Here is a 72,089-nt window from a genome sequence, read left to right as displayed (position 1 = left end):
CTTGATTTGATTGTAATTTATAAACTACAAAGAAAATGATTAATAGTTACCTATTTTTTAGCTATGAAACATAGATTTCTGGAAATTTGGGTTGATATACAGTACGGGCATAAGATCACAATCTGGTGAAAACACATGGGTGTTATTTTTATAGAAACTATGCCAATGGATAATACAAGAGAAGTTATAGAATTATTAAAAATTTTTCTTAAAATGCCTTTGTGCTCCATTTCAAATCAATTAGTCTAAATGTATAAAAGATGGAGTCATAGGGCAGTGAATAATTTGTCTGCAGGCACAGACCCTGATTGAAACTTTGATCAACAAGTGTGTCTCCATGCAAAGACTAGCACATACAAAACTTGCTGTTTCAAGAGGGCCTTCAGTACACAAGGCATGAGTAGGCTGCACATTCAGAACCTTAACTCGAGTGAAGGGTTTGCCCAGCAGACTAGTGAATAATGCCCTACAAGACTAGTATAAGTCCATCGTAGATCGGATTTGATTATTCAAGAAAAAAATCTTTATGTTCTGCTTCTTTTCTCCTTAGTAAAAATGATAGGAGATACAAATTCTCAAAGATGATTGCTGTCATGTGGTCTAGACAGATCTACAGTTTGTATCATCTTTTGATTTTAATTTATGTCATTATATTGCCATATATTGTGATAGTTATAAGAATATCAACAAAGTCAATAAACACTGTCTGTATAGCAAAGGGGTCAAAAACAGGTGACACAACATTTGCTCAGACTGTGACAATTGCTCTGCCTTTTATTTTGTATAAGATGTATGGTTAGGGTTAGGGTTGCAATAGGGTTTTATGTTATGTTCAGGGAATGGTATTGTTAAATCCAGGGTTGATATAAGTCATTGGATTAGTGAATGGAATTCATAGTGGAGCAATTGTCGCAATGTACCCCTTCCCTAGATCAAGATAAAATAGGAGTTTTTGCAATTGTGACAGGGACGGATTCTACATCATAGAAAATCTGTTGTCAAAAGCCCTTCATGACAAAGTAGTCTTTGTCGAAAATTGGTGAATCAAAAGAGCAGTTTCGTCCTGGACTCTGGACAAATTTCAAATTGCAATTTTCATAAGCTCAGAATCTTACGATGATCAGCTATCTCAGTTCATCAATTTTTGACAAAGAACTCTAAGATGTTCCTTGTGATTTGACAGGTATTTTCAAAAGATTCTGTAGAATCCATCCCCGCCGCGATTGTGGAAACTCACTAATTCCTGCCGGCCAAATTCTGGACGTGAAAGTGGATTATCTTGCAAGCAAATACGCGTTTCAGGTCTGTCATGGGCCAGTCTAGCTTTTGTGGAAAACAAGTATAGAGAGTTTGGACCAGCGTGAATCCAAGATAACGTGTGGTTCTGTGCATGACATATAGTAACAGGTGTTTTTGCCGAAAATTTAGACTGTGGTGAGAAGATTTGTGTCTGGTCTACTAATATGGCTGGTCTTCATCTTGATCTCAAGGGGAAAGGGGTGTCAGTGATTCAAATTAAAGAATGTAGTAATGTTACAGGTTTTCTACTAGGGCAGGTGCAATAGATATACTAGGCTCAATCAGATGTAAGGCTGAATATGATTGAATCAAAGTCATGAATTAACTTTTAGTAAATATTCATTAACAATTATTTTCTGTTAATATTGGAAAAAAAATATGGACATCAAAACATACCAATAATTAGCAGCATGGACCTACTACACATGCTAACAGTAACATGATGTAATATTTGTTGAAAATTACATGAAGATACATCTCAAGTGCTAAATCGCCTGAAACCATGGACCTACTACAGGTCCATGGTTTAACAGTTCAATGTCATAATGTTATAATGTTTACATGAAGAACGTGTGATCTAAGAGTGCATTCATACTTCATTTAGTGCATAAAAGTGCACTGATCAACCTCACTCATTGATAAAACTCTGCAACTGAGATTCCCAGGAGTAACCAATCTTCACAGCAAATGAAAGTTAACATAGTCCCCGTTCTCATTACAATCCTAAAACCAGTTTAATAGTGGAAAATGGTTCAGAAAACCAGTTTAGAAGATCACTTTGCTAGTGTTCCCATCTGATCGCCCAAAAGTGGTTTTCAATAATCACTCCACTTTACATGAATGCAACAAACACACATTTTGCCCATGAAATATCAAACATTTTCTGTTGTGCAGACAAACAAATGACATAATGATTTCATTCATAATCATGAAATCATAAAACATATTAAATGCTGTCATGAGTTTACATGTTTCTTGTCTACCATTCTCTTGAATTTGTTAAATGCTTGTTAGTTTTTAAAAGAATTGGATTGGTCCACATTGAATAAAATTGTCATCTTATAGTAGTCAAAAATATCTTTTTTTCAACACTATATTTGATGCCAAAAAATCCTACTCACTTTGCAGACAAAAATTATGTTGACGCGATTTGTTATGGAACTTTGTTGCTGAGCATTTTCATTTCCTATCTGAATAAGCTTGAAGGTTCCATGCCTCCATTAATATACTTTACAATGATGTACATGTACTACTGTAAGCTGTGAGGCACACAAACACAATACAAACCTATGTATTTCATCCAAAGATATCTTTGAAAATGTAGACAAATGAGATATGAGGACAATTGATTTGAACCATATTTTACTACATCAATCTATAAATTGCATATAAATTGTAGGTATTCTACCAAAGTAACAATTAATGATTCTAGATTTCAACCCCCCCCCCCCATCTCCCACTCCTTGCTAATAACTACTTGCATCTTGTTCACAGCCCACACTCTATTTTCTTCATTCCCCACCCGTGTATTCAGTTTTAAATCAATATTCCTGTATTCAAGTATTTGAGGGAGATGCTGTAACAACAAACTGAATGTTTGAGTTGATTTTGAAGCATTTACATTACATTAATAAAATAATAAAGAGTATCGTCATCCCTCTTTTCCAACTACAGGGACAGGAAAATCTAGATAAAATGAATCAATACATGATAAATGTACACGTACATTGGATAAACAAAATGAATCAAATAAACTAACATTTCATCTACAATTAACAGTCAAGGATATATATGTATGATTATCCATTTGAATGAATGACAATATAAGCCTTATAAAATATCATAATGACTGTTAAAAGTAATATAATATTAAAATGTTTCTAATTAAAAAAATGGAACAGAATTTTTTTTTGTATAATGTAATACTAACCTGATCCCTGTTCCTGTTGCCTCGTATCCTGAATTTTTCCTTTATTTTCTCTTTCCATTCTTGAAATAATTTCTTCTGCATCTTTTAATTTGCTTCTCCAGTAATCTCCTCCTTCATTAGCACCATTATTAGATGAACTAGCGACCAGGTCTCTGAAAATATTAAAGTTGAAATAATTTGAATAACTTAATTTTTGTGAATGAATTTTGTTGTTTTGGTCAATAAAACATGTGAATATGACTTTAATATTTAAAGTGAAATTGGACTTGTGGTAGCGAAAAAAACAAAAAACACAATTAAAGAACCCAAGAAAATGACCATTCAAGTCTTTGAATACTTTCTTTGGAAAAAAAGATACTGGTAAAAAGTTGGTATTTGTAGTCTACAGGCACATCCCCTGATTGAAATGGTAAATCAACAAAACGTTTTGAAACAAGACTAGTACAAATGTAACTTTCTTGAAAACTTTCTTGAAAATGTAACTTGTTGAAATGCCACACAATTTGCACTTCAATTCCGTCCCTGATAGTATTAAAATTCACTTAAGTGTGTTTTGACAAACAGGTTTGTACCCACAAGCTAACTAATCAAACAATAAAGCATATAATTCTCTTACTAGATTGTTTTCCAGAAGCTATACTTTGTTGGTGGTTTTCAACATACCAAGCTATTAACTACATGTAGTTTTGATTATATTTAACAATGTTTAGGCTTGCTAGGGGGCTGTAACAGATTGTAATTTATCGTTTTCTATGTATTGTTATGCTTAATTGAATAATTGATTTATCTTTTACTATGATCAGAGTGCCCACAGGATCTAGATCTATGATGATATATGATAACAAAGCACTTTGACTTTGATTTTCTTTCGAACAGTAGCGTACGCAGGGGGGGGGGTGGTACTAGGTGTTCAACCCCCCCTTTAATTTTTTTTATACCAACCCCCCCCCCTCCCCTCTAAAAAATGTTGACGACCCTTTTATTGTCAAATTTTCTTGGGGTACAAAAAGACCTAAAATTTGTGAAGACCCTTTTTTTTGGGGGGGAGGGGTTATCAACATTTCATTCAGCTTGAACCCCCCCCCCCCCTTTCAAAAATCCTGTATATGCTACTGCTTTCGAATTATTGCTCACTGCAACTACTGCTTTAATTGGACAATAAATTCAATTCATTCATTATTGACTTTAATTGTATTACACATGGAATTGTGGTAGCTTCATCACATCAGGGCAGAGTGGGAATCAGCAGGAAAAGGGAGATTGATGTACAAGACAACAAAAGTTAGATTCTCACTTTAATTCTTGAGTATGTTTCTTCAGTTCTTCATACTGCTGCCTGACATTGATTAGCTCCTTGGCAAGATTCTCTATCTCTGCAGACTTGATACGTCTTTCTTCCCCAGACTCCATAGAAGGGAAGAAAGACGTTGTGAGGTATATCAGACTGCCCAACCAGGCTAGCCCGATGATCATCCCAACCTTGTATGGGGTCCGCATGGTTGACACCTCCTAGCCTTTTGCACTTCTTGTCAGGCAACTGGTTGAATCTCACTCTTGAGTTCAGAGCTGCAATACACAAAAAAAATGAATAGATTAGTTTATTCAGTGAATAGTCTCATATCAGAAATATCATGGATTTGAGTAGTGGAGAATCACTTGTAGTATCATTCTTAGAGGGTGTATTTATAAAGAATACAGTACCTGACAAATATGTATTCTGGGTATGGAAAAAGGGACGGTGTTAACAGTTTAGGATTTGAGCTAATTACTTTTGTCAATGGTGGCTGCAACACTTCAGCAAGACTTCAGATGTGAATAATGTGATCTTAATAATTTCTCTCATTTCCATTGAATTTATTGTATCATATTCAGTGGAATATCCAGAGCAGCGACAAGCATTGCGAGTTTATCATTATGCTATATCATAAATGCAGACCCTGATGGTTAATCTAAATTGTGGACTAGACAATATAACGGATACTGCCTAGTCTATCTGTCTAATAAACAAAATTTCAATTGAAATTCAAATTCAAATTATAATTCAAATTAATTTATTTCACATCTCTAAAAAACATACAAGATACAATACATCGAGATCAATCAAAATGATTCCATAGTAAAGGAATAATGAATATTGTAAAATTACAAATTAACAAAAATAACAAAATACATCAATGAATGCGATGTGGGGGAATAGCAAAAGCCAAATAGACCTATCTAGGCTACCCCCTGATTAACATTCATTACCGAAAAAAGACCATCCTGCAATCAATTTATTAGATTGCAAGAAACACACATTTCAAAAATAAACGAAATGAACAAACTAATGAACAATTTGAATAAGAACAACAACTATATTACAAAAAAAAAATATTTAAAAACAACAATACCCCTCCAACGCTATATTTTTCACACAGGAGAATATTTTCCCTCAGTGCTATGTGCTTCTGGCAACGTATAATTTCTTGGGAAAATATACCTCCGTCAGGGAAATGAATGTTAAAATTAGGCATAACATTAATTTGTAAATACAAGGGAACTTTCACATGTCCACCCTGACACGTACTGAAAGCTAATGTCACTACCTATCATCTTATTTGTTCACCTGCACAAATGATCACATTTCAACTATAATCGACTACCATTAGTGTTTGTTTGAATTAGCAGGCAAGCAGGAGAATGAGTATTGATTCTATTCATACTTGACATCAATAACAAAAAGCAAGTGGAGGCTAGGTGTATGGGCCATTTAGCCCCAGAATTTTGTTAATTACCGTACTGTTATGCAGTTATTTGCTCTTGTACTGTTCATAATGTTTATTCCTGTATGCTAGTTTATCAACTGTATTCATGGTAGTAGAATTTGCATTTTTGTATGTCATGCTTCGTCTCTTTTATTGCCTCTCTCTCTCTTTCTTTTCATTCTACCCCAATTCTCTAAACTCTTTGTTCCCCATCCTCCTTCTCCTCCTCCTCTTCTTTCTCTTCTTCTTCTTTTCATTCTTCTCCTTCTTCTCTCTCCCTCCCCACTTCTCTCTCGCTCTCTGAGTATTGTATACATGCATATGACAATTATTTTGATACTATATTTTACTGTTGTGTTACTTTGTAGCATGATCATTGTTGTCACGTTCGACTATATTGCTTATTCTCTGCTTATGTAACATCGAAGTTCTCACAATATATGCAACTCCATCTCCATAGGCTTGACTATCTGATAATAACATAAAGTTGTTTATTTAAATACATGAACCAGAGCTGCCAACCTTGTGCAAGCAAAAAAAGGAATCATTATGGCCAAAAAAAGGAATGTGTTAAAACGAACCTTAAAACCACACGCGACAAACATCCAATGCAAAAAGTAGGTATGCAGTGAACAATTTAAAAAAAGTTAATCTCTAGGCCTAGTCTGGGCTAAGTAACGGAGTGTTACAAATTGGACCCTTAGTCTTGGGCCGTTTGATATAATCTACCAACTTTAATTAAGTCAGTAGCAGGGCTTGAATTAAGAATTGAGAGGGGCAAGGTCATTTTTAAATGGGCACTTTCAGCTTGGGGCAACCGGCAAAGTGGCCTTGAATGCCCCAAAATTTCAAGGGGTATCAAGGCCATTCTAAAGGGCATGAAGGCCACTTTTATTCTAGTCAAATGGGCACCTAGGCAAATTTTTCTAAAAATGATAAGTAGCTAGGCCTTTCATTTTGTAGTGCAACCTACTCCGGCACTTATCAAAGTGAAGATCTGTCGAGAAAAAATTATTTCAGGGGCACCAAAATCAGTTCTGGTGAACATTTTTAGGGCTCCATTTTTCTGGGGCTTCCTTTCCACTTCTAAAATAATTCATTGTTTTATGTTGAGTTTCCTGACAAAACTACCAAATTGTAGACTAAGAGAAATAAAAAAAAAGTTGACATCAATTCAGACTTCTCTTCCCAAGTAACATTGTTTTTGCCAAACAGTACCCTTTAAAATTAAAGTGTCATAAAATGGAAGTGTACATGTAACATTCCACAAATATAGAAAAATTATTCATAAATCAATCTAATCTAAAATTCAAATAGATCTATAGATAAGATTAAGAAGTTGAAATCATTCCACAAAAGTCCCATCGCAAATCACTTCACGATGTGCACAGCTCAGCCTCAATCACACTGCACGCACACTCAATCATCCCCAGCAGTGACAGCACGATAGAGCAGACATCTAGGCCGCCAGAACCGGGGAAGAAATCTTCCCATTCCTGCTAAACTGAATGCTAAAGTGCCGACTTTTTTAATGAATTCCAAAGGCAGTAGGACATCTCTCTAGTATAAATCATGTGAAACTATCAATAAATGTTGAATATCACCCAGAATTATTACTTCAGGGGACAATGAAGAGCTTTCCAGGTCTTTTCAAATCCGAATTCATCGTATTTGTGTGATACGAGTTGATGAAAATTAACCAGACAGTACCGTTATCCGAAGGGAATTGATATTAATCAATTCAAGAAAATAGCCTCAAAATTTCATTTCTTTATCACTACAATTAATTTTAAAGTATATGAAAAATATCTTTTGATGATTCAATCTTTAATATATATGATGAGTATTTTTGTAAAATTTTGCAAATGGAATAATAATTTCCCTCAAACCTCCAAATCCCCTCCATTACAAATGGACTCTTCTCTTACTACATTTGGGGAATTACCCTACCCAATTCATCGTACTCCTCGCTCTGCGCTGCAAGAACAAACGTTGGCTCCACTCACCTGAAGAGTGTTGGCCCGTGCGTAAAGACAACGTATTAGCAGTAACGTTAGATCTAACATTCGGCGGAAATCTGATTTTCAGATCGTTTTTTTGTACATAAAACATCACTTTATAGGAAAGAAATTACATGCAAATTTAAGATAAAATATACAAAATTCAGAAATATCGTACCTTAGACCGCAGTTACTGTTATTTCCTTTCAAATGATGATCAAAACATAATCATCCTCGATCATTTCGTTTGTCATCGTAAGTTGCCATCTTGGATGACGTCATCATCCTTACAGACGTATTTACCAGTCGCTATACATCGCGATTCGTACCATGCATGCCGCTCGCATATTCAACTAACGTATATGTACGTGCACGCTATCAAATTATTAAAATGCGTTGGAAAACCGGCCGGCAGGCGACTACGCACGCGCAAGTACCAGGCTCATCTCGGGCTCAACACGCACTCCACATACATACAATTATGTACACACATTATCAAAATTGTCAAAAAACGTAATTTGAAAAGAAAAACCATAATGCCGTAATTTGAATGAAAAAACGTAATGATTACGGCAAAAACGTAATGGTTGGCAGCTCTGATGAACACTTCATATTGACTGGATATTATAATTGCACATGGAAACAAACACTCTTTATTATTAAGTTCTTTGTTTTAATAAGTAATACATCTAAACATATATTGCCATTTTATCTGATTTTATTTTTGTATATTTGTAAACCCCGACTAGTGAGGAGAGCTTCATAACAGAAACTAGTTTTTCTTTTAGTCATCCTCAGGCACTAGTCGGTGGTAATTTATTCCTCTTGTATATATTCTTATTGTCTTTTGCCTGGAAATAAAATAAATAAATAAATAAAAAGTGACTTTAATATTTTAATAAATTACAATTGCTGAAACTTATTTTGTTACTTTGTTTTTATGTACATGTATATATGTTGATTTCATGTAATAAAATAAAGAGAAGTGGTATCATCAGCCCATATATTGCATATTCATGACATACAGTACCTATTTTCACAAATTATTGCCAAATTTCAAAATTCAATAAATTCATTATTTTTTAATTGAATTTGATGAAATTTTCAATGTTTGCTGTGTGCTTCAGGCAAGTCTATTCTATCATCTTCAGAGTACAGTCATCATCAGACTTACTCATGTATTTATCATCATCAACTTATTTCTAATCATCTTCAATGAATATATGAGCTGTACATCCTTGTACATGTATCACATCGTCTTCATTTAAGACTGGTTGAAAGTAAATGTGCAATATTGATCCAACCCTAACATAAAACTACATGTAGATTTCCCACAGGCAGAGTGGTTGCAGTGAACAAGTGAGTTCAGTGGTATATTGCAAAGTCTGCTGAACCTGCTGCACGCTGGTGCCCGGCCACACATCGGAGCAATTACATGTACTCTAGGGTCTCTAAGTCTAGACTGTTCAAAACTATCAGCTCATATTCGCTAAAAACTATGTAGGCCAGAGTCATATTATCATGTAAACCGGTGTTCGACAGCTTTAATTCGATCGAACATCGATGCATCAATTTTTTTTCAGGCTGGAAAATCAAGTAAATTTTTTTGCTCCGCCATGCACGCACTATAAGACGTCCACTGCGCCAATATGCGCTGAGGGGTATAGCATTGCACGATTAGATGACCGAGCAAAGATCGTTTGTATTTTCCATGATAACAAAAAAACAAAAGGGACCCATGAAGAATTCTTCCCAAAATGTATATAACAATGATATCTGCAAATGACAACTTATCCGTTTGAAATAAAATAATATGAAAGACATGAATTACGCAGAGTCGATGCCAACAGCTAGAGCTCGGTAAACTCACAGCTAAAGACCCTGCACACACACACACTACAGTGCCCCAGCCCACGCCCGGTACCGTACACTCACTCTCTGGAGATGTACTGTAGATGCATCCAAAATAAGCTCCAAATTGATGGGAATAAATATCTCAAGTAATTTTTTCTGGATGGTCATTTGAATTGGTACTTTATGCTGATATTACGATTGTGAGGGTTTTTTGTGGAATATGAGTTATGACGATGTTAGAGAATTAATCCTGACAAATGATTGATAAACCATTTATAGACGGAAGTGCAGAGCACCTGATCGAATATAATACAGGCAGCGTAGCTCAGTCGGTTAGAGCGCATGTTTCAGATAAGATCGTAGATCCCAACGTGAGAAGTTCAAGTCCCGCTCATGCCGAAACGTGTCTAACAAAAAAGTCTGATGCTATAGCGTTGTGTGTTAGCGTGCCTCACCACTGTATTCATTGCAGGTGTGAATGCAGTTGGAAAACACTCCGTCCATCGGAAAGGACGCAAATGTTGGTCCCGTGTATAGGAGAGTCACAACCTATGCACGTTAAAACCAATACACTATTCGTCAAAGAGTAGGGTGTTCACCTGGTGTATTGCACCTGCCGGTCCCGGCAAAATTTAGGTCAAGTACCTGATGCGTTTATGCCCAGGAGGGCCCTGCATCGTATAGCCTACATCCAAATCCAGAATACGAATGTCTCAAATCACGCTCTAAATTTATATTACATGATAATTTGATGTGAATATTGTTAAATCATTATGATTTAATAAATTTTTATGGCCATACTAAAAATAGTGGTAATGTGAATGTCAGCAAAGTTATGTTACATGTATGTCACGGCTCAAATTAAGAGATCAGAGGGGCAAGGCCATTTTTGAAATTTCACTCGTAGCCAGCCTCAATCACATGTGCAGAAGAGACCATCTCCTTACCCAGCCATTGGCCACTTGCACATCCATAGGACTGGGGTTGAGAAGCACCTCCAACAGCTCAATCCATCCAAGGCTAGCAGACCTGACAAAATTCCTCCAAAACTTCTGAAGCTGATAGCTCATGAGATTGCCGCACCTCTATCATTCCTCTTCCAGCAAAGTTACAACTGTGGTGTTGTACCATCTCAGTGGAAGCAGGCATTACCGGTAGTCTCTCCCATACACAAGTCTGGTGAAAAGTGTGACAGCTCAAACTATAGACCAATCTTGCTGACATGCATATGCAGTAAGGTTATGGAGCATATCATCCTGAGCCATACATCTAAGCACATAGCGAGAAACAACATCCTTACTGATGCTCAGCATGGATTTAGACAAGGCCTCTCAACTACGACTCAACTAACATCAGTAGTACTAGTACATGATTGGTCTTCTATCCTTCAACGTCGAAGTCAAGTGGACATCATCTTGTCACTATCAAAGTCATTTTTGTTCAATTATTTAAACAACTCCAATCCCCCCCTGTAATTGTATTTTATCAATTTTTTTTATCTTGTCTTATATTCTATTCTATTCTATCCTATCTTCTGTGTTTTTGCAGTGTGTGATGTGGGTGTGTGTTTATTTATAACCTTTTTTTTTTTTTTAACCGGTTATGATATTTGTGTATTTGTAGGGCCCCGGCTATAAGCAGTCTTGCTTCTTAGGGGTCCTGACCATTAAGTAATTTGTAACCTGTTATATTTTGTATTAGTTTGTTTGTATCATGTTATTTTTGTAAATATTTTGATGTCTTTTTAATGGTCAATAAATTGAATTGAATTGAATCTTCCTCGACTTCCAGAAGGCCTTTGACAGGGTCCCACACCATCTATTGTCTTCTAAGCTTGAATTCTATGGGATCACCGGTAACTCTCTACGTTGGATAATGTCACTCCTCGCTGATCGGAAGCAGGCAGTTGTTGTTGATGGATCAAAGTCAACATGGAGAGACGTAACATCAGGAGTGCAGCAGGGATCCGTTATCGGGCCAAACCTGTTTTTGCTGAACATCAATGACATCCTAGATAACGTACAATCAATGATGCGTCTCTTCGCAGATGACAGTGTCATTTACTACGAGATCAAGCATTGTGACGACCAACAAGTCCTCCAAAATGATCTCCAACAACTGTCTAGTTGGTCTACCAAATGGATGATGGACTTCAACATCAAAGAGTGTGCAGTGTTAACTATTACACGCAAATGCACTCCCAACATCCAGCAGTATCATCTGACAAAAAGTGTAATCCCTATAGAGTTAGCAACTACAAGTACTTGAGTGTTACTGTTTCTTCTGATCTGCGATGGAACAAACATTACCAACTCGTCCGGCAGTAAGCAAGTCGTACTCTTGGTCTCCTGCATAGGACTCTTTCCTCTTGCACAAGAGATATGAAGTCGAGGGCCTACACATCCTTAGTGCGCCCCCCAACTAGAGTATGGCTGTGAGGCCTGGAATCCATACACAGTCCCAGTCATGAACCTGCTTGAGCAAGTACAAAGATCAGTGGCTCGCTTCGTGTACTCGGACTACAGGATTTCCACATCACCTTCCTCTCTTGTGACGTCACTGGAATGGGAAGTACTACACACACGCCGAATCCTTGCCAAATGTTCCCTTTCACAAAATCCACTACCATCATGTCTTCATAACTCTTCCACCTATCGTCACCTCAGCAACATTTTTTACAAGACATGATCACAACTTGAAGTACATCATACCTGAAGCCACAATCGATCCCTTCAAGTTCTCGTTCTATCCAAGAACGATTAGGAACTGGAACAACCTACCCAGCTCAGCTGCCAACACCAAAGAAATGTCCAGTTTCAAGGAGGCTGCTCTCCCTGCCATCAGAATGATGCAGCCCCCTGTTGGAACCCAAATGATTTAAAGTCAAAAGCTTGGTTTTTACTTGCACTCAGCATAGCATGTTTTACTGTACATATGCAAAATTGCTATGTCTATCCATCACCTTTCCTGCACTTCATGATGCTCCTTCCAGTGGCTCACTTTATTCATCATCCCAGTATAGCTTCTGTATGAGCTGCCAAATCAACTATCAAGAAAAGGGCACGTTCAGCTTGAGGCAAAGAGACCTTGGATACCCCAAAATTTCAAGGCATGAAGGCCATTCTAAAGAGCATGAAGGCCAATTTTAAAGGGCATGAAGGCCACTTTTAAAGGGCAGCCAATTCTGGTCAAATGGTCACCAAGGCCAATTAAAAAAAGAAAGACATCGAAACATATGGCACTTCGTTATCAGAATAGATCTAGGCCTAGCTGTCAGCGCATACTCCAGCGATACGTCTAATGCATCAGACGTAACGTAGACCAAAAGCCTCCATCTCTGTTTTATTGGTTGTTCCGCTGAACTCCGTTGGCTCCACTCCTAGTACCAATGAGGTCCAAACATTAACATGTATGGACCTCATAGGCGACATTACCCAAATTATGGGTTGGACAATGCTGTTCTGATTTCCAACCCAAGACTTTGGTAAATGTACGCATTAATACAAGTTGTAGTGTTGTGATATAACTTTCATTTGGTCGGAAAACATTTAATAAGTTCTAAAAATAGTTGAAATTAAAATGGATTATTGTTAAACTTACATTTCAGGCCCTTTTTGTTGATTTTCGGTGAGCGTTCCACACAGCTGCGAGTGATCAACTCCGAAGTGATACGCGTCCTGGTCAGCTGATCGGTCAGGTGATCGGTTGGTTATCTTTTTGTCAGACGTTCATAATTTATGTTAAGAGTATCAATCTTCAGTATCTTGATTTCAAAGCATCAGTATTGCAGAGAAAAGTCATTATTGATTGGAATCAGTGGCGGATCGGGGGGGGGGGGGGGTTGGGGGTGAGCATTTCTGCCCGTTCCCCCTTTTGAGATTTATAGTAAACATTTTGGAATTAAATATGTTGTTAATACTAGTTATGTGCCCCCCTCCCTTATCACGCACAGCATTATTTGTAATGGGGATATTTCGTTCATATTCTTTTCTCTTTTTGGCCTTTTTTTTTTGCTTGTCAAATTCCCAATTTTACTGGGAACAAATTAAAAATATGACTTTCTATACATCACTTTTAGGGACAAACTTTTTATGGGGGTGGGGGTTGGGGGCTTGCCAAAATAATGGTGGAAAAAATTACCTTCTTTTTTAGTGACAACTTTTTAAAAAAAATTGTCAAACTTACGCGAGACAAAATGACCTTCGATCACTATAAGTTAAAAACCATTTTCCGTTTTTTTTGGGGGGAGGGGGGCTTGCCAAATTTTACGTGGGACAAAATGACCTTCATTTTTTTAGTGACAACCTTTTTTTTTATTTGTCAAATTTTACAAGAGACAAAATGACCTTTGATCATTATAAGTTAAAAACCATTTTCCATTTTTTTTGGGGGGGGCCTTGCCAAATTTTACGTGGGACAAAATTACCTTCATTTTTTAGTGACAATTTTTTTTTTTATTTGTCAAATTTTACAAGGGACAAAATGACCTTTGATCATTATAAGTTAAAAACCATTTTCCGTTTTTTTTGGGGGGGAGGGGGGCTTGCCAAATTTTACGTGGGACAAAATGACCTTCATTTTTTTAGTGACAACCTTTTTTTTTATTTGTCAAATTTTACGCGAGACAAAATTACCTTTGATCATTGCTATAGTTAAAACCTTTTTTTTGGGGGGGGGGTTGCCAAATATCACATGGAAAAAATGACTTTCCCTTTTCTTACTTTTTTGTGTGGGGGGGGGTGCTTGCCGAATATTACGCGGACAAAATGACTTTCATTTTGAGTGACCATTTTTTTTTAACTTGTCAAACTTTACGCGAGACAATAATGACCGTTTTTTTTTTTTAGTAAGAACTTTTTTTGGGAGTTGTCAAATTTTACTTGCGAAAATTCACCCCGGGCCCCCCCCCCCCCTACTTAATTTGGAAAATCTTGGATGCGCCTCTAGTTTGAATCATAATGAAGATTAAGATCATGCGTATATATAGCTTACATCCACGGCAGAGGCGTAAACCGCCGGGGGCATGCAGGCTGGCCCTTGATCCCCAGTGGATTTCACCGAAAAAAAACGGGATAAGAGAAAAGGAATGAAGGAAGGAAAAGAAAGAAAGACAGAAAGAAAGAAAGAGAGAGAGAAAGGGAAAGGGAAGAGAAATAAAAAGGCCATAAAAAAGCAAAAGGAAAGAAAAATGCATGCAAGAATCATCCCGAATGTTATGTCAAAATCTATCGCAAAATTGATATTTGTAATAAAAGTGACGAAAGTTTTGCTCACTCGCCTCTTTATCTGGTAGGCGCGTAGCTAGGGGCGGTGCCCCCCAAAAAGGTCCCTCCCCCCCAAAAAAAAATGAGGGAAAAGAGAAAAGAAAAAGCAAAATGAGAAAAGGGGGGTGTATAACTTAGTTTATAATTGTTTTTCCTTTTTTTTGGGGGGGGGGTCAAAACAATTAACATTAACGAAATGTTTTTCTATAATTAGGTCTAATTGCTAAATATCCAGAGGTATCGAGACCCACCTGCTCAAGCCTTGAAATAAGCGGGCGCTGAGCGCAAATTCGCACTCATAAAGCCATCAATTGCGCCCATAAAGCCCCAAAATCATCAAAATTTTGACGACCGGGCGCAAATATTTTCCAGTTAAATGCGCCCGCCGTGAGTGAGCAGTGAAGCCATATCATACATGTAATTTAAATATCTGAAAAGCCAAAATCAAGTAACTTTCAATTTACGATAAGCACAGTTTCAAATTGGCAATTGCGTCTTTTTTTCTGTACCATAAAAAGTGAGCTACGTCCGTCTTTTTTTCTGTTATACATGTGCACGGGTGCTTCCGGTAGCGGTTTTTCCATACTTCACCATGTGCAATTTCTAATGCACACATTTCCAGTTGGGATATCACAATTCTGCGATATAGTAATTCAAATTGCACAGGAGATAAATCCCTGTTCACAGCACATACGATGTGCGAGTCTTTTATCCTCACAGTCGTCGACTTTGCTTGTCAAAACGGAGCCTTAATCAAGGTGCGAATCAGGGTCCTGAAACAGCGCAGGCAGCAGATGCCCTATCCTGAGCGTCTAAGACTCCTTAATTGGGTCTCGCTAGAATCCCGTAGGAAATATTTGCTCATTAACTTCGTGGCTAAAGCTCTCTACAACATTGTTGAGAGCAGTGATGTTTCTTTGAAAATCAGAGTTATAGAAAGGAGACAAGAGGATATCAGGTTCCATCACCTGATTGCTCGTACGAAACGTTTAAGTGATTCCGCCATTTACATTTTTCCTAGACTGTGGGACGAACTACCTCGGGACTTGCGCATTGACTTTGCATCTCTAAATTTCAGACCTGGCAATACAGGCTGAAAAGTCATATCTTCTTCAATTAACTTTATCTTTTGAAGTCTTTGTTTAATTTACGATAGGTTAATTTAATAATTACGGTATGATTTGGAATCATTCATTCGTCTACTTTTTTTTGACATTCTTGAGCCGAAACTATAATTTTGATTATACTGCTTTTATGTCTCTGGAGTCTTTTTTCTTTTGCTTTTTTCCCCTCTTTTTCCTGCCATTATTTAAACATCTTCTGGACAGTTCCATCGCAGCTTCTTTATTATAATTGTGTATACAATTTAATATATGAAGTACTCGTTCGTTAATGTGTTTTCCTAGTTTCCTTAATCGCCTGAAGCCCACTAAGCCTATGTACCTATTCACTTCTTACCATGTTTTCTTAACTTCTATATACCGGTCAACATATATAATTTTAGACATTCTTGTCAGCTTGCTACTACATGTTCTCATATTTTTTTTTTCTTCTTTTTTCTCAGTTTTATACTTCATCGTTTCAGTTTGCTTACTTTACATTTTATGCAATAGTTTTTAAGCCAGAATTAATTCCTCATGTTTAAGCTCAGTATCATGTCATGACCTAGTGTCATCATACATATTAGTTTCATGTTCTCCTTGTACTTTGTTTTTGTTAGTTGTTTAGTTTATGAAATGTTTTACATTTTACATTTTATTTACCTTCATGCTATATCTTACAGGTCTTCTATGTGCACCAGTTGGTCGGGAAGAGGGACCATTACGGTTACAGTGATTAAGTTTGCTTTCCTCTTCCCCGGCAGCCAACTGATGCATTCAGAGGACCGCCAGTAAGATTTTGCATTTATAATTGTTTGTGTACTCATATTTACATTGTTATATTTTGTGTGAATTGCCGAATAAATAATAATAATAATAATAATAAAAGCACTTGCCCGATTGCCCGGGGCAAGTAAAAGTTAGAGTCGGGAAAGTGTTTTAAAGCAAAGACAAAAACTACTTGCCCGAATCGGGCAAGTAAAATTCTCCTATGGAAATTATATTTTAGGAAGATTCCCCATATTTCACCATCAAAATATAGAAAAGAAAAAGAGACAAAAAAAGCAATATCATTAATTTCTTCTTTCGAATTGCAGAATTTGCGCCATTTTCTGCAATAAACACACAGCTCAGAAACGTACACACACACACACAGAATCAATGGCAGTCTAGCATACCTAGCTAGCTAGCGCATAGTCCACGCAGCCGATGCATGTAGTTGAGTTTCTACGGAGTACGGTGCTGCACGAACGAAGTTTGCTCTGGAAGAAATCTCCCACAGAACTGCCAAAATTCATAATTCTTACCAATGAAAATTCTTGTAGTGTCCATATTTCCTTAAAAAGCAGTAAAAGGAGAAATTTTCACTTCTGTTATGCTTCAAAAAGATCGGGTTTCGAATGATCGTCTGTATCGCACACACTGAAATACATTGTTTGACAGTCCCACATATGCATTTGTGTGTATGTTGATAAACGTGGTTTCTTTCGTAACTATTTTTTTAGCCAAGGTAATTGATAAATTATCTTTTTTATTTATGACTGGATAGTTTGAGCTTTCTTCCTCTCTATTTTCTTTCTTTCTGCCTATCTTTCCTTCTTTGAATCTCTTTATTTCTTTAAATTTCCTTTTGTTCATTTTTTCTGTTACTATAGCTGTCTTTCTTTTTTCATTCTTTTCTTTCTATCTTTTTTTCTTTCTTCCTTCCATCCAACCTTTGTTTACCTATTTCTTTAACCCTTCCTTCGTTTTCCCCTTCCTTTCATTCTTTCTTCCGTCCATCCTTTCTTTACCTTTTCTTCCTTACTTTCTTCATCCCTTTCATTCTTTCTTTTCTTTCTTTATTTCTTTCCTTCATTCCTTCCTTTCTTTTTAATTGTCTTTCATTCTTTCTTTCTCCTTTCTTTCTTTCTTTCTGTTTTTCTTTATTTCTGTCTTTCGTTCTTTTGATCTTTCTTTTTTCCATCGATCCCTTCTTTTCTTCCTTATTTTTTCTTTCTGCCTTCCTTCATCTCTTTCCTTCATTCCTTCCTTCATTTCTTTCTGTCTTTCGTTGTATCTATCTTTTTTTTTTTCCTTCCTTCCATCTATCCTTATACCTTTTCTTTCATCCTATCTTCTTTCTTTCCTTTCTCGTTTTCTTTCTTTCTCTTTTCCTTCCTTCCATCAAACCTTTACCTTTTCTTCCTTTCTTTCTTTTTACCTTTTTTCTTTCTTTTTCTTTTTTCATTCGTTTCTTTCTTTCCTTCCTTTCTCTTCCCCTCAGTTTTTTTTCTACTTTTTTTCTTTCCTTCCTTCTTTCTTTCTTTCTTTCTTTCTTTCTTTCTTTCTTTCTTTCTTTCTTTCTTTCTTCCTTCCTTTCTTTCTTTCTTTCCTTCTGATTTTCTTTTTTTTTGTCTTTTGTTCTTTTGATCTTTCTTTTTTCCATCCATCCTTTCTTTTCTTCCTTATTTTTTCTTTCTGCCTTCCTTCATCCCTTTCCTTCATTCCTTCCTTCATTTCTTTCTGTCTTTCGTTGTATCTATCTTTTCTTTTTTTTTCCTTCCTTCCATCTATCCTTATACCTTTCCTTTCTCTCGTTTTCTTTCTTTTCCTTCCTTTCTATTTGCATTTTTTCTTTCTTTTCTCCTTTTATTCATTCCTTTCTTTCCTTCCTTTCTCTTACTCTCATTTTTTTTCTTTCCATCCTCCTTTCCCTTCTTTCTTTCTTCCTTTCTTTCTTTCCATCTTTCTCTTCCCTGCAGCCATTCTCTCTCTTTCTTTCTTTATTTCTTCGTCCTTTCTGTCTTTCTTCTTACTTTTTTTCTTTAATTATCTCCCCCTTTCTTTTTTTTTCTCTGGTTATTATCAGTGATTTCCCCTTTTTTTATTGTGTGTCCTAGTCCCCTCCAAAATATATGGAAAATATATGAGATTAGGAAATTAATTAAAGAGTATATTTACCATATATTTTGTCATGATGTTCAAGATAAAAAAAAAATAATAATAATAATACAACTACAAGGTACATCAGTAGTCATGTTGAAAAATGTAGTTTTAAAGCCGTCAATGGTATGATATGTAAAACTATAAGGCTATAACTGTTTTGAACCAATAAAACTTTGTTTTGAAGGATTTTTTCTGGCAAGTGAAATCTATATTCGGGCAAGTATTTTCCAACTATTTGAAAATTTACTTGCCCGACTGGGCAAGTGCATCAAAAAAGTTATGTAGCACCCTGCTTAATAATCCAAAATCACTTAGCTTATAGTTGTGAATTGTAGCTTTTTAATTTCTTTCTTGGAGAGGGGTGAATATCAGACAATGAATCATCAAACAAGGCTCCATCTAAAAAAAAAAAAATAGGACGCCGTGCACTTGAGTGTGGTGTTAGCTAGCCAGTTTGAGCTCATGTTCTCTGCCAGAGCTCTGGGTGAGAATTCTATCAGTAATGGCCTAAGTGATGGTGATTTTCCGTTTCAGAGTTTAGATTTCATGTTAATTTTTTAAAACTGTCAAAAAACTTTATGATTTCTTCATTGTGATGAATATTTAAGTTATTAATGAATACATTTTCACCGAATTTAGACTCTCCCAGAATGAAAGGCATTTTCTGTGGAGATCTGCGTTTTCAAATAACTTGTGAAAAACTTAAGGTACATGAACCTACAATACATGTACATAGCCTGTGGCTATGTGCTGGAATTTGAATAGACTGAGTTAAATATTGATTTAATTTCTTTAACATAATTTATATGCAATCCAAGTGCACCTCACAGTCACAATCACACACAAACACTCACCCACACCCGTGATTCTAACCATGAAAAAAACCTTAAATTTTTTTTTTTTTTCTAAATTTGTTATTATTTGATCTGAATTCTCTCTTTCTCCATCTCTCTCTCTTTTTTATATTTCTATTTTATTCATTTATTTAGATTTTTTTTAGGGGGGTTCATTGTTTGTGGTTCATTAAAGATGAAAAATAAATAAGCCCATGTGTGTGTGGTTGTAAAGGGGATGTGGAGTGAGGGTGTCAAAACAGACTTAAACATTAAAATCTGATTCCTTAAATGTTTGAATAAGCCTAATACTTAATTAAAAAATTACAGGAGCTGCGCTTACTATAAACAAATTTGCGGTGTGGTTCACCATTATATATATTTTTTTTAATTGCCCCCGGTTCCTGTAAAAAGCCTGTGAGCCGGGGGCAATTTTTTTGGAAAAATTGCCCCTGGTCTGCAGCTGCTTATTTCAAGGCTTGCACCTGCTGATATTGCACTGGGGGTACACGATGGAAGGGTTAGGCCCAGGGGCCCCCGAATGTTCTACAACCAAGATAAAAAAGAAATGAAGGGAATTAATGAAAAGAAAAGGAAAAGTGCAAGGTAAGATATCTATCTCAAATTTAGATTTGCACGAAAAAGTTTTTTCTCGCTTGCTTCACTCGCTTGGAACATATAAAGCAACTTTATTCCCACGGGCCATGTAGGCCTACATTGGCCCTCTTTCTTTCTTTTACTTTATTTTTTTTTTTACTCATCACGCTACTGCCACACACTGGTTTGCCCTAATGATCGTGGACAATCATAAAAAATATCATTTTCATACCATGTGACTGGGAAATTTTTGGCTCAACCCCCCCCCCCCCCCCCTCTCGATCCCTGTATCGATTTTGACTTGATAGGGGCCTATACCTGATGTAATTTGCTTCAATATAAAATCGTAATGGATAGAACGCTTTGAATACAGGCCAAACAGCCTAACGACATTGCCGTGTCACGTGACAACCAGTATTAAACGAGGATGTGCACAACCCTATGGCGACAAGGTTTGTCGCAAAAGTTGAGCAAGTTCTGGACAAAAAGGCTTCAATACCCCAAGAAAAGACCAGGCGAGTACTATTTATACATTATATTCAATAAGTTATATCTAGGGTCTAATTTAAAAATAGATTTCGTCATGGAGCTCCATGGTAAGATCTAGTAATTTAAGTCCAACTTTTAATTCGCGTGCACTCACTTTTTTAACACAGGAATTAATAGGCATGGTCCTAGTAGAGTGGTTGGCTCCACTCACCAATTACAGAGACCGAAGTTTCTAACTCGATCTGTACAGGGACTTAATGGCAATATGTTTATGCATAATAAGTTTGGATAAACCAGTGAGTGGAGTTGCGCGACAGCCAAAGTAAGTCTGTTTTTTCCCCTTTTAAGTCAATTTTTCCCCTTTTGGTCCATTTCATGCCAAAACTACCTCAGGCGATGTTCGTGCAGTCTCCACTCCACTTCACTACCGCTACACTACGCTCCACCTACCCGAACATCGGGACCGTGAACCATTTCGGATATACTGAGTCAAAACATTGCATGCGATCGGTCGCTGATCGATCGCGATCGCATGCGATGTTTTGAAATCGGCCGTGAATAATACATGTGAGGAAAAAGATACTGGCCCAAAATCACCAATTTTGAGGATAACCGGAGGATGGACACGGAGTGAAATACGGGTGTAGAGTAAGATATTAAGTCAATCATCTTTTTCGTTATATTTGTTTTGTTTAATTTTTACGATTATCATGATTGCCATCCATCCCACCTTTGTGACTCGGTATATCCGAAATGGTTCACGGTCCTGATGTTCGGGTAGGTGGAGCGTAGTGTAGCGGTAGTGAAGTGGCCTGCACGAACATCGCCTGAGCCTGAGGTAGGCCTATGCCAAAACAGAATACGGTAGTCTGTATTTTTGCCCAGTTCTTTTTATATTTTAATGAAATAAAGACAAAAATCAATGTGCCCCATTTACCCCCTACTAGTGGCGGCTGCACAATCGCAAGCAGTCTGTGAATTTTGTTTAAAGAATATAAAATTGTTTTTTAAAAACTCCTCGAAACAGACGGCTGCCAGCTGTCTAGACGTAACTTACACAGAATACAATACATCGGACAATGAACAAGCGTTCATATCTCTTATTTAATCAATGGCAGACTTTAGTCCCGGATAGTCAATCAAATTAAGACGCACCGTACGTTCTAAGTACGTTAGATATAAATTACAGGGCTAAATCAGTTGAAAATACTCATACACAATCATAAGATAAGCTTAATTCTAAAAACAATCATTCAAAAATACTTACATTCCAAGCCTGATCGCTAGGAAGTCAATTTCGTACAGTGCCAACAAGAAACTACAGCACCCCGGCCTCTCCAGTAACGTAACTAGTAGTGCAGTCCAGTGCAGAATCTAGTGCATGCTGCGCCGATCTGACTCGACTGCGTACCGGTATCTGCTAACCGCATGCATATATATGCTTGAGTCATCTCGAGAGCTCGATCGACCATTCACACCGTTCAAAATTTTCACTTTTTAATTTTAAATAAACGTTTTAGCTTGATCGCCAGCTTTTCAAATGTCAAAAGTACAATAAACCCCAAAATATATATTGTAGGCACTGAAGTGGTGGGGGGGGGGGGGGGGCGGGGGGGTGTGGCCTCTGTATAAAAGCAGAAACTCTGATCAGGCCTTGATAAAAGGGAAGGTCTGCAATAGTGCGATATAAAATTTGCACCACTTCATCCCCGTAAATTTTGAATTATCAAATTTCCCCAATTCAAAGTTTACCATATTTAATTTGCCAAAAAATGACATTGTATGTATGCCTATATGCAAACACGCGCGGAAACGGCATTTCCACGGGGAAAGATTCCTATTATTCTTTTTGTTTTCGAGAGAAAGAGAGGACGATGCCTGGACGGTGTCGAAAGGGACGATCCGGCTAACCTGTTGGGGCGGTAGGCCTAAACGGTGCTGTTTCTCGAATCTGTACACATAGAGGGTGGTCATGTGAAAAACCGATAACCAACAAAAGATGTTTGATTATGAGTGAATTAAAGGTGAAAATGTTGTGTGTCGTTACTGATTCAGAAATGTCCGGTATACGAAACGCAACATTTTCACCTTTTATCACCCATGAACAACTTTTGTTGGTTATCATTTTTTGTTTACATGACGACCCAGCAGTATAGGCCTACTTTATTATTACCACAAAACAAATTGAAACTCCTCTTTTGTTTGGACAGCAGGTTGAAAAGTGAAAATGGCTGATATTTCTAGTATGGAATCTTCCTGCTATGAGACTCGTCAAGTTTTGATGAATGTGATCTCTTTTTCTTTCCCCATTCAGTCAGACCGCAGCTCGCGCGATAATGAGCATATTCACGGAGATTTATTCAGCGGCCCTCTAGCGGTCTCCGAAGGAAAACGTGCGATCAATTTGGCTTGATTTTCCCACTGAATTGGAGGGGCTGAAGTTATAGCTCTGTACTGGTCGCTAACTTCAGTTTACGTCGAAACGAATTGTGGTAAGTTATTTTCAAGACCTTCATCTACATTTTGGTATATAATTGTCCATATTTCGACATTTTCAACCTACCATTTTTACCTCTTTAATTGATGCTTATTTTAGTAATATTTTAACCGCGATTTTGTAGTCGGAATTTCACTTTTGGTTCCTGACTTTGCTACATAACCCAATTGTTTCGATCGGGGTTTTTTAGAAAGAAGAAAAGTCACTGTTCAAAATATGTCAGAACCAACTTGACGCAAACTCACCTTGTATTTTTATTTTAGAGAAAATGATACCCTAAAAATCAAGAAATTTACGTTTTACCCGGAAGTAACCTTCTCGTTCACTCCACGATGGCGCGAAATAATGCCAAAATTACGTTCGTCGCGGGTTGGTAGAATTTCGCCTTTGGTCCCATACGTTGAAACTTCTGTAATGATGGCAGATGGCTCGCATTATATTTCTGACTGTGGACGGTGGACTTGTTTTTTTTTTTATTAAGACTTAATATAAACGAAGCTTAATAAGTAGATCCCTTCTAAAGTTTTATTCAAATGATTATCAGGTTTCCGAATTCCATCAAGTTTTTATAGATTGAGATATTTCTTGATTTATGTTGAAAATTGTTAACCTTTTTTCTTAATTAGTCGAAGATGAGCCCCATGATGATTTTTGCCCCAGGCTGCGGTTAAGAATTAAATGATGATTAGCTCAGACAGTCTACTCTAGAGACTATAAACAGTTTAAAGTCAAAGTAAAAAGTCTGGTACTACCGTACTCAGGAGTATTTATAAACCATTTTGTTCAAATAAAAAAATTGTGTCTGTCACAGACAGTACTTAGTTAGTCTCTTAATTGACTTACATGTAACATAATTCATACTTTGAATAATTTAGACTATTTCTCTCTTTTTTGTCTCTTCTACACACAGATCTGCATACTTTCTGACTCTGGTCTCTGCTTGCTACTTCATTCTGGGAGATTCCATCATGTACTATAATGGTCAGACCATGATTTGGACAAAGCCCTTTTTTCGTTTGCAAATTTTGGACTGATAATGATACAACAGAAAATTGATCTTTATCGATATTGGAAACAAAAAAATTAGAGCACAGTTTTGGGGAGGACTAAGAATACTGACTTGGACAGGAATACAGCTTGACAAAAATAAAAATTCACAATTCAAAACCAAAGAACATTTTTGATGCATTGCAAGAAACTTTCTACTCAATCACACATTCCAAAATTAAGGGTAAGTCCTTTGATTAAACACAAACATGTAGTTGATTTGCAATTGAACATAAGTTTCTTGCAATGCCCCATAATTATATTTTGTTCTCAAGCAACTCTGTTATATGTTATCTAATGTGCTGAAGGTTAAGTGCCATGTATGTTCACAATTTTTTTTTTTCGAAAGGTATAATATATTTGTCCTTTTATATGGTATTTGAATGTGGTTACGCCTTGTTTTTGTTTTCCACAGTAATTATATGAACAATAGTGAAATATTTGTTGTGAAGCACTGTATGAATGTTGTGTGATCATGGAGCTATGGTGTGATGGTATTATAATTAATTCATAATTTTTGTTATAAGACTGTAAACCTGGTGGATGTGAGGGGGTGGCCTGGATGAAAGGAAAGTGAGCATGTGTCCAATTACTGATTTGCATATGTTTAGACAATTTTGTTCGTGGATAAATATTAATGTGCATTCCCTATTCCAAGCAAAGAGTAAAGGAGAAGTCCACCCCACCAAAAAAATAATTTGAATTTAAAGAAAAATAAAGTATTGCAGAGAATTTTATAAAAACTATGATTCAAAATTCAAAAAATTACTATTTTGACACTGAGAAATTTGCCTAATTTTATAAAACAATTATATGCTCATCTTGGTCAATGTGCAAATTACAGAACCGATTATGTCACACGCACTCTAATTTCTTGTGTATTTTTTTGTTTGATACATGTACATGACATGTATATTTTATTTTAATTTTCATTAACAAATTTTGAGAGGGATTTTAATTCCTCCATTAACATTCGTAGTTTCCATAAATGTAACCTATTGTGATTCGAGAAAGATTTTTTACATCAAATTTGCTAAAATTTATATAATAAAAATGCAACAAAAATTTAAAAAGTAATTTGATGTGAGTGACATAATCAACTCTATTTGCATACCATTGTTTTGTGTATATAACTGTTTTGTGTAAAAACAGGGAAATTTCTTTATTTATTCAAATACTTTTTTGTTGATGTGCACTTGACCTTTAACTCACTTCCCTTCCCACCCCTGCCCAAATAAGTGTAATCAAGAACTTGAAAATCAAAAGCAGTGATTAAGAAGAAGTAAGAATTAATCATAGAGCTATTAATAATAGCTCCATGATTTAATAAATACAGGCCTAAATAGAACTTCATATGAAAGTAAAAAGAGAATAAAGCTGGGTAGGAACGATGAAGGAATACGATTTAAAGAAAAAGCATAAACATATCCCCATCAACCCCCCCCCCCCCAAAAAAAAAAAAAAAAAAAAAACTCAATTTGGTGGGTTCGAACCAGGGTCCTTGCTCACGTCAAAACATAGCGCTCACGCAATTCGCCATCGATCTCTTCCGTATTACTTCCGGGTTTTTTAAGATATATATAATGTTGTAAGTCTGTGCGCCGCTGTTGACCAATCAGAACGCGTCGGCAATTCTACTACAATTCCAATCATTTCGCGATGGACATTGCCGTGGTTTTTTGTGGTTCCTGACTTTGCTACATCATGAAATTTCATAATTTTTTTTCAGTCGTAAATAAGAATGTCTACGCTTTATATTGATTATAATATCAATTTGACGCAAGTATGATTTCGATGCAAAAATGCGCTCTGTTTATTCACATATATTTCTTAAAAAAACTCATTTTTTCTAAGCTAAATATCGGTCTTGAAAATACATTAAATGTGCATTTTATTTAGCTGATCAAAAATTTCAAAGTTTTATCTATAAAATAAGACCAATTATGTGAGGAATAAACGATTCTAAGAGCAAAAAACACCGATCGGAAAGTTCGTCTTCACAGCTCATTACGTATGCATAACCACGGACGGCTATGCATACCGCTGAATAAAATAGAGCACTTTCGGACGGGCTGCGGACTGACTGCATTCTCTCCTTTCTGTTTCTGCCTCATTTTCTCCCCTCGCTCTCGATCTTTCCCATCTTACCTTACACCGTCAGTGACTTGTACGTCATTCTTTCTTTTCATTCGCTTAGGCATATAGACCTACCTCATTCCTCTATGTGTGATCTTTCCAAAGATCTTTTTAAAGATCACACAATTCACATGTTGGGGTTTTGCATTTTGAAAATGCCACATTATAATTTTGTATGATTTTGATTTTGCATAATTTTGAAAATGCCACGATATTTTTATTAAAACCGTTTTACTGTACAATAACTTCCGTACAATAATATTGATTGCAATTAGGCCACTGGCTGCGATGATCTATCTATCTATCTAATATAATTATGAAACTATACACTTTGCCTTTCTGAATAAGTCACTTTGCTTTTTGTGATGTCATCCCGGATGTCATCACACTGTATTTGTATTGCATGCATGGCAATTTAAAACTAGGGTGGAATTCCGCTTTCGGTGTATATATGGACAGAAAATTCATGTGGAAATCCAACTGATGTAATTTTAATGAGATGCCTGGGTGTATATACGCTCACCGGAAAATATAGTTTGGCATCATTTTGTCTAGGTTTTTTTGTTTTTGTTTTTGCAATATGTAAACTCCGATGTGAAACGAAATTTCATAACAAACAATAATATTCAATTCAGTTCATTTCAATTCGATTCAATTCAACTCAATAATCAATGCAATTGATTTTATTTATAGAAGACAAGGAAGAAAAGAATATTTAAAACTGGAGAAAAGAAAATTATGGCTGTAAGAAAAATGAAGTCACTTAATTAGACTATAAAATTATCATCTATTCTTCCGTATTTACATAGGCTTGATTTAAAGGAATTATCTCCTCATGGCACGATCTTTCTCAATAAACATGACCGTAATGACGTCATAGTCATTTTGAAATGGAGGAATGCAATCATTACTCTACATTATGATGATAATTTCTTTTCAAAAGCAATTGGATTTCCCATATTGTGTTTAGAGTTTTGACCGGGAGTTTTGATAAGTTTTTAAAAATTATATCGTTCTTGTTTTATTTTGTCTGATTTTGTTTAAACTTTCACCCATCGGAATAGTATATTTCTATGATGTCATGTTCATCCTTCTACAAAATAACTTCCATTTTGGTGGGATTCCCTTGCACCATCCGAAAAAAGTCATCGTTTCAGACTCGAACATTAATTGAGCTACAGAAAATCTGCAGTAACAACTTTTCTTGCAGCTGGATTTTTGACACAGCCATGCGCAAGAGTTTATACCGCAGTTTACATGGTTTAGGACTGCAGTTGTTAAGCACCCTATAGATGGCGCAATTCAACAATCATTCATTGCTCATTTCGACTATATTATATTCACGTCGTTCTTAGCTGAATGGTATGAAGAAGGAGAAAGAAATTTACAGATCTTTGAACAGTTACTGAAATCCAATAAAAGTAAAAGTGTCATAATCCATAACGAAAATCAGGAAACGGTGGGATATAGCAAAGGTATTCTTAAAATCATTCAAGAATTTCATTATTATTATCATTACCATTTTTATTGACATTTCGAAACATAGAGAATACAGAGTTACAAACAAATCAAAAAGAAGTTCAATTACAATTTTGCATGATGAAGAAAATAAGACCTGGGGAGTGTTTCATCAACATTTTCATCCGACAAGTTGTCAGATCTGACATCTTTCTCTGATGTTGATTGGCTGAGAGGTACTGTTACTATGGTAACTGTCGGATAAAATGGGACTTGTCGGATAAAACGTCTGACAAGTCCTTTCATGAAACGCCCCCCTGGATGAGAGTTGGAGAGGCTGCCTGGATATGGAAAAGGTTAATTCAATAACCATGACCCCAGGCCTTCCTCCCCAGAAATTCATGTGCGCGTTATAATCTTGAAGATAGTGATGATATTGAAAAATGACAATGATTTGCCAAACTGAGTAAAGAACTATTAAGATCAAAAGTTTTGTGAATGTCAAATAGCAATTCAGGCTTTAAACTGGAATGGAATAAATCGTCTGGCAATGATATTCCACTTTTACTTAAAATTTTTCGTTTTATGTATTTCACATCTTAATCTTGCGCCCTGTGGAGTGTTTCATCAACATTTTCATCCGACAAGTTGTCAGATCTGACATCTTTCTCTGATGTTGATTGGCTGAGAGGTACTGTTACTATGGTAACTGTCGGATAAAATGGGACTTGTCGGATAAAACGTCCGACAAGTCCTTTCATGAAACGCTCCCCGGAACTCGTCGATTTCGCCATCTTTGGATTTCCCGAAATGCATCATTCTGCTCTCTCGAACACGTAGTCTTACTAATTGTACACGGCAAGGCATTTTTTTACACACTTGATATTTTAATTCAATTCAATTCAAATTTATTTCCAAATCTGATTAAGAAGACAATTACAAATTCATGTGCAAATAGTATATAAATATACGAGGTAAATTTTGAAGAAAAAAAACCATTTAAACTTTATTTTGTTTCAAAATATGGAAAAGGCCTTGAACATGAATACTATAGTTTATTACAGATGAATACTTTTGTTTCCTTTCCGATACAGTTTCTTTATTATAATAACTTTTGAATTACAAATTTTGTATTACAATGCGATATATCTCATCTTATATCTTGATGTATTTGATTAAAAAAAGAAAATAGAATCGATATAAAAGCCTATTTGTATATCATGTTAGCATAATTTTCTTCTAGTTAATCTTAGACCTAATGTACTGAAAATATGTACTATAGATTTTCTTTATCATAGTATTTTTCTATTCCAATATACAGGGGCTGCACCACGTATTCTTTATAGAGGCAACCTAAAATGACATACTTTAGCAAATGGGCAGAAACAAGAATTCAAGGCGGCAAGTTAATATAAGTTATAATCAGTTCATAACTGAACAAATCTAAGCATGATAGATTATGACAAGTGGTAGGCATAACAAGCATATGGGCATAAGGAGCAGAAATCAAAATATAATCAAGGTTGCATATTTTGTTACGTTCTCATGAACATGAAAGAAATATATTATTTGAAGGAAAACTTTTTTCAATTGACATTATTTTAATAGCCATTTTATGTATTGGAGTAAATGGACGTCAGTGGAAGAGTAGTCCTTACCTTACATAACTATTACATTGCCAATGCGGCCAATTCCAAGTCTCCATGGGTATATTACCAATTTTTACAACTTTTTGATGATTTTTTTTCAATGTAAAAAAATGTTTGCCCCTTCTGAAGAGGTTTTCTAGGTAGGCCACTGATTTGAATTATAAATGGAAGTTCTCTGCTTCTGGATACGTAGGCATCTTAGCGATTCTGACATTAATTTCAGCTTTATACGATGGATAGAGCCCGGTTCGCTTGGATCCTGAATTCAGGTTTGTTCCTTTTGAGTATCCATCCCAGTGGTTGCCAGCCACATTAATAATGTCTCCGGGTTTCATTTCTATCTCTTCGGGTCCACGCGGTTTGTGCTCGTAGAGGGCGGTCTGATTGCGGCCATGCATTCCACAGAAGAAATAAATATCATCAAGGGATCGGAAGTTTGCAGAAGCACCTTCCTCATGTAAATACTGCATCATCTCATACACCGCTCGAGACACCTGTTTTAGGTAGGAGATTGTAAGCGGGAAAGTGATTAATATGTGTTTAAAATCTTCTCTTTATTAAAGAAAAATCGAACTTTGGTATGTGTTAAAATAGAAAAATATGAAAGATAGAATGAAGAAAAAGCTTGAAAGATATACATTTTTTTGCGAGCGAGCAAAAAAAGCGAAAAGAATTAATCTGGATATTGCAATTTATCCTTATAGCACTTGGAAGCCTCGGTAAAATGTGACTGCAAGAGGTGATCAGTACTAAATCCAGTGTCCATACTTTCCGAGGAGACATGCCCCTGCCCTCTTCGATCACCGCATTTTAATCACCTTAATTTAGTCCATCTATTTCAATGATTTTAACTACATTAATTTTTTTTACAAACCTGCGAAGAAAATGTGCCGACAAAGAAATCAGTACGAGAAAGGAAGTAGATATCAAGAATGATGCCGCGTAAGGAATCGTCTGAGTATCTTGATGAAAGGCCAGCCGATTTAGCTATTGAATGATCACCAACGAAGACATAATCAGGGTATCTATAACATTAAAAAAAACAAAATCCATAATGAACTTAAAGAGATGAGAGGAACAATGATAAAAAAGTTAAGGGATGTTTCAACTTCTATCAATATATAGGACAACATTTGTTTGAACATGAATTATGACGAGAATAAGACTACAATTTAATTCAATTCAATTCAATTCAATTAAGAAGTATGTACACAAGACATAAAGGTAATAGTAGACCGGCCAAAACGATTTTTTATTCTTTGGACGGCAAAATTTGTTAATGCTTGCTAATGCTTGGCATCCCAGCCAATAGTCTTTCAAAAATACCCAGGAATAGCGTGCGGCCGGATGCCAAGCGCAATTTTTCGTGAAAGTGTCATTTTTAGCGTAAAATCTGAAAGAATGTCGAAAATCACGCATTTTGATATTTTGACGGATTATCATCATATTGTTGATTATCTTTGATATGAAATTATTTTTATTCAGAGTTTCAAATTATAAGTTTCATAAATATGCATTTCAAATTTGAATATTACACACACACATATGGCACAGTGAAACATAAAACCGCGATTTTCTCAAAATAAAAGTTTGTGAAAACTATCAATAGTTTGAAGTTTTTTACGCAACTTAAATTCTTCGATTTCAATTCGTTTATCCATCGAATGTAAAGTAAATGTCCTAATGCCACAAATATTAAAAGAATTTTCGAGTAAGATAGAAGATATATCATTTTATGTTATCCGAAAGGAGACAATGTGCATTTTACCAGGTGCGAATTTTGAAAGAAAAATTGAAAATACCATACATTATGTACATAATTACATGTATAAGTTCACACTAAAGCGAGTTTTTAATTACATGTAGAAGTACGCACTAAAGTGAGTTTTTATTTGGATAGCACAATATGTCAATTCTTTGCATCCCAGCTAAAAATCTTGCGGAAATACTGAGGAATAACGTACGGGCGGATGCTAAGTACACTTTTGCGTGAAAGTATCATTTTTAGCGTAAATTCTGAAAGACTGTCGAAAATCACGCATTTTGATATTTTGACGGGATTTGTAAGATAATTTGATTTCCTTTGATATGCGATTATTTATATTTGGAGTTTCAAATTATAAGTCTACTAAATATACATTTCAATTTGGAATATAACACACATATATATGGCACTATGAGATATAAAATCGTGATTTACTCAAAATAAAAGTTTGTGAAAAACTATCAATGGTATAATGTTTGTGTTCCGCATCTCAATTTCGTCCATTTTAGCGCTAACCTAATAAATACATAATAATTGTTGTCATGTCACTTATAGTGAAAAAAATTGAAATAAGATGCAAGATATATCATTTTATGTTATATATGCGAAAGATAACAATGTTCATTTATCGGATGCGCATTTCTGTTAAAAAAAAAAAAAGCGCACAATATTACATCTATATTGCACATAAATTATATACTGTTAATCAGTGCGATACTCGTCATGATATTATATGGGATTATGTTTACTTTTGTAGAGTTCGATCTTCTTGCTATTTCCGCGAATGAATTGGTGCTGAACGTAAATCTACCTGTGGGGAAATTCATAAATAGGTCTGATATTTAATTCGCCGTTACCATGGTAACATTAATTTTATATGAATATCTATATCCTAAAACATTCATGTGTAAATAAAACGATTGAATTAGCATTTTTTAACCTACTCTTTCAATCTACATTTTACTTCAGTTATTGGATTATCAAAGTCTAAACAAATATGGTTATTGCCACGGCAATTCCTAATTTTTGTCTCGCCTGCATAGCAGAGCAGGACTAAGGGGGCCACTTTTCCGGCATAGGCGACGGCAGTTTTGATATAACAGCGTCATATCTACCTTGAAATCTTAACCAATGTTACGTTTTTTGAAATTTCATTATAATTTTGAACGTATAGAAAAAAATAATGACACTAATAACAGTATTCAGGTATTACTGATCGTCTTGCACAAGTTTTAGATCACATGATTAAGGTCAAAGGTCATTTAAAGTCACTGATCTTTGGCCATATGGGGGTATTTTTTTGAAATGTCATCATAACTTTTAAATTTAAAATGAGCTACGGACACTGACGTAAGCCTTTAGATGGAAGATGCATGGAAGTGAGGGGGAGGGGGAAACTTGCCCCCAAAAAAATTCAAGAAAAAAAACCATAAAACAACAGAAGCAAAATAATAGAAAGCTTGTTGGGGAGGGGGTCATTTATTTATTATTTTATTTATTTATATGTTTATTTTATCTATTTGTTTATTATGACCTCAATTGAATGTAAATATTGTATTTAAAACATTTTTTCCTTAATAAACACAAATTGTTCCCTAAATTAATGCTTTTGTTAAATAGACTTGATCAGTCAGCTCGCTCACCAGCAGTGTAGCTAGGATTTTGTCAGCAGAGGAGCACGGGGGAGGGCCTTGGTATGTTGCAGGGAGTATCAAAATAGATTCTTTTATCAAATATTTATTATTAAGTACATATATATTAGCTTTATTCTCACAAGCACGATTAAGTATCTGACAAGGCCTATTTGAATGCGAACGCGAAGCGCAAGCAGTTTTTGTATATGCCATGAAATTAGGAGCTGAAAGTTAGAAAGTTACACAATTATTCGTAAGAGTAATCATGAACATGATTCGTATCTTATGGTAATGTTAGAAATTTCAGAAAGTTTTAATATTCTGACATTAAAACGGAGCATTTAATACATTTTTTTTTTAAATAATATATAGGCTATTGATGCGAGCGCGAGACGCAATCTGTTTTTTTTTATTCCAATCCGTAAACTGGACATTTTGATGACGTTTTGAAATAAAGAATGGTATGTATCTGTTTTAAAAAAAAAACAGTACAAGCCGAGCTGGCTTTTTTTTTTATTAGAAACGAAACATTCTAAGGTGCGATAGCTCAAGAGGGGGTTTCGGATTCCGGTGGCCTGGGTTCGATTCCCACTTGGTGCGCTAGTAAGGCATTTATATACATTACTAGTAATGGTATAATGCATTTTAATCCTCATTATAGGTCCCTCGGAGGATACCTTAAGCCATCGATCCCCTGGTTGCTTGCTTAGAAGCATTCATGCTTTTTTAGCAAATGAGGTAAAATACAAACCGTCAAATCATGAACAATAATCAGTATTTAATTATAGGATTTAATGCGAGCGGGAAGCGTGAGCTGAAAATTTCGAATTAAACGAATGATTTGAAACATGTTTTTAATGTAGAAAAATATGAATATCGTACTTAACAAAAACGTAAGAGCAAAAGTGCGAGCTAAAATTGGGAGCCACTCAGAGCTAAACATTTGACATACAGTATGCACATTTATTTAATAATGGACTGGATGCGTATTTAACTAAACAATGTGAGCTAACGGCGAGCTAATTTCTTTTATAATTTTCTAAGAAATTGACACTTCAAGCATGTTTTTCTAATAGATAGCAATTTGTTTATCTCATTTATTAATGCCAGCGCGAAGCTCGAGTCGAAAATTTATTTGGCATCTTTTTGTAATTCCGTGTAGGGTGCCTATCTCGCTAAACCAAAATAAAATATACACTCGAATTGCGAGCAGAATACTTTGGGTATATTATCTTGAAAATGGGATACTTTCAGCTCCATGTAATCCTTTTCGGAGACTACACATGACTTTAGGCAGGGGGGGGGGGGTGGGCAGTTGTGGCCAGAAATTTTGTAACTCGTTTTAAGTATGTACTTATTCATGTAATTATGTTTATAATGTACGGTATCTTCAATTTTACATTCTAAATGGCCCCCTCCCTCCCCGATAAATTTTGAATGTCCCCTTTCGGAAAATATATCTTCCATCTTACTTGAAAATTCTTTTAATATTTGAGACATTAGAAACGATCGATATTCAATATAGATGAACCCATTTAAATCGAAGAATTTAAGTTGTAAAAAAACTTAGAACTATTGATAGTGTTCACAAACTTTTATTTTGAGTAAATCACGATTTTATATCTCATAGTGCCATATATATGTGTGTTATATTCCAAATTGAAATGTATATTTAGTAGACTTATAATTTGAAACTCCAAATATAAATAATCGCATATCAAAGGAAATCAAATTATCTTACAAATCCCGTCAAAATATCAAAATGCGTGATTTTCGACAGTCTTTCAGAATTTACGCTAAAAATGATACTTTCACGCAAAAGTGTACTTGGCATCCGCCCATACGTTATTCCTCAGTATTTCCTCAAGATTATAGCTGGGATGCAAAGAATTGACAAAATGTGCTATCCAATTAAAAACTCGCTTTAGTGCGTACTTATACATGTAATTAAAAACTCGCTTTAGTATGTACTTATACATGTAATTATGTACATAATGTACGGCATTTTCAATTTTTCTTTCAAAATGCGCACCTGGTAAAATGCACATTGTCTCCTTTCGGATAACATAAAATGAGATATCTTCTATCTTACTTGAAAATTCTTTTAATATTTGTGGCATTAGGACATTTACTTTACATTCGATGGATAAACGAATTGAAATTAAAAAAAATTAAGTTGCGTAAAAAACTTCAAACTATTGATAATTTTCACAAACTTTTATTTTGAGAAAATCGCGGTTTTATGTTTCACTGTGCCATATGTGTGTGTATAATATTCATATTTGAAATGCATATTTATGAGATTTATAATTTGAAACTCTGAATAAAAGTAATTCCATATCAAAGATAATCAAAAATATGATGATAATCCGTCAAAATATCAAAATGCGTGATTTTCGACATCCTTTCAGATTTTACGCTAATAATGACACTTTCACGCAAAATTGCGCTTGGCATCCGGCCGTACGCTATTCCTGGGTATTTTTGCAAGACTGTTAGATTGGATGCCGAGCATTAACAAATTTTGCCGTCGAATCCTTATCTAGAGCACTTTTTGACATTTGGCCGGTCTACTATAAGTTAAGTTTGCATACTATACCGAGTTTACCGACAGCACCCTTCAGGGTAAGGTACAACTGTTTACATATTAGGTGCATTATATTTTACGTTTAAAAAGGTTCAATTTTAAATCCTCATAAGGGTGCTAAATGTAGCCTCTAATCAGCTTCACTTTTAAAGGTGCATGCATGAATATAAGCATGGGGTGCTGCAATTAAAAGTTTTACCTTATATACAGGATGCTAATGAGCATTTCTTGGTGCAAAATAGCGAAAAGTTCCAATGACCCATTTGTACCAACTCCTATAGGGCTCAAATTTGAACCTCTATTTCTTAATGTGAAAGATGTAGACAGTAAATGTTAAAGTTTAAAATCAAACATATGCAGGTACCGGTCAAGGGGAAATCTTAGGAATGCTTTTTTCATTTTTTCCCCTATTGGCTTCATAATCATACTGAGTAAGGGCCCATAAAGTCATGACGACTTATATCAAGATCAACAACGTCTTTGTCGCCTGCTTGTCGCAATCAGAATCTTTCCAATCTTTATTGCGATGCATTACTATTTCAAGTGGAGATTATGGCGCACTATTACAATGCCCAAATCGCGCATCACGTGAAATAATAATAAAATAATAAATCAAGTCCAATCTCTTTAATGATTCTTCCTCAAACATATTGTTAAGTTAAAGTTATTGATAGTTATTGAAAGTATGTTGGTATTTCGACCCTAGAATTTTTATAATCTTTGGAATTGGAATTAAGTTTATGGTCCTAATATTATATGATGAACAGCTCACAAGACATGCAAAAAAGGACGTAATTCATTTCACCAGGTTTTAAGCAGTTCAACACATGGATTATTTTCATACTCACTTTTCCTCAGCCTCTTTGAGAAGACTAGCATCATCTGTTGCCAGGTAAAATTTTCTGACTGACACTTTTTGCCTCCTTTCAAGTCTCTGGTAATATTCTTCAGCGTGAAACATGTATTCTTCTATCGCATGGAAGGACGCTTCGGTCCCAATTTTATCCGTTCGCCTGACATGTAATCTGTCAATAACAAAGGCAAGAACTTTATTCTAAAAATACACATGGACTAAATCACTTCTTGTCACATCTCTAGTCTTTTGGTAATATTCTTCAACATGACACATACAGGTCTATATTCGCCTATATGAAAGAGTGCTTTACTAGTGAATTGTTCAAAGAAAATGTTAAATGAGGTCCTGTTGAGTATATTTGCAATATTCTCTTTAGTGATTGGATAAAGAGTTTATTTTCTAAATTACCAGCCTCCACTATTAGAATAAATATATATAATAATACATGTCAGGGGCCGCGAAACGGTTTTAAAGTTGGAAAGGGAGCTGACCATGCCCCTAAAACGGAATCAGATGGTAATTTTTACGGGGTTTTTTTGTACAAGTTCTTCGAAAGAAAAGGGGGAAGGCTGAAGCCCTCCTATACCCCCCCCCCCCGTTCCGATGTCCATGTACGTTGCTCCAATACCCCCCTTAACAATTAACCACAATACCTTTCAGTTCTTGATAAATCATTATCAATACCAAGTGCCTTAAAATTATTTTTTTTAAACAGAATTTCATGCAAACACAACCAGCCGCAGAATCTCCCACTTCTTGAAAACATAACTAATATTGTTGGATTTACGGAAAAAAATAAAATAAGTTTCGTGAAAATCAAGTCTCGGAGCGAAATCGAGAAGTATACGCGCGAAATACGGCGTAACTAAAATATGGAAAGAGTATAGAGTGACGAATGAATTCATGATTCAATTTTTCTTTAGATTGCAGTCATATTTGCCAGCCGTTATAGTGAAATGGGTTTGTTTGAGAAAGATTCAGATCACAGAAAACAGACAAAGTTGGGCTTCAATGATCACTCCATCCGAGTGAACATACAATGAAGATTGGTCTTATTTGAACTGTCACAAATCCCCCGTTTTTTGAACTTAGGTTGAATTTAAAACTCTGGACTAAAAGTTTTGGTTTAACTATGGAACGTCAAATGTGAAAATCATCCCTAGTAACAGTACAGATTTAATTTTTTCTCTTCCTGTCTTAATTTTACCAAGTAATCTATTACTGGTAATTGTTTGTGATTGTGATCGATTTCTATTATTGCCTTTACTTGACTTAATTCTTGTTTTGATATGAAATGTTCTCTAATTTGTATTATGATTTTATGTTATTCCTTTGTAAAGCGCTTAGGAACACTCGTTAAAAGCGCTATATTAAATGCAACGTATTATTATCATTATTAATATTAAGTTATCAGCTCATTTAACACTAAAATCATTCACGCATGAATGAAGAGCACAGTAAAGATATTAGGCAGTTTTCACAACCGCGACGCAAAACGATTTCAAGAACACTGTAAATGTATTGAAAATGCCCGTCGAATGCCAATGACCAGCTGGGAGGTCTTTGTCGAAAATTTGTGAACCGGAACAGCAGTTTCGTCTTAAAGGGGAATGAAACCTTTGGAATAAGTAGGCTTGTGTCGAAACAGAAAAATCAAAGAAAGTTTGAGAACAATCGGAAAAATAATGAGAAAGTTATGAGCATTTGAATATTGCAATCACTAATGCTATGGAGATCCTCCCATTGGCAATGCGACAAGGATATGTGATATCACATGTGAACAACTTTCCCTTTGATGGACTATAAAATACCCTCAAAATGTTTCTTTCTGCTTTTTCTTGTGGTGATACAAACTCTTTATCCATGATGCATTCTTTAAAAATCTGTATTACATGCCCTCCTATAGAAAGAACACACGATCTATACTGATAGATGTGATAAAAGAGGCAATCTAAGTGAAATATATACTAAAGTAATGGGGAGAGTTGTTCACAAGTGACATCACACATCTTTGACGCATTGCCAATTTGATGATCTTCATAGCATTAGTGATCGCAATATTCAAATGCTCATAACTTTCTCATTATTTGTCCGATTTTTCTCAAACTTTTGTTGATCTGTTTCTTTGATTTTTTCTGTTTTCACACAAGCTATCTTCTTCCAAAGGTTTCATTCTCCTTTAAGTTTCGTAGCTGACGAAAAAACGCTAATATGTCGTTTGTCCAGAGTCCAGAACAAAACTGCTGTTTTGATTCACCGTTTTTGACAAAGACTTCTTGGTTGTGATTTGTCGTGAAAGTCATTTGACAATATTTATTTTTTATGTTATTGAAAGCGTTATGCGTTGCGGTGTGAAAAATCCCAACATACACTTTAGACAAAATGTTTTTGGCTCCCCCTTATTTCAGCACAGAGTTAGACCTGGACTTACTGGGGCAATGGGTGATTTCAAGTTCAGTGTTGACCTATTGGTGTTGGTGTTAGGTCAATTTTTACACGAGTATAACACCAAACATAAAATGAAGATGATCCTGAAAAGTCACTCACTGGTTTTTGAGATGTCAATAATGTGATCTGGGTCAGTTTTACAAACTCAGAATAGATTTCGGAGCCTATAAGGGAAGCAATCCCAATTCCAACACCATTACCAACACCGGACTTGAAATCACCCAATAAGCCAATATACATTCATTTAGGTTTTTCAAGTTAGACCGTATTCATTTAAGTTTTGTTTAACTTAGTCGGCATAGCTTTACAATTTGTTCAACTGAGTCGTCAAACTTTTGGTTTTTATGTCATCTTAGTTGGCATATTTTTTAAAAAGATTTTATCTCATGTTAGACAGCATAACTTAAGTTTTTGTTCCAGTAGCGTAATGAGCCAACATTTTGAGGGGGCCAGATATGACAAAAAACTATAAAAAGCTAGCTGCTTTCAAGCGAAGCGAGCGAGCAGAAATTTCGACATTTTTATTACAAGATTCCAATATTTTGAAAGATTTTGACATAATATTCTGAAAATAATATTATATTTCACCCTTCTCTCTTTCCCTAAAAAAAAAATCTTTGTCGTGAGAATGGGGTGGGGGGGGGGGGGGCAAGGGCCCCCAATGTCCCCCATCTGTACGCAACTGTTTTGTTCATTTTAGTCTGCAAACCGTTGGTTTTATTTCATCTTAGTCGGCATAACTTTATATTTTGTTACACTTAGTCGGCATGCCTTCGATTTTGTTCAACTTTGACTGCATACCCTTAAATTTTTTTTCCTAATAAATCGCCATATATTTGGTTTTATTATTTTTAACGAAGTCGTCACACCTATAGATTTTGTTCAATTTAGTCGACACATTTTTATTTATTTGAAATAAGTCGTGATAGCATTGTTTCTATTTCGACATTTTCTGCCTGCCTATGTTCTACACTTTTATCACGATTCTTTTCTCTCTTTTTATTCTCAGTGCAGTCGTCACGACTGCAACCTTTGGTTTTTGTTTCAACAAAGTTCTATGTTCTCTTTCAACTTTAAAATATATACATAATAATTTTACAACACTCTCAATGGCGGCGCCAGGATTTTATTATAAAGGGGAGGGGTGTAAGGCCACTTATCAACGGTAACATCATATTTTAGGGGTAATTTCCGGTTACTTGAGACGTAACCTTTTTTTTACCCTCCTTAATTTCTTCTTCCCTCTTTTTCTCCCCCTTTTTTTTTACTCCTTACGGCACCGCCCCTAAACACCCAACTCACCCAACGATGGGATGAGTAAACCCAATAGCTTCTTTCATCTTGTCGATGTCCTCTTGGAGGGAGGGTTTCGGTCTTTGGATGTACATCACCAATTGTCCCATCCACCAAACAATCGGATTACCATGTAGCCTCATTAGCCTCTGTGAGATATCTTGAGGGATGGCCAAGGGCAGCCAATCTGGGCGTGGGTGAAAGCCACCAATTATCGGGAGGGTCAACACTTGAAGATCTTCGAAACCTTGTTCTGAAAAAAAAATGAGGAAAATGGTTGTATTCAGTGTTGGGAATTATCTTCAACCAAGATAAACGCAAACGAATTTTACGATTTTAAGAAATACCTATCATACGCAATAAAGGGATGTGACATAAATATACTGTATACATATTGTTAAAGTTTACATTATTTTGAAAAGGAATAGGAATTCCTTATCGAGATGTCTACAGTTTTTTTTTTCTTCTTCTTTTTCAATATGATATGGCATGCATAATAAGAATTTGACCAATAGCCCCTCTAAGGTTTTCATCTTTAATGAAGTTTTCGTTAACTATAGAGTTTGGTCAAACAGGAACAATACAAATATTCAGTATCAGTCGTGTTTAATCCAGGTGTTTAATGAAATTTAGCTCTCAAAACAACTTCATGTCAAGGGTTTGTATCATAAACTCAAATGACGCATATTCGGGGGGGGGGGGCTAAATATAAAGCCCGGTTTATATAGGGCTTTGATATTGTTTTTATTTGATGTGGGTGTAAAAAAATAATGATCTCTGTCGTAGACAAAAGTAATTAAACAGCACTCATTAGAAAACGAAACCGAGAATTATTATGATGATAATAATAATAACATAGATTTATCGAGCACACAAACTATTCACTAAACCATGTAAACTGCGCTATATCATGAATCCTATAAGATGCTTATATAGATTTGTTTTAAATTTTGATTCAAAGTTATTTGATTGAAAGCTATTCCAGAGGTCGGGGCTACACAAGCAAACACTCGATCACCAGTTTCGGGGTCCTGCATGGTTCACACCCGGCCCCCCGTTTCTCTCTCTCGTTGTCCTCTTAGGGTCTCATTTTCATTCTGGCATTTTTGCGTTTATGATGCATTTCTTTTTTTCTTTCTCGTCTGTATCAATTTGTGTAGTGTATCTGAATATTTACTTATAATGTTTACTTTATATTTTTTTTCAATTTTAATTGTAAACAGTCGCATATTTCAGTTTTTGGACTGCTTGAGATTATATTTTGATAGTTTAATAGTAATAAAAGCAAATCAAATTAAAAAAATGCGCAAATTGTGACCATGATGATTTGTTTTGTGACTTCAAAATTATGTAATATAGCCAGGAGCTTGACCAATTACAATTAGTAAGATTTTGAATATTATTTTCTGCCGTATTGGTAACGTTTACTTTATATTTTTTTTTCAATTTTAATTGTAAACAGTCGCATATTTCAGTTTTTGGACTGCTTGAGATTATATTTTGATAGTTTAATAGTAATAAAAGCAAATCAAATTAAAAAAATGCGCAAATTGTGACCATGATGATTTGTTTTGTGACTTCAAAATTATGTAATATAGCCAGGAGCTTGACCAATTACAATTAGTAAGATTTTGAATACTATTTTCTGCCGTATTGGTAACCAATCTAGATTTCTTAGTATTGGTGTGTATCACTGATACGTGTATATTTTGTACAACCACAAATAAACCTTGCATATATGAGTATTGAACCCTCCGCAATTTCAATAATTGAGAGTATTACATAATTTACATTAATCCAGCTTGCTAGTGATGCATGCATGAACAATCTCTTTTTGTAACATCCATATCTAAATACTTTCGAATAGTACGTCGGATGTTATAGACCATGTAATATGCCGATTTCAAACAGTATAGGAACATGTTCTCTCATATTCAACTGTGTATCAAACTAACACTAACAGATGGTTTGTATTACATAGTCTCCAACTGAAACACCATTTAAGTTAAGTTTGGATCCGGGGTTTGGATGTTTGCTTATAGCTGTGTGAACTATCATTATGCATGAGCCTCCAGCATCCAACCAAGTACATAGTCATTACATGTTTCTAGAAGTTATACAGAAATAGCACTCTTCCCAAAGTAATATTGGATGAAGTGGCCCCAAGTGGCTAATGGTTTTAACAATAACTTTGCTAATGTGGCATTAGAATTATCGCCTGTTTTTGAAAGCGCTGTGTTGAAAGAGGGTCACAATTTGAAGAATGCAAAGTCTGTTGGTTTAGATAGTATTTCAAAGTATATATTTGAACGAATACATTTCTGTTTTAATTAAATCAATTAATTTCTTGATAAACAAATCTTTATGTGATGGTGTTGTACCTGAGAAACGGAAAGTAGCGAAATCGATCCTATACACAAAAAAGGTGATAAGTTTGAATTTAACAACTATACACTGATATCTATTCTACCCTAGGTGTCTAAATTATTTAAAAAATGTGCAGAAGCAATTGCTTCATTATATTCTATCTCATTCTTTGCTTTCTGCATTTCAATCGGGATTCCGTCCGAAACACTCTATACCATTACTGCTCTTGCTAAGGTAACGGATGACTGGTTTCAGTTTTTATGGACAATGGGCAGTATTAATACAGTGGCTATTTTTATAGACATTCAGAAGACTTTCGACCTGTTGATGATGTATCCAAATTTAAACGTATTTGTATATCTGGTGATGAAATGCATTGGTTCAAAAGTTATTTGACTAATAAAAGAATAGGTACATCCATTAATCATGTTAATTAAATTTTTATCAGAAAAAGGGTCATTTCTAAGGCCGAGATTTGTTGAGCAGATTTCATTAATTTTATGGCCGCCTCGTACATATTGTTACTACTGTTACGAAAGCAAGTTCCGTGTTAATCCTTTTATTACAAACACATTTCTATGGAAAAGTCTTGGCAATTCCCAAATATGGCATGATTACCAAAAACAGAACAAGGAAATTCATTTGAAAGAAGCCTTACACACAAATAAGCCCATTGTCACCACAGCGGGCGTATCGGGGGGGGGGGGGGGTGCCCCATGCAGGTGCCACTTTCAGGGGGTGCAATAGGGAAAGGGGCGCAAATAAAGAAAAAGAAAACAGAAAAATAAAGAGAAAAGACATAGACATAGCGATGCAGAAAAAGAATACCCCTGAAGGTGATTAACATACCCCCGTTCTATGCTATTACCATGCTGGTAATACAGTTCTCAACACATTTACAAAATAAATCTTGCATGACATGCAAGACATTGCATTTACCCAGGAATGAATGAACTTTTGATTTCTTTTACAACATATTTAAATACAAGAGTTGCAAAGCTGTTGTACATGTAATTTCGCACATTTATATATATAAAACAAAACTTGACACCTGAATTCCATGCAAAATCGAAATTTACATCACTGCAAAGAATACCCACTGATTATCCAAGCGTGAAGACATACCACAGATTATGATATCAAATTGTTTGGGAGAAGATACACTTTCCAGCCATAATGATTAAACATTCATGACATATTTTCTTTAACTTACGGATTTGTGAGGTATCATTTTTTTTTTACTCACACGGAATATAATACAATTTGAAAGGGGCGCGATTTTAGCACTTGCTATGGGCATGACGGGTGCCGTTTGTCCTAGCCTCTTGTCGAGGCCCTGGCGGCTGCTTGCGATCGCCAGGCTCGCTTCGCTCGTGAAGCAGCCGCCAGGGCCTCGACAAGAGGCTACGTTTGTCCTCGATATGCCACTGGGCCACCACCACTGCTGAAAATGGAAGACACAATCTCTTTCCTGTAACTTATTTCCTCTTCCATGTTTACTCTATATTATATTATAAACACTTCCCAAATATGGCATGATTACTAAAATATATAGAACAAGGAAATTCACTTAAATTAAGAAGAGAACTTTATACAAAAGGGATACACACAGATAGGCCTGTTGCCACCACTGTTGGGGAAATGAAAGACACATTTTCTTTTCTGTAACTTATTTCATTTACCATGTTTACTCCATATTACATCATATATAAACACATTTTTATGAAAAAGTTTTGACAAAGAACTTCCCAAATTTGGCATGATTACCAGAAACAGAACAAGGAAATTCATTTGAATTGAGACATATAGGAGCTCACTCGGCATTCTCTTCCTCTTTCCAGTTCCCATGCCTCTCACTGATGTTCACTCCCTCTCTCATCTGACAAAATAATTACTTGATTCGTCTTTCCTCAACCATCTAATGCTTTCAATGTTTGTTTACTTATGTTTATTATGTATATATATGTTTCAAATATTATATCCATTTTTGTAGGGTTTTCCGGGGAGCAACCCTGTACGGGTTATTTAACCTTTGTTGTCTCCCCGAGACATGCTATGTTATATTTGTCTAAATGAAATCAATTCAATTCAATGAGGTTTTTGGGGGGTCTACCATATAGTGATTGTCTTTATTCTGTAATACAATTTAAGGAAAAAGCATTGACAATGCATTTGTAAGTTTGATCATTTCCAGTATCAGCTTCCAGTACGCGTCTCCACTCATTTTTTGTCAGCCCATAACCTGCCAATTGTTTATGTTTTTTTTTTTTTTTTCATTCTTTCTTTCTTTGCCGGATTTCTTGTCAGGAAACTGAGAGGGCGCTTTTTGCCTTAGACTGTGATGTCATAGTTGTATTTTGCTTCAAAGAAGCTGAAGAACAGTCTCCCGAGATTTGTGGGCCCCTCCCCTTTCGAGAAATCTTGGATCTGCCGCGCCCTCGGTTATGGGTGTGTGCTAGAGGCACACATGCGCACTGTCAATACAAACTAAAACGCCAACCATCTAGCGCTCTTTGATTGGGTAAAAAAAAATGGGTTTCGGTTCTGAACCTACATTGACTTATGTTATTGCAAATAATTCTTAATTAATCTACATTATATCCTGTAATTATAAAGCCGACTGAATATTTTGTGGAACGCCAATCTTTCCCAGTGTCTCGCTCTTTCTTTCATGCCTGCGTAAACGGTTCGAAGAATTTTTGTTGACGCCAGATACCTCGCCAGCGCCAAGCGGTTTCGAATCTTCATCATGTCTCAAGAACAAGACTCAGATCAAAAGAAAATACATGGATCCAGTGGTTGTTGGAGCGAGATGAAATCTGTGGAAGGTCTTCCTCGCGAAGAAGTTACCATGCTTCAAGGACTTCATGATAAGGTAAGTTCGACACGCAAATCGTATCGCAAAATAATATCGACCATTCCAATTAATTACTAGATTACATGAACATGATGAAAGTGTGTATGTTCTAAAGTAGTTGTGTTGTGGATTAGAAAATCCCGATGTTTTAGTCCTATTTGACATATTTTGCGACTTAATGAAAATCCCTTTAGATCGAGTTCCCCGGTCAAAATAATGATTGTGATTGATCTGATCATTGTCATTTACTCCTCCTGAAGAAGACGAAGGATATATCGTCGAAAATTGAGGCAATAAACATTTTTATTGGCAAATTTATTGACTGGATATGTCTTGATTTTTATATATATATATATATATAGCATATCAATATCACTTTATGAAGCAAATACATGAAACGGTATAGCTTTATACCTGCCAACATCTAGAAATGCAATTTATGAGCCCCGTCCAGTGGCGGATCCAGGGGGGTGGCGCAGGGGGCGCGCGCCCCCCCCCCACCCCCTAATATTTAGCGGCGCCGAAGGCGCCACTCAAAAAAAAATGAAAGAAAAGTAAAAGAAAGAAAAGGCGCTGCTTGAAAAAATAAAAATAAAGGAAAGAAAAGAAAAGGCGCCGCTTAAAAAAATTATACACTGATATAATATAAGCAACAGTAAGGAAAGACTATCCCCCCAGCAAAGCACGATCATATCATCTTCCTTATCTTTTCTTTTAACTACCCTTTTCCCAACAACTTCGCCGATTAAAAATAATCAGCAGTGCGCTGCCTGCATATAACTGGCGCCAATCAAGAATAATCAGCGCCACCTTAATCTAAATCGGCGCCGGACAAGAATAATCAGCGCCATTTGGTTATAAATCGGCGCTGCCAGAGTCTTAACCGGCGCCGATCAAGGATAATCTGCGCCACCTAAATCTAAATCGGCACCAGATAAAAATACTCGGCGCCATCTGGTTATAAATCGGCGCCGGTACAGAAAAATCGACGCTGCCTGAGTTCTTAACCGGCGCCGATCAAGGATAATCACCCGCCACCTAAATCTAAATCGGGGCCGGACAAGAATAATCAGCGCCATCTGGTTATAAATCGGCGCTGCCAGAGTCTTAACCGGCGCCGATCAATAATAATCAGCTCCACCTAAATCTAAATTGGCGCCGGGCAAGAATAAACGGCGCCATCTGGTTATAAATCGGCGCTGCCTGAGTTCGTAACCGGCGCCGATCAAGGATAATCACCCGCCACCTAAATCTAAATCGGGGCTGGTCAAGAATAATCAGCGCCATCTGGTTATAAATCGGCGCTACCTGAGTCTTAACCGGCGCCGATCAAGAATAATCAGCTCCACCTAAATCTAAATCGGCGCCGGACAAGAATAATCAGCACCACCTGGTTAAAAATCGGCGCCAGTCAAGAATAATCGGCGCCTCCTGGTTCTAAATCGGCGCCAGTCAATTATGAATTGCCGCTGCCTGAATCTTACGTGACGTCGGTAAAAATAATCAGCACTACTTGTTCTAAATCGGCGCCGGTCAAGAATAATCAGCGTCCCCTGGTTCCAATAAATAGGCGCCGGTAGAATAATGAAGAAAGGCCTATTGTCAACCAAATCTAGATCGGCGCCGGTCAAGAATGATCAGCGGCACCTGGTTATACATTTTATTGTTGAATGGTCATAACAAAACTTATCGCATGCCCTTACAGAGTGGACTGGGGCGGGGCAGTTTCCCACAGAATGACAGATGTCGGACTAAGGACTAAGCTTAGGACTTAGGACTAAGCGTCAAAAGAACTCCCGCTTCGATTTGCAATAATCTTTTGCTGGATATAATCTTGTTCTTTATTACAAACGTCCATTAAACTGTCATTTTTTTCAGATCGAAATATCAAAATTTTAAGCACGCACTTCGCGCTCGCATCTATTGTTTTTTTTAGATACCCATCTTAATCATTGGTACCAAAAATGCATACATGTAGAATATCAAGCTTTCTGGTCAGAATATAAAGAAATTTCAGCTCGCCCTCGGCACTCGCATTATCTGTGTAGTGAGATAATCCTCCTCATGAGTTACTACAAACAGTCCTAAACAGGCACCTTTTCCTGTTTTCAGGTCAGTATACTAAAAAATTTCAACTCGCGCTTCGCGCTTGCATTAATTTGTTGGTGAGATATGTGTTTCTATCTCATGAGTCATATAAATATATATATGCATATGTGTGTGTGTGTTTGTGTGAGTTTGTTTGTTTTGTGTGATATCGAGCGATTTGGAAAGTTGATTCATGATTTTTTCCCCCAAATCTTAAAAAAAGGATCGACGCCCCTGTGTATATATATATATATATATATACATATAGTAAAAAAAAACTTGTATCTCTATTAATGTACAGAAGTATTGGCCTCATCGCAATAAAAGGGTTAATACACGAGATTTTGAAATCGCACATAACATGCATAATTTGTGTTACTTTTTGCTTGTTTCTTTCTTTAATAAGTTTTTCAATCTCTCTCTATATATGTTTTAGAAAGATTATATGTTTAAATTGATGTATATTTTCTGTTATAATGAGATATGTGTAAGTGGACTTCAGGGAATGGTCGTACGCAGCAAGGAGGAAGGGGGGGGGGGGGCACATTCGCGATCTGCTGTTGTGAAAAACAATTATTTTTCCTTAACATTTCATGAAAACTATGAAAATGTGCAAATGTGAGATTGACAGGGTCAGACTTTACCCCTTTTTCAACATTTTTTTTAATGGCGCCGGTGAAGTGCAAAAATATGTGCGCCGCTCGGCAGTGGGCCCCCCCCCCTTTCGCCAAAAGCTGGATCCGCCTATGCCGTCTTACAAATAGTTACGATGTTCTGTTCAATTTATTCATTTATTTTGTCAGCATAAAAAATGATATATAAAATATGTAAATGAATGACAAATAATATTAGAGAAAATGGAAACTACAGAAAAAAATTTATAAAAGCTTGTGAGAAGTAGTTCCCATGATTCAATTAAATATATGATAATAACATTGAATGAAAAATGCACACACAGCAGCGGAAATCACCAAACAAACAGAGGATAAGGAAGGTAAATGTATGAGATTTCGGCAAGAAAAAAGAAAACAATATTATTTTGCATATTCATTTATAAATACTTTTTTAAACTTAGATTTAAATGACGAAATGGTTATTGAGTATGTACTTATGTAAGTAATTATGGAAAGCCAGCGATGTCAACATCTTAACCGCATGTTTGTTCAAAATATATTCCAGATATGACGCATAATATACATACATCGTATTCTTGAAAAGTCAGTGAGTTTTTCTTTTTTTTATTGAGTCCGGACAATGTACAAAAAATACCATGAATACTGTAAAGGAAAAATATGACGTTGATGGATTCCCAGAAAGATGAGGTCGATCGGATCAATATTCTTTGTATCTAAGTTTTTGAGGGGTCCACATCCTACAAGCTTTGCTTTTTAGTGGACCCTCCATTCTTCTCATGATATATACTTATATTGATTCTAATTATATTTAATTATATTGATTATATTGATTCAAAATTGACATGCACGTTAATCTATATTTGAATCACTTATTGAATATGTATACCATTTATTCAATGTTGAATCTTGTTCATGCTTTTGTTTAAATTGAATCAATTTATCTTGTACTTATTTATATTATGTTGAAGAATGAAAATAAATTTGAATTGAATTGAATTGAAATCGTAACTTTTTGTAAGACGAGGCCCTGGACAACTCGGCCCCCGGCATGGCCCATGGACAGAGTCTCATGCAGGGGTCAAGAAGGTCGATTTTTTTTTGTATTTTAGCAACTTTAACCATAAAAGGACTCGGCTATTTAAGACTTATTGAGGAATTCGTGGGGTAAATTGGTCTACGACGATTTTCATACACTTTGGAAAAATTATCATTGGCCATTATCATGATTGAAAACCAGGACAATCCTGATAAAATCAGGACAGTTGGCAGGTCTGTAGTTTCAGTGATATCCAGTCCAAATATTTGAAAGATTGTCCAAAAGAAGGCGTTAGATATCTAAAAAAACAAAAAGTTGAAAAGTGGCCACTTTACTTTTGTAAGGTTAGTATATACTCGAGTATATATGCCTAAAATTCACATTATTGACCCTTTCCAAAGCTTTGGTTAGGCTTTATACCCTGACAACAAGTTTATTGTAAAAATAGCAGAAAAATAATAAAAGATATTGCCGAAGGTTTGAGAAAAATCCATCAAAGAATAAAAAAAGTTATTAGAATTTTGATTATTTTATTTGTGACGTCATATGCGTGCAGCTTTTCTACATATCGTATGGTAATAAATCAATGAAATGAATTTTTTTTCAGAAAATGTATTTTACTGTACCTTAAGTATATCAATAGACAAATTATTTCACACCGTTTCTAAAAAGAAATAAGTCTTCACGAACCATTAAAAATTAGAAAATTATGTATTTTATATTACCGTTGGGGCACCTGCTCGTTTATGACGTCACAAATTCAAACCTTAAAACTCCCTTAATCTTTAATGGATTTTCCCCAAACCTTCACCAATATTTTTTAATTATTTTTTCCTGATATTTTGACAACAAACTTTTCTTCGGGGTAAACGTCCCCTTTAAGCTATAAACAGCGCTTGAATCAATCACCGTCAATAAGCGTTTTGAATATTGGTTCCGTCCAAGAATAATTCCCGATTGTCTATTGATATACAGTCAAAACTTATTAATTGCAGTAGACTCCGACATTTTGTTTTACAAGAGGGGCGATGTTTTCAAAACCTACGTGACTTTGAGTTGTAGAATCCCTTAAAGTGAGATGCTACCACTTTCATTAAAAAAAATGTACCTTGACTAAAACCGTTCATGCATACCCTATACCAGTAATTCCTATTATTTTCATTTAGTTAATCCAAATTGTCCAGATATCCATAAGACACCATCCTATCCTATTTTGGTTCAACTATCGGAATGGGCAAGGTAAATTTTCTGCATCGATTTCCCCCTATTTTTCGTTTTTTTTTTCTTTCCACTACAATTCTATAAAAATCAATCATTACCTGTACAACATACTTATTATCATTTACCACCACCATCAGTATCTCCATCATCATCATCATTATCATCACCATCATTATCATCGTCGTTTTTCATGATTGTGTTTTTTAAAGTTAACATTTCAATAATTCTTTGTCATCAATTCCACTCATTCTTATTGAATGTATGTTTTGGTTTGTCATTTCTTAACAATGACAATCCGTTTCGTCAAGTGATTTTTATGTTTAATGATGTATATTTCTGATTTATTTTACAATATTATAATGTTATGCAGAAGAAAAATAGATAAATCAAATTTAAAAAAAAAATCAAATCGAATGATTTAGTTTAAAAAACCAGCACTTTTTTAGGGGGAGTGGTGGGACGGAAATTGTCCCCTCTCGTATCAACGTTGGGTACGGCAATGGCAGGTGACCGCACATTGTGTATAACATTCGCTAAGACTAAGCTTACCTAAATAAGGTCATGCTTAACGAAAATAAATAGTTTAATATGAAAAATGGAAATTGTATAGGGAAAAGTGTATAATCATGCTTTACATTGCACACATCCATCATGTCCATAGGTACGAGAAGCAGCTCAAGAAAAAGCCGGCAAGCCCTTCACAGCTTTGGAACCTTTGCAATTTGCTACCCAGATTGTCGCTGGTACGAAGTATTGTATCCTGGTAAGTCATCTCAGGCGCTGTATCATGAATGAGATAGGTTCTTACATTAAAAAAAAATTATATATATGTATGTATATATATATATGTGGTCGTTATAAATCATGTAATGAAATAAAACGTTTCTAAATTAATCAAGTATATACGTAACAAGACACGGGATGTAAAATGCATGTTAGCATAAATAAAACCTAAAATACAACGCCACTATACCCCAAACTAGGCAGATACAAGCGTACTTTCTGCGTTTAATGTAAAGGGCAACAGATAAGGGCTTAATATTTTGTTTGGTCAGCCCCCCCCCCCGCCTAGTCCCATGTTACGCCGTTGGTTGCTAGGCAGTCAGATACAATGCTTATTGTTAAGAGTCTATCAAAAAAATAAGTCTATATTTTCGAAATTCTTTGAAAGATAATGATAGACCTCTAAAAGAGGGGATTTTGACACAAATAGGACATTATATTCGAATTGTTGGAGGGGCTGAAAGATTTGCAATTATAAATGACATGGGCAAATTTGTATTACTCTTATGATTTTTTCTTTACATTTTTTAATATCTATTTCCCTTTTTTGTCTCTCTCGTTATATAATTCCTCCTTTCTTTCTCTCTTTTACTTCCTTCCTTCTCTCTCTCTCTCTTTTCTTTCTTTCTTTCTTTCTTTCTTTCTTTCTTTCCCTCCTTCCTTCCTTCCTTCCTTTGACCAATCTCTGACCCCCCCTCTCATCAACCGCTAACTTAGGCCTACATTGACGACAAGAAAGAGTACGTTGGTGTCTTCATTATCTACATGAATCTAACTGGCGATGTCTCTCTAACCAGCTTCGAAGAACATAAAGCCAATTTCGATATAAGGTTCACCCCGCCGTTAATCCCGTCAACACCACCAGAAACCAAGAATAATCCAGATAAAAAGTAATTTTAAAAAGCTCGAAAAACTCGACATTGTGGTGCAAAGGGATAATCTTGACACTTACAATAGCAAGGTTGCGGGTTCGAATACTAATATGGGCAATGGACTTTTCAAATTATCTCTATTGCAACAAGAATTTGAAGAAAATAAAACAAGTCTGTACTTTTAGCCTGATCCACATTCCAAGGTTTTATCTGTTTTTATTTATTTGTTTATTTATCTATTTGTTACATTAACACAATTTAAAAAGCTGGCATACGATTGGGCCCTGTACGGTAAGACAGAGTGGACGGAAAGGAAATGGGAATAGTATTCGTAATCATTTCATTGGTAACCAACTCATGGAGTTCTTTGCATGTTCAAATATTGAGTAATGCTGCAATATACAGGCCTATTTATTGTGATATGTATTTCTTTTCTCTATTGTAAAGCGCAGAGAGAATGCGCTATATAAGTGATGCATCATCATTATTATCATCATTATTATTATCATTATTATTATGGGAAAACATGTTCCCTTTCCAAGATCGAGCCCCTGGACACACAATTCACGTATCTTTCTTATCTAAAAATAGTGTATTATAATGTAGCGTAATTTTCATCAAAGTAGAACTGATATTTTTTACCCGAACCGTCGACCAAAATTATGAAGACTGATGTACTGAGTATTTAGATCTCAGAATGGGTAGAATGCATGTATAGCACTTTGTATTTGCATTTGAGAAATAATTATAAACAATAATCGACGGCGTGATTCATCATATATTTTCATATATATATATTCATCATATATTTTCATATATTTTCTTCATTTCCAAGGGGATCCACACTTTACAAGCTTTGCTCTTTAGTGGACCCCCTCATTTCCATTTATGCTCAATATTACATGTGTTTTTGTTTTGTTTTACGAAGTAAGAATGCTCGTCTGTAAAATTGTACTTGATTTGTATTACTTTATATTACTTTGTATTATGTTTTGAATGGAAATGGAATAAAGAATTGAATTGAATATATTTCATATCTTGGATATCCATTTGTGGTTGTTATCTTGAGTCATGTGTGACGATTTGCTTAGAGGGAAGGAAAGAGGGGAAAAGAAAAGGGAGAGAAAAAAAGGAGGGAAACGAGAAGAGAAAGAGAAACGAGGAGGAAAAGAAGAGAGAAAGAAAAATTAGGAGGGAAGGGGAGAAAGAAAAGGAAAAATGAAGAAGAAAGATAAAAAGAGCAAAAAAGGAAGGAAAGAAGATGGGAAGAACGAAAGAGAGAAAAAAGTAATAAAGGACAAAGAGCACCAATTTGATGTTCGATCGGGGGGGGGGGGGGGGCCAAATTGACCTGAAATAAGGGAGCACCAAATTTACCTAAACTCGGCGCGGGGGGGGGGGGTGCCGAATTGATGTTCGACCTTTGGGGCGCCAATTTGATGTATGACAGGGGCGGAAAAATTATGTTTCATTCACATGGGGGGCGCCAAATAACTCATGATTCACATCTGGAGTGCCAAATTCATGTTCAACCAGGGAACCAAATTGACTTTCAAATCGGGGGGGGGGGGGTGTGCCAAATTAATGTTCAATCTAGGACGCCAAATTGACCTTAACCATGTTAACCCTAAAAGAACTGGGCTATTTGAGATGTATTGAGGACTGGGAGGCATGATGGCCCCTTTCTGATCTCGGCCGCCGTTCCCGCGCGATCGCGCCCAAATTTGGCACGCACATTCTTTAGCACATAAACTACAAGCCAGAATTTAAAAAAATCTGAAAATAATGATTTTTTTTTATTATCATGAATAAAATTTGCAAATTTATTCGTGAAAAACATTATTGGCATATTTATGTCACTATTGGCAAACGGTGGTTTGTTCTGCAAACTAAGTGGACTGAGAGGGGTTCGAGGTAGTTTTTATTTGTGTTTACATCTGCGTATAGGTGGTCCGGGGCCGGCCAGAGTCCTACTCCCGAGACTACCTATGGAGGTGGTCTCGGGTAAGGGTTGCACGGGCCTATTAACATCGGAAATGCAACAGATATTCATTCGAGCCAACCCTCATTTTTTATTCTGATATGGCTGATTGGCAAAGTGTATGAATATGATTGTCCATCTAACACTGATTCTATTTTTGGTAATTACTGAACTTCCTTTTCCAGAATTGGGAATATATATCACCAACTTTGGAACTATGTTTTGACCGGCGGAAAGATAAGGGCTATTTTACTGTTTCAGGTGATGAATTTGATCCCTCAGAAGATTGCTTTATAAAGTGCCGATTTGTTTAATTCTTGCAAAACAATCAACCTTGAAACTCTGGACTCTAGACGGAAAATTCTTGCTCAAAAATTTGCTAAATCCTTCACAATCAATCCACACTGCAGAACTTGGCTCCCTCCTCCCAAAAGGCTAGACATTTCTCTAAGGAAAATCCCTAAGTATGATCAATTCAAATGCAAAACCAGCCGACTCCGAAATAGTCCCATCCCCTACTTCATAGACTTACTAAATGAGAACTAGATAAATTTGTTGACCCCCCCCCCCCGACGATATGATAGGTATAGTTTTCTTTATTTGCTAGGATAGTCATCCTTATTCTATACCGCCTTGCCCCACTCAGTCTACTCTGTACTTAATTTGTTGTCATACTTTTTGTTTTTAATCTTCGCCACTACTTTCTTCATCTTTCTATCTATATCTCCTTTTAATTACCCTTACCTCTTTCTCACCTTTTCTCTGTCTGTCTTCCTATGCCGTCTTTATCCTTCCCCTTTTTGCCTTTTCTAATACTTTTCATTCATGCATGTACAATGTGCCTCATTGTGGTGGTTATAATTTGCGTACTTAATATTTATAATGTTCAATACAATGTATGATTTTATTTACTTTCAACAATTTATTTCCCTGTATTATAATAAGAAGTACTAGTAATTTTATTTAATTTTTCATTTCATGTTTGTACTTGAAGTATTATTTTGTTATTGTAAAATTGTACACATGTTTTTATTCAGCCTCTGGCTGCGAGGCACGTTTTAATAAACCATTATTGAATTGGATTTATAAAATGAGCCGGTCGAGGGACCCTTTTCTAGTCAGATCTAGATTGTGAGATATAATCCTATCCGCTGGTAGTAAACATTCGACCCCTGAATTTCATCCTTTTTTTAATGAATGTTTTTTAAATGCCATTTTAACACACGAGTCTAAGGGAAATGTTTTAGGCCTGTGATACCTAAGCTCGCTATTGCTGGAATTAACATGGCTGGTTTTTCAACATATCGTAGATAATAGGTCCATGCTATACGGTGGCACGTGGTTGGTATGGAGTGCTTACATCTGGGCCCCGTTAACTTTGTCGTTAAATAGTAACTACCTTGGTAACGATCGATGCTCATCAACCAATCAAAATTAAGGACTCCATGAAAGTTACCATTAGCCTGGCAAAGTTACCATAATAGTAACTTTTATGCAACGGGACCTCCTGCCTCGGGTAGGAAAGAAATAAGATAGTCTCTAAATTTGAAATTTGACCCATCATTGTGCAAATAATATTTTTTTTTAAATTTCATAGCGGATAGCGCGAATTATCAATGTTGATTATTCACTGGCTTTACATAGTTATTGATATTTTAAATTTTGATTTAAAAGAACTGCGCGTATTTGAATTGTTATTCCTCGACACTGACCTGCCACGAAAGAGAAATGTCAGCTTATCTACAATCTGCATTCGAAACGTTAGACCTATACTTTAATTGATATGGTATACCTACGCCCCCATCTGCCTGTTGAATTCCCGTTGTGGTCAAGACACGTCTCACTGAGGGGAAGGAAGTACCTGTCCAAACCCTCCTTGGCATATTTCATACCCTTAGAATCTAGGACAAGTGTCCTCCCGGTGGCAAAGGCAACCAACAAGCAGTAAGTCACATGGTGAAGTTGGCAACCATAGCCGCACGGTATTCTTATATTGCACGAAATCTTCTTTACCTTGCTGCAGTCTTTCGGATTCTGAAAAGACACATATTACAATCCCAAGACATATATTTTAAACTAGACGAAATGAAATAATAATCCCAGGGGTCCCATTTCCCTGGTCATACTATGGTATAGTGAGTTTTACCAAACCCAAGAGTACGAAGCAGCTGATGACATGGTCATGATGGTTATGTAGCGGGTTATACCTGTTCGATCAGAATCTTTCAAGTTCTGAAATGTAATGACTTGGAGTCACAAATGCCATCAGGACAGGCTTCAAATGCCGTGCGAACGACTTTCGAACAATTTTCGTAAGAACATCTTAAGCCCCTTTCACAATTGACGTACGACCTGTTTACGACCACCTGCAACAGTTTTTTCTTGTTGTTGCACGATCGATCCCTTGGTGTCTTGCGAGCACTCGCAGTCGTTGTAGACGATCGCACAAACTCGAAGTGGTCGGAGGTGATCGTGACTGGTCGCATCTGAACTTTGAACATGTTCAAAATCCAAACGCGATCAAATACGATTGATTCACTCGCAACAGGTCGTACCATCGGTCGGGCGATCATCGTGTGAGTGTTGTTCAACGTTGTACGACTTGGTGCGAGAGGTGGCACAACTAAGTATAGTCGCATTTAGTCGACTGGAGGTCGTACAACACTTGAAAATGTGTTGGAGACCTACAGAGACCAGTCTTGCGACTGGGTGCGATAATATGAGACTGTTGCAAGACCGATCGAAATTACGGCTTACTACATTCCACTACAGTTGCATTCGCATGTATGCGACCGTTCAGCCCCTTTCACAATTGACGTCCGACCAGTTTACGACCGCCTGCAACAGTTTTTTCTTGTTGTTGCACGATCGATCTCTTGGTGTCTTGCGAGCACTCGCAGTCGTTGTAGACGGTCGCACGAACTCGAGGTGGTCGTGACTGGTCACATCTGAACTTTGAACATGTTCAAAATCCGAACGCGATCAAATACGATCGATTCACTCGCATCAGGCCGTACCCGGGGTCGTACCATCGGTCGGGCGATCCTCGTGCGAGTGTTGTTCAACGTTGTACGACTTGGTGCGAGAGGTGGCACAACTAAGTAGTCGCATTTACTTGACTGGAGGTCGTGCAACACTTGCACATGTGCAAGCGACCTACATGTACAGAGACCTGTCTTGCGACTGGTTGCGATAATAATATGGGCCATAAGACTGTTGCAAGACCGATCGCAACGGCTTACAACATTGCACTACCGTTTCATTCGCATGTATGCGACCGTTCCACTCGCAATCCCTCGTGCAACACTCGCATGTGATCCCACGAGCACAATAAGAGCATATGCGACTTACTCGTGCAACGGGGTTTACTGGTTGTTTTTGTTGTACGACAGCTGTTGCAACTGTGAAAGCCTCTGTGCGATCTTATGAGATGACTAGCGATTGATGCCTGTTGCAGCCTGTCGCACGACCAAAAGGTCGCAAATGGTCGTACGTCAATTGTGAAAGGGGCTTATCGGGGATTCGCACAGCGTTCGTATGAAAGACTCCTTGCAGGACTCTCTATGTTATACAGCTGCGGTCGCATAGGTTCATACGAAAGTACCAAGGGATTCGTAGATGGGGCATAGAGTCTTATGGTCTTAGACCCCTTGATGAACAACTTAAGTCGTTCCTACGATCAACCTAAGAATTTGAAACTTCTAAAATTGTCTCTAATCTCGACCCTATACAACATCTTGGGTGGTTTTACGATGTTCTTATGACGTTCGTAGGGCCGCCTTACGAAGATAGTGTTTTGTGCGACGTTAAAAAATATTGGGCAAGAAAATCGACGAAGCTGCGAAGTTACGAACGGTCTGCGAACTCTGGTTTCGTACTAGGAACACTACATCGTAGGAACGCTACGATCGAAATTTAAATCATCGCTCAGTTCACGGTAGACTTACATGCAAAAAAAGTATCTCTTGAAATAGGGGACTATCAAAAGGGAAGGGATGAAATGAAAAGTAAAGAAAGGGTGAACAGAGGGAAAAAGGAGAAAGAAGCTTGGAGTACAACAATAATGGTGGACATCTTTAGCGAACGGGAAGCGGTATGGTGATGACGATGAGAGGGAGATTAGTCAAGACACAAAGCGATGAAGATGAGCCGACTGGGAAATTGAAATTGAAATAACGGGGTGGAAATAAAATACTGGTGGATTTTCAGAAATGTATTCGTTAGAATTTCGAAATCACTAATGCAATGCGATCAAGATTTGTATTGTGATATAAGTACGACTCTCTGCCTAAAATAACACCAAACCAATATTTTTGCTCATTTAAATGATAGTACAAGGTCTTTAACCATTCTATATGTTATCAAACATCTATTACATGGTCCATGAACAAGAGAGGAAAATACTTTTTCTATGGATAGACTTGACAAAAGTGACAATTTAATCAAAATATAAAGAAAAGTAATTGGGGAGTTCGCACATTTAGGACGCATGGCCAATCGGAGGATGTCCACACATATAGTGATATCAATATTCAAATACTACTAACTTTCTTATTATTTGTTCAAAATTTTCTAGAAATTACATTCATGTTTCTGTATTTTTCTGTTTTCACACAAGCTAACTTGTTTTCAAATGTTTCATTTTTCTTTCATAGAGAATTTTTATTTTTAATGCACAAACCTGTACATAACGTAATCTCTGTTGAACAAGTTTTGTCAGCTCCTTTGCCTCCTTTTGTCTCCATGATGAGTACCCATCCACCCTGCTTAAGTTGTAGATATCTGTCATGATAGACCTGTAGAAAATATTACAATTTAAGTATAGAGATTTTTTTATAGAAATGTAATTAAAAAATGCAATGTGATACTTTCACACTTGTCAAACCTGAGGCCAATGTTTTCGCTACATCAAAATTAGAGATCATAAAATATATTTGATGTTTTTGACAGTGTTAGCAAATCTCTCTTTTGTTTTTTATTTGCACATCATGACCGTGAAATTGTTATCACTGTCACGTTTTCATCTCTAAAAGGATTATACCTGAAAGATATTTCTCTCTTATTTTCACCAGTAACAGTTTTATCCCCGACATTTGCATCCGGGACTATTTTCACATGTGAAACTTTATCTGTCAAAACTTAACTTAATTCCTATAGATTTTACTCTGATATTTACTCGTGTAAAATTTAGACCTCTAACATTTTACCTATACGTTTTGATATGCAAAGTTCAAGATAGCTGTGACATCGTTACTCTAAGAAAATCATCTAAGCAATTAATCATAGAGAATTATGAATCATTTTAATCCATCTTACCTTTGCTGTTCTCCACCATCTTCTAAAATCTGGTCAATTTTTACTTGTGTTTTCTGATCTTCACTGGACTTCTTGAGTTGAGTGAGTTGTGACCTTATATAGTACCAGATCTCTGTTACCCCGTTATCAATTTTCCTTCGTATCTTTTCATAGGCAAGGGAAGGCTCAGATCCACAGTACTGTGAATTGGAATTTGAATCTGGAAGGGAGAAGAGATAAATTTGAAGGAAAAAAATAATATACTGGCACTATTTTTGGTAATACTTGTCACTGTATAGGCCAGCTATATATTGTAAATCCAAATACGATTTTGAATAATAGGACTAATAATACACAGTTCTTGTATAGCGCATATCACTTTATGATATCATGTACTTCCTGAGAGCATTTGCACCCCCACATGCAGACTTTACAGCACATAAGTATTTCAAGGATTGATTTATCTTTTACGCCAGGTATCCATTTACTTCTTTGCGTCTACCACAGTGTGGATACATTCCTTGCTGAATGAAATTAATGTCATTGCTGTGATTCTAACCCACGACCATGGGCGTCAATCCGGAGGGGGGGGTACGAATTTTCTAGAAGTGGTAATGTCCCCCACTATAATTTTGAGTTAAATTTTTCTTTCTTTCTTTCTTTCTTTCTTTCTTTCTTTCTTTCTTTCTTTCTTTCTTTCTTTCTTTCTTTCTTTCTTTCTTTCTTTCTTTCTTTCTTTCTTTCTTTCTTTCTTTCTTTCTTTCTTTCTTTCTTTCTTTCTATCTCTCTTTCTCTATTTGTTGAAATTAAAAAACCTTCCAAAATTTGCCAGCTGAACTAAAGTTATCCCACTCAAAGGGTTATTTCATATTTTCATTAGGCCCTGGATCTATGCCCCCTTTCCCTTCGGATTTGCTTAACGAAATCTACGGTAGATGCGAGTACGAAATGGCTTCTGCCCACTGACCTCTATACCACCAGTGATTCTGTCCATAGAGGTGGATTAAAGTAAAGCCAGAGCGCTGACTCCGGGCAAATCGCGTGCCGACCATGGAGATCGTCCGCCATGTTGCACCACAAATTGTCGCCTAATTTAGGCGACAGTAATTTTTAATGGAGGAGGGGACACCACAAAATTGTCGCCCTATTTCACTTAACACTTAACTTACTCTTGTCTCCATGAACACACACACATACACAAAAAAGGTCATGTAGAGTTCGTAGGAAAATGTGTATGTTTCTCTGGGTCTGAGGTGTATGTATGTGTGTTAATTAACAAAACTATAGGTGAAACTGATGGTGGTATCTCATTTTTGAGACGGATTTTGGACTACTTTGTAACGGTTTTGAGACGATTTTGAAACTTGTCGCTGAGACGTCTTCTGAGGCCACACGACGTTTCATTAGTCTCGGGAATCTCAAAACCGTCTCAAAATAGTCCCAAAACGTCCGTCTCAGAGACGTCTCCAATACTTTTTCCCGTCACGAATGCGATACTTTTCGTAGAGATGTTTCCATTATTTTTTCCGTCGCCGCAGACGTCTTTAAGACGGATATGGGTCAACTTTGAGACGGTTTTGAGACGATTTTGAAACTTGTCGCAGAGATGTGTTCTAATGTCCGCCGACGTTTCATTAGTCTCGGGAATCTCAAAACCGTCTAAAAAATAGTCCCAAATATGTCTCACAAACGTCTCCAATACTTCACGAATACGATACTTTTTCGTTTCCGTCGCAGAGACGTTTCTAATATTTTTCCGTCGCGATGACGTCTTTGAGACGGATTTGGAACTTCTTTGAGACGGTTTTGAGACGATTTTGAAACTTATCGAGGAGACGTCTCCTGAATCCCCGCGACGTTTCATGAGTCTCAAAAATCACAAAAACCGTCTTAAAAAATCCCAAATCCGTCTAAGAGACGTCTCCAATGCTTTTTTTTTTCATCGGGAACACGATACTTTTTATGTAGCACTTCGCCAACTCACATTTCGTCTAATGCCCATTTCGTTTACCGTCCATTTGATCTATCACCACTTGGTCGCTCTCAGCAACAAACAGGCAATAGACTTATTATTCATTTGGGCATTACACGAAAATACAATTAGACCATTTAGCTATTAGACGAATTTGTCATTCGACAATATGACAAGACCAAGTATATAATAGACATATTGCAAATTAGACCAAATTATTAGTAGACCAAATGGGTTATGCCCATGTGTTATTAGTCGAACTGTTGTTAGACCAAGTGGATATAACCCCCCCCCAAAAAAAAAAAAATAATAATAATAATAATAATAATAAAATAAAATAAAATAAAATAAAATAAAATAAAATAAAATAAAATAAAATAAAATAAAATAAAATAAAATAAAATAAAATAAAATAAAATAAAATAAAATAAAATAAAATAAAATAAAATAAAAATAAATAAATAATAATAATACACACACACACTATGACGCACACCCACCCTCACACATACCAACACAACACTCACATCTAGCACAACACACACAATCTTACCAAAAACAACGACACACACCCTGACGCACACACACTACACACCAGACTGGTGGTTGAAGACAATTTGTGTATAATGGGTGACAATTTGTGGTTCTAGGTTTCTTTTTGCCGACACAAATTGGCACAATATTATTGCTTAAAAAATTGAGACCGGCACGTGCAGCACAAATCGCCGCGAGGCGATAATTTGTGCAGGGGTGATTATAAGTGGTGTCAGTTTTTGCACAAAAATTGTCGCGGGATGACAATTTGTGCTAGGGTGACAGTTTGTGGTGCAACACGCCATTACCAAACCGGGCAACTGTACCTGCCCCGTCATCGTATGCTCCTATAGTCGTTTTTCAAATATTCTTTAAAAATTCTTTAGAATATATTCTTTTCTTGTTCCATTCCCCCTATTTTGAGGGTGCTGAACACAAATATTTATTTATTTATCTATCTATTTATTTATTTATTCGTACTTTCTTCATAAAAAGCAGGGTAGCCCCATTCAAGCCAGAGGCCTGCTTTACAGGGAGCCCTGCTATATCATTCACAATTATAACATATTTAATTAAAATGCACAATACAAAATAATATATATACATAATAAACAAATAACAAAGGGGGATAATGCCTATACATACTATGACAAAAAACAGTAAAGAAATTAATTAGCTTGCTTGGAATTTGCGGACGTTTCGTTTAAAGGTAGGAAGTGAAGCACAGCACTTAATGGGTACTGGTAACAAGTTAAATAGTTTTACTGCTATATACGATGTAGGAGAACGACTGTTTTTATTCTCGGTTCTTGGTTTTGCGAGATACAATTGTTATGATGAGATTGATCTAGTAGGATAGTGATTAGATCTCAGAGGCATAGTTTGCAATAAATAACCAGGAGCAAGATTTAAACATAAGTACTCGGTAATCATAATGCACTCTATTTTTAACAGATTGCAATTTCAGAGAGTGCAACATACTCTGCATCTAATACCAAATGACAATTTTTGTTTTGACACTTCTGTAGTCGCTGCAAAACTTTCACTTTTAATGATCCCCAAACAGTTGAACAGTAGTCGATATGAGGAAGGATTAAAGAAAAATACAAATGGGCGAGTACGTCTTTTGTAAGACAGTGCCTGATTCTCCGCATGCATATTATAGAATTCATACAAGTCATGATCTTTTTAATAATGAATTTGACGTGAAAAGACCAGTCCAGAATAATTATGTCTGAAGGTGACACCCAGATATTTAAATTTAGTTACATTTTCTCCGGATCCATGTATATCTCTAACTTGACTGGGTGTACCTTCCTCTGACTTGAAAATAACATAACTTTCGTTTTATCTGCCGCGGAACGGTTTTCAATGTGGGGAGGGAGGGCTGAGTCAAAGTGGGGGGGGGGGCTGACCATGCAAAAAATCACAATCATAATTTATGGTCATTTTCACTTTTTTTGTACACGGTTTTGGAAAAAAGTGGGGGGGGGGGGGCTTCAGCCCCCCCCCCCCCCGCTTCTGCGGCCCCTGATCTGTATTAACAACTAAACTCAAGGTCAAATGTCATTCAGGGTCAATGAACGTATATGAATTGTGCTGTTTGTGACTAATTGATAGTTGTTCTCAAAGTCAGCACTGCTGCTATATTGAATCGCGTAATACAGGCGAGACTGCTAGAGGCGCTCCACTTGTTTATAATTATAAAGTATAACAATAATGATAATCGTAAAAATAATCATTTTGAATTAGAAAAGGGTGGCAAATATTGTATAAATTAAGCAAATATATTTTATATAATATCACTGGCCAGTAATACTAACCTGATGCCTGCTCCTGTTGCCTCGTATCCTGAACATTTCCTTTATTTTCTCTTTCCATTCTTGAAATAACATTTACTCCTTCCTTGCCACCGTTATAAGACGACCTAGCTACCAAGCCTCTGAAATTAATGTTTAAAGATGACAAATGAAATTCACCCCTGAATGCGCTACAGTAACTGTTAGTCAACAGACAGATTTCATTTACGTTTAATATCAAAGGGGAAGTCCGCCCTGAAGTTAAGTGGGTTTTAATTGTTTTTTGGGGGTGTGTGAAAAAGGCGGGAAAACGACAAGGACATATCATTAATGACGTTAGGCGAAAATGCATGACAATATGTACTGGTGAATGAAAAGAGAATGGAATAATCAAAGTTTTAATTTTGTGACGTCGCATTCGAGTAGCTTCACCGTAATGTGTCCAAATATAAATTCCTTATAAAGTAGTATTTTCTCCGAAAAATAAAATAGTTTCAACTGTCCATGCGTTCAATATATCGACAGAAATAAACATCATTTAATGAAAAAGTATTCAACCATCATAAACGATTAAAATGGTGCTTGGGAGAAACTATAGGACATTATTATCGGGTAGTGTCGGCATCTGACTTCCGTTCCAAATTAAGATTTTAAACAATGATAAAATTTCTTAATCAGTGATTGTGCAACAAAAGCAAGAGGTCGCAATAAACTGTGAGAAAATCTTTATGGGAACGACTTGGGAGTGAGCCTGGCTCCACTGTCTGATGATCAGTTACTAATGTTGAAAACCAACTGGTTATCGTATAATGACCTAGGTTTGAAACCCACCCTCTACATTTCAATCTTTTTGTCATAATAGTTGGTGACATACTTGTTTATTCCGTAAAAGAAAATGCTATCTCTGGTATAGATAGCGTGTATTTAGTAAACAACATGGGTGTCGAATCGTGTTGTGAATCTATCGTTCAAGGGGGGGGGGTGATTTATTGTTCCATCCCCCTTGAATAGTATGACGTCACGGATCGACACCAGTGGTAAACAACACTATCAGACTATAATAACCGTTGCTGATAACTCGCCCTCTTGTGTTTGTTCCACAACTAATGATGGGGGGGAAAAGGACACCCCCCGAGGATTTTTATCTTATTTTATTTATTTATTTTTATTTTTATTTTATCTATTTTTTTTTTTTTTGGGGGGGGGGGCACAATATGAAAATGTATACAAAAGTGGAGGCCCCTGGCTTTAAATGGACGGGAATGTGGGGGAGCAGTGATTAGAGTGAAAACATTTTGTTTTCTAGTCAAACAAACAATAAATAAACAAATGAATCGCCAACGCAAAATGTGGTGATCTCTGACCTCTTTGCTTCTCAGATTCAGATTCAGATATTTTTATTGTCCAATTGCAATCGGGTACAAATAGAAATTCAATTTGTTCGCACAAAATAATTTAGATTATCACATGATACACACAAAGATTACACGATACATATAGTAAACATTATAAAAATCAACAAGCAAAGATAAGAGAAATTAAGAGAAAGGCAGGAAGGGGGGTAATATAAATTCAAGTATGGCTATTAAATGCAGCAGGGGCAATGGGACGTATTTTCGTTTGGGGGAGGCAAAGCCAAAAAAGGCACTTTTATGTCAAAATTGGCATTTTGGTGCAAACGGATATTTTCACCATATGAGATTATCATCTGCGTGAAGTAGTTGAGTGTTAATTGTAGTAATTAATTTGAGCAAATACATTTTTAAGTGATTCTGATTGATAAAATATATATTTAGGCTTTATCTTTCCGGCTTGGAAAAAAATTCAAATCTGAAGTTTTAAAACTCGCTTTTTGGTAAATTATGGCGCTAATTACTGTTAAGAGGCCATCCTTGCGAGATATTGCGATCGCGAATTGCGAACTCAAACTTTTGGACATTTCAATCAATCATAAAAAATACAGGTTTATACAAATTAGGACAAGGACAAAAATAAAAAGAAAAAGGAAAGAAAATTAAAAAGGGTCCAATATATAATTTCCTGAATACCACCTCAAAATTTATCAAAAAATAAAATTTTCAGTACAAAAAATTGCCAAAATTTTGACAATACGAGATGCCCCCGCGCCATTCTCAATTATTATTATTAAATTACTTTTTCATTCACTTATTCATTTATTTATTTAATTATTCATTTTTTATTAATTAATTAATTTATTTATTCATTTATTTGTTATATGATTTTTACTCATTGGTTGGAATAATGCAATGAAAAGATATCTTACTCTAATTGTTGAATACGTATCTTCTGATCTTCATACTTTTGCCTGACGATGATTAACTCTTTGGCAAGATCCTGCTGCTTTCCTACAGACTTGAGATAGATCAGACCACCTAACCAGGTTAACCCCATGATCAGCCCAAATTTATATGACATCCGCATGGTCCACACCTCCCAATACTTCTTACTGCAACTGGTATTCTTTCACGTTTGACTTCAGAAATGCCAAGAGAATAAAATCAAGAGTTACTTAATAATATTTTGAGGCTGAGGCATTAGACAAATAATTCAGGATACTAAGATAATCCTATCGGTTTCCATAATGCCCTTTATTTATTATATGTACAATGCGAATTGAGAAATTTCACAAGAGTGGGAACCATAAAATGCATGTAAGTCAACATACAGTATTTAACACAAACGTGAAACCTGAATGATGTATTTCGTTGAAAATTATGTTTCTTAGACAGTATCCCATTAATTTATCACAAATACACGCATTTTAGTGCTCACACTTGGGATTTCTTTGGTCCGATTTCTCATTACATAATACTGTTAGGGTCTTTGGCGGCCGTTTTAAATATACAAAATACAATATACAAAAAACATTTAACACATACATGGCATATTAAATCATATTTTTCGTTAACAATTGTTTTAGTCAGTGTTCAACTCGTTTATTTTAATAATATGCATTTTAGTGCCCACTTTTGTTAATTTTTTGGCCCCCATTGTCATTGTACATAATACTGTTTGGGCCAGTGGCGAATATTTTGAATATCAAAATACAGCTGCTGCAATTTTCCTATACATGACATAATAAATTATATATTTCGTTAGTAATTATGATTTTCATACATTGCTTCGTTCATCGATCACAATTACTTGCAGTTTAGTGCTCATTTTTGTGAAAATTAGTTTTCCCTATTGATATTGTACATAATAGAGTATACAGGGGCCTATGGCGGCCATTTTGAATATCAAGAAAATATATTTTTTTGTCAAAAATCTTTTTTTTTCAGAGAATATTTCACTCCTGCCACACAAATTGCATGCACTTTATAGCCAATGTGCGGGCACTTTTATGATTTTCATGGGTAATTTGCATATTTTGGCGGCCATATTGGATTTTGTCAATTTGCAGAAAGTGCCTAAGGTTACTCGGGTGGCATCATCCAGATCCGTAATCAACACCCTCAAATTGACAAGAAACCATACAAAAAATATTGTATATATGAAAAAACAAGGTTATGCCTCTTATATCCTGGACTATTACACTGTATTCATGGTATTGAGTACAATGGATGAGTAAAGAGCATGGAGAATTATGATCCTTAAAAGTTATGCGTCGTCAATGCCCTGCACATTTATGAAATTTTTGTAAATCTATCAAAAATGTACAGTTGCCCCCAAATTAGCTGTAAAATATGAATAAAGGCACCTTTTGGTAATCTGGTATGCATTTACCAAAAGTTTAATGTGCGGTAATAAGCCCCATGATGACTGAAATAATACCCTAGCTAAACGAAACTCAAGAAAGCTACTTTTCTGCTTTGATTACATGATTTCTTTTTTAAAAAATACATCTTCCTTCATTTTTAGCATTTAGATAGTTTAAATACATACGACATGTGCCAGTTTCTACCTATCATGCTGAATTGTAATGAAACGAATCTCACATATCTCACTGTCATAATTATACAGTGCGTCCCCAAAAAAACTATACACTTTTTATTTGGCTGCCAAATGAAAAATATATCATTTTTGGGAAAAACACTTACATATTATGGAAGCCAATAAAGTCAACTTTCAAATGACACCAAAAAGTTGGAAAACTATTCATGCTTGAGCGAGCACTTTCCACTGAAACAAAGGGTATGAAAATTATGGTGGGCAGGAATTAGCCTTCCAATTTCTTTCAGTTTTTGAGATGCTAGTCCCTTGGAACTTGCAAAGTTGAGGGTGTTTCGATAAATCAATGATCAAGCATTATCAATTTAGGTTTTTAGAGCAAATTTCAAGAATCATTAAATTGAAATTTAATGCATGAGTGAACATGAAATACATGGAAGTCAGAATAGGGATATGACTTAGGTGGGGGAAGTAGGTTGACGGGATATGGGTCAACATAACACTTACCCCCTCTCTTTCTCTCTCTCTCTACCCCTTTCACCCCTCCTGAGAGACTAGCCTTTGCTAGGGTGAGCAAGAATTATAGCCTTCCAGTTTTTTTTAGAGGTGAGTCCTTTGGAACTTGCAAAGTTAAGGGTGTTATGCTAAATTACTGATGAATTGAGATCAGTTTTGGTTTCTTAAGCAAATTTCATGAGTTACTAATTTGAAATGTAATGCATGAGTAAATAGGAATTGTAATTTTAGTGTAGCATTTTTAGTTTATTATGTTTTTTAGTAAAATACATATATAAATGTAGTCCCATGATATATTTTTGTATGCTTCGGATTGTCCTATCGAGATGCGTAAGAAAAAAAATGTTTCACTGAGGCTATAGACTAATTATGATCACACATTGTATCATGTAACAATGATGTGTTTGGTAGGTAGAGGCTTTAAATTGCAAAACGAAAAAACATGTAGAGATTATTTAACAATAATAATAAACAAACACAGCACGGAATAACAAAGGAGTTTAAATAATGTTATGTACTGCAGTGAATACTATCCATATACTTGCCAACATTGATGAATGAAAAAAAAGCAGTAGAATCGAAGGAGCGGAGCGACTCTGACAGAGGAATCGATGCCCTACAACATGTACAATATCCTACATTTTATTTGTCTCCTGAATGCGTATGTTCACATATTGTCATTTTCCAACCTCATGAATATGAACATGTATATATACCAACTAATGAACTTTTTTTTGCACTCCAGCTGTAAATTATGAGCTCACTACATGCCGCGAAACTATTATAGCTGGGGAAGGTAGTTGGCTACGAGTTGCCCTTCACGCATGCATGAACTGTTTTGAATGCCGACTGAATATTTTTTTTAATGTTTGTCCACTCAAGCTTCTGTGTGTTACAATTGTTGTATGCCCTCTTTTTTCATATTTGAACTCTCTTGCATGCATGCCGAACTACAATTACGTTTCACATGCTTAGTAATATATAAATTATATATGTCTACCTAAGCTTTGTAACGTAACATTTTTGCATGCCCTCTTCATCTCAATTTCTGAATTAAGGTTTCCCTTTTCTTAGCATGTAAATTTTACCACGATTTAATACGGGAGAACTTGTTTGACATGTTTGCAGGACGAGTGCAAGTTATGTCTTCACGACTTCACCTTATTATCTTAAATCAAATGACGGGGATAGATATGGCGTATCACATAAACTTTATAAGAAGTAGCAAGCGAGCGAGTAAAAATCTGAAAAAAAGCTGAAATTTTGTAAATATCAAGTGACTGCAAACAGGGACATTTTAAGGACTATTTTCACAAATTCATGAAGAGCATATGTATCTAACCATCATCTAACGCGAGCGCCAAGCGCTTGCTGATTTTGTTAGAATTACACCTTAATACATGAAGCACTTTTTGTAGTCATTGTAATCACGAACATGAACAACGTATTTCGCTATTTTTTTTTAATTCAGACCTGGAGAGAGGCATTCTAAGGATTTTGTTACCAGGAATTCACTAAGACCATACGTGTTTCACTAACTAAATGATGCGAGCATAATCTATTTTGATATTCAGACCAGAAAAAGAAACAATTTAAGGACTGTTTTAAGGAATTCATGAAGAATAGTCATAATTATCTCATCAATCCACTTATACGAACTTAAGCGCGGGCCGGAAATGTTTCAGATCTTAAAAGGAGGCAATCACTCTTAGTAATCATGAAATTTCAGAATTATGGTCTATCGCGAACAGCCATCTTGTATTCTTGGCATCAACAAGGTGACTTGCCGAGTTTCAACAACTCGTCATCGTGTCTTCTCGTCCTGACAAAGTCGACTTGACGAGATTGAGGATAAGTCTTCTTCTCTTCTCGTCCTAAATAAGCCGACTTAACGAGATCATGGATCCCGTCTTCTTCTCTTCTCGTCCTGACGAAGTTGACTTGACAAGATTCTGTATCTTGTCTTCTTATCTTCTCGTCATAGTTTAGTCGACTTGACGAGGTTGGGGATATTGTCTTCTTATCATCTCATCCTAAATAAATTGACTTGACAAGATTGAGGATCTCGTCTTCTTGTCTTCTTTCCTCGTCTTCTTAATTGTCATCTTGACTCTTTTACTTGTCTTCTCATTTCGTCTTCTGGGGGCACGTTTAAGCTTCCGTATGTTAGGGATGTATTCAGATGACATTCGGTTGGATTAAGGGAGGCTTTTGGAGTATTCTGGGCAGATTCGGACCTATTCGAATCTTTCGGGGAGAAACGGTCCGAGCTTTTATTTGCGCATTCGGATACATTGTCATGTTCGGGGTTGTCATTTTTCAAGCAATCTGCTTATAATGACAATCCTTTTCCTGCAAACTGTAAATGTTAATTTTTTATTGTTGGTAGTAGATCATAATATTTGTTTAGAATGACTTTTTTATTTAGTATTATTTCTTTATGATTCATACCAAAATCAATTTCCGATATATTATGTTTGTTACGAAATGAAAAGTATACGAATGCAGAAAAAAACAATAAATCAAATCAAATCAAATATTCGTTCCGATTCCGGTCTACAGTCGGGTCGTCATTCGGCTGTATAATCGGAGCAATCAGGCAACATTCGGCCCGATTCTGGCCACTATTCGGGTGGTATTCGGCTTAATTGCAGTCATTTTGAATTTTAGAATATAGCATTTATCATCTAAATAACACAAGAAATTATATTTCGTTAGAAATCATATTTTCAGACAATATTTCACTCATACAACACTATTTTTTAGTCAAGCTAAGCCAACTTCTGTTGAAATGATTTATCACATACATTGCATATTATTTAGATAATAAATTTCGTTAACTATAATATTTTTTAGCCAGTATTCAACTTCTTTATCTTAATAACATGCATTTTAGTGCTCACTCTTGTGATTTTTTTGGTCCCCATTCACATTGTACATAATAGCATTAGTGCGTTTGGAGGCCATTTTGAATATCAAAATACATCATTAAATTTTATCACATACATGAGAACACAAATTATATATTTTATTAGAGCAATCATGTTCTCAGACATTACTTCACGCATAGATCACAATATTACTTGCATTTTAGTGCTCACTTTTGTATAAAAAAAATTCCCATTCATATTTAATAGGGTATACAGGGGTCTAGGGCGGCCATTTTGAATATCAAGAAAATAGATATTTTGTTATAAATCTTTTTTTTTTTCAGAGAGTGTGTCACTCCTGCAACATAATTACATGCATTTTATAGCCAATGTAGGGGGCAATTTTATGATTTTTATGGGTCAATAATTTGCATATTTTGGCGACCATATTGAATTTTGCCGATTTGCGGAAAATGCTCAAAGTTCAGATTCGGAATCACCACCCTCGAATTGACAAGAAACCATTATAAAATGAAAAGCAAGGTTATGCCTCTTCTAACCTGTACTATATTCACCATCCTCCTGTATATTATACATGTACTGTCGTCATCTTCGTAATTGATTCTTGGGCTGAACTTTGCTCTACCACCACCTCGTTATTCTGTCTTGACATCTGTTGTTATGCCTGCAGTGCTTGACAAAGAATATCACGCCTTTTAATTCTGGCATGTGGTTCATGGTTTCAGAGGACAATGATTGGAATCAATACTCATTGTGTTATTCTCAATTTTCTATAAGAAATAAAGAATGACACACACGCTATGAGACAAATTTCAAGTTAAGGATGACAATTGTTATTACGAATTACAAAATTCATTTTTGTATTCACAATTGTCTTTCATACTTTTTTCATTTAAACCGTCGAATACAAAAAAATATATAT

At 35.9% G+C, this 72,089-nt stretch overlaps 3 protein-coding genes across 6 annotated transcripts in view; 1 reads left to right on the top strand and 2 right to left on the bottom strand.

The window, feature by feature from the left end:
* LOC129265887 (alpha-(1,6)-fucosyltransferase-like) overlaps positions 1-22,395 on the bottom strand; it is a 30,254-nt gene extending 7,859 nt beyond the window's left edge. The window contains exons 1-3 of one of the 2 annotated variants that reach the window (XM_064102342.1): positions 22,306-22,395; positions 4,524-4,795; positions 3,230-3,381 (exon numbers count right to left, since the gene is read on the bottom strand). In XM_064102342.1, the coding sequence (XP_063958412.1) occupies positions 3,230-3,381; positions 4,524-4,726 (355 nt within the window). In that variant the 5' untranslated portion in view covers positions 4,727-4,795; positions 22,306-22,395. Of the gene's footprint in view, positions 1-3,229; positions 3,382-4,523; positions 4,796-7,590; positions 7,692-22,305 lie in introns of those variants that run through there. The other variant, XM_064102341.1, reaches the window with a different exon arrangement.
* Positions 22,396-29,049: 6,654 nt separating this feature from the next.
* LOC129267589 (alpha-(1,6)-fucosyltransferase-like) lies at positions 29,050-71,842 on the bottom strand. 3 transcript variants are annotated; one of them, XM_064102339.1, is made up of 10 exons: positions 71,707-71,842; positions 66,133-66,342; positions 63,873-63,991; positions 59,565-59,763; positions 58,930-59,044; positions 56,045-56,282; positions 40,418-40,661; positions 36,660-36,836; positions 30,700-30,850; positions 29,050-30,319 (listed from the first exon to the last, which is right to left on the bottom strand). In XM_064102339.1, exons 2-10 carry the CDS (start codon positions 66,288-66,290, stop codon positions 29,984-29,986), a joined length of 1,737 nt encoding a protein of 578 aa, XP_063958409.1. In that variant the 5' UTR covers positions 66,291-66,342; positions 71,707-71,842; the 3' UTR covers positions 29,050-29,983. The 3 variants fall into 3 exon arrangements, with proteins under 3 accessions (XP_063958409.1, XP_063958408.1, XP_063958410.1); XM_064102338.1 differs by lacking the exon at positions 71,707-71,842 and adding an exon at positions 68,822-69,065; XM_064102340.1 differs by lacking the exon at positions 66,133-66,342 and having other exon boundaries at positions 71,707-71,839.
* On the top strand, positions 45,185-53,300 carry LOC135154626 (uncharacterized). Its single transcript, XM_064101428.1, has 3 exons — positions 45,185-45,650; positions 51,274-51,375; positions 52,113-53,300. Exons 1-3 carry the CDS (start codon positions 45,525-45,527, stop codon positions 52,287-52,289), a joined length of 405 nt encoding a protein of 134 aa, XP_063957498.1. The 5' UTR covers positions 45,185-45,524; the 3' UTR covers positions 52,290-53,300.
* Positions 71,843-72,089: the final 247 nt, after the last annotated feature.

The sequence above is a fragment of the Lytechinus pictus genome, chromosome 7, assembly GCF_037042905.1.
Source record: "Lytechinus pictus isolate F3 Inbred chromosome 7, Lp3.0, whole genome shotgun sequence".
In the NCBI taxonomy this organism is placed as follows: domain Eukaryota; kingdom Metazoa; phylum Echinodermata; class Echinoidea; order Temnopleuroida; family Toxopneustidae; genus Lytechinus; species Lytechinus pictus.
Note: the sequence above shows the minus strand (reverse complement) of the source record. Positions and strands in the feature narration are given on the sequence as shown.

What these genes read in the sequence shown, in the direction of transcription:
- LOC135154626 (XM_064101428.1), top strand. Translation starts at nt 45,525, where the DNA reads ATGTCTCAAGAACAAGACTCAGATCAAAAGAAAATACATGGATCCAGT. An exon ending in TTCAAGGACTTCATGATAAG is followed by an intron (nt 45,651 to 51,273) that starts GTAAGTTCGACA and finishes TCATGTCCATAG; the next exon opens with GTACGAGAAGCAGCTCAAGA. An exon ending in GTACGAAGTATTGTATCCTG is followed by an intron (nt 51,376 to 52,112) that starts GTAAGTCATCTC and finishes CCGCTAACTTAG; the next exon opens with GCCTACATTGACGACAAGAA.
- LOC129267589 (XM_064102339.1), bottom strand. Translation starts at nt 66,290, where the DNA reads ATGCGGATGTCATATAAATTTGGGCTGATCATGGGGTTAACCTGGTTA. An exon ending in GATGGTGGAGAACAGCAAAG is followed by an intron (nt 59,045 to 59,564) that starts GTAAGATGGATT and finishes TATTTTCTACAG; the next exon opens with GTCTATCATGACAGATATCT. An exon ending in CTCAAAGAGGCTGAGGAAAA is followed by an intron (nt 30,851 to 36,659) that starts GTGAGTATGAAA and finishes TTAATGTTATAG; the next exon opens with ATACCCTGATTATGTCTTCG.